The 72,089-nt window shown below is 38.9% G+C and overlaps 1 protein-coding gene across 1 annotated transcript; it reads left to right on the plus strand.

Moving 5' to 3' along the window:
* Positions 1-27,524: 27,524 nt before the first annotated feature.
* On the plus strand, positions 27,525-59,529 carry TMEM170B (transmembrane protein 170B). Its single transcript, XM_079147915.1, has 3 exons — positions 27,525-28,201; positions 49,414-49,584; positions 58,345-59,529. The coding sequence occupies exons 1-3, from the start codon at positions 27,889-27,891 to the stop codon at positions 58,473-58,475; spliced, it is 615 nt and encodes a 204-aa protein (XP_079004041.1). The 5' UTR covers positions 27,525-27,888; the 3' UTR covers positions 58,476-59,529.
* The last annotated feature ends 12,560 nt before the right edge of the window (positions 59,530-72,089 follow it).

Here is a 72,089-nt window from a genome sequence, read left to right on the forward strand (position 1 = left end):
TGGCTTGCATACATTTGAATCCATTGTACTTCATATTTGGGCTGCCTTCAAAATTTTCTCTTTATCTGTTTTCCAGCAGTTTGAATATTGTTATGGTTTGGATGTGAGGTGTCCCCCGAAAGATCACATATGAGACAATGCAGAAAGATTCGGAGGAGAAATGATTGGGCTGTAAGAGTCTTAACCCAATCAATGAATTAATCCCTGATGGGGATTATATTTTGTATCTGGAGAGTGGATACTCTTTTTCACTCTGCTTCCTGATGATGTGAGCTGCTTCCCTCTGCCATACTCTTCCGCCATGATGTTCTGAACCCCGAGGAATGGAGCCAGCCTTCTATGTACTGAAACCTCTGAAACCATGAGCCCTCAAATAAACCTTTCCTCCTCTATAATTTGTGTTGGTGGGATCATTTAGTCACAGCAGCAAAAAAGTTGACTAAGACAAATATTTGTCTAGGTGGAATTTGTCTTCTTATATTTAGTCTGCATGGATTCTCTGTACTCCTTGGACACGTATCTGAAGTCTTTCATTCTGTTTATTAATTCTTCAAATATCTAGTCTACTCCAAACTTTCTTCTCATTCTGCTCGTATGGCATCTAACTTCTCTTTCTTTGGTGCATTGACTCAAGAATATCAGTGCTTGGATCCTTATAATGGCCCTTCTTTAAATTCCAGGTTGTAAAGCAAACTTACTTTTCTGATGGGTTTTTAAAAATATTTTACAGTTTTATGTGGAGTTTGCAGTTTATGCGATAATGGAAATTGTGTTTTCTTTTCAGTTTTCTGGAAAATTAAATTTAAAGAATTAGAGTACATTCTCTGATTTAAAGCCTGAGTTTATATAACATTGCCCATTACAATCAAACACCACAAGTTATACTGCCACTGGACACATTTCCATATGTGAACCCTTCTCAACAGTGTGAAGCCTTTTCTCAGTCTCTTGTTATCTTGTATATATATTAACTAATATGTATTATCTCGTTATTTATATATATATAATTTTAATCAAGTCTAGGCTTCATAGGAAGGATATGTCTGAGTTGCTAACTTGGACCCCTGGAAAAGCAAACCTGTTAACTAGAGTTCAATATCTCCGTATATTAAGGGAAGATTTATATACCCTGAAATGCATAAGTCACTAGGGTTCAACATAATGACATTTAAAAATTTACATACTTCTAATATCACACTCAAATTTTTCATCTTTTTTAATGTCAACATGTAACTTTGACATTCATTGACTATGAATGCAATTATGTCCCTGCAGAGTATGTGTATTAGACTATGAACTCATTAAAGAAAGGGGCCACATCTCTTCAGTTCTGGGTCTCCCACTTTCTAACAGTATCTGGTAGATAACAAAGCACCAATACATGTTTGCTAAATAAATGAAGTTCCATCAGAACAAATTGCCTGCAGCTTTAAGTAGGGAAGCTGAATGATTTTGAAGCTAAATTCTGCTTACTACTTCTCCTAAGTCACCAGCTAAGGGAGTTATGACAAGAACTATCAAGACATGAAAAGAAACAGAAGGCAGCAGTTAGAATGCTAATTATGTTCCTCTAACTCTTTACAGAGACATAGAGCTCTTCTAATCACTTACAATTAGCCTTTGAAATTGGTGGGTGGTGGGCAGCAAGTTTTTTCCACTGTACTTATATATTAAGACCTTCAGTTTTAGCAAGGTATTTAAAAGTAAGTATAGGTTGCCTGTCCAAAGTTAATGGAAAAGGACATTTTTGTAGCTCCTGGTTGATATTTTGACACATGAGGTTTATTATTTTCAGTTCTCTATAAGCAGTGGGTAATCACATCTGTTGACAGACAGATGTTACTTTTATAGCACGGTCTATCGTGGCAAAGGGAAAGGCTACCTATATTGAAATTGGATTGTACAGTTGCTTTGAAGTCACATTTGGAGTTGCTTGCTTTGTCTTTAAATAACAATAACAACAGAGAATACACATATTCTTTTGAATATAATTAACTAAGAACATGTTTCAAATTCATGTTACTACACAGCAGTTTTATGATAGGAGCCCTTGAAATAAATCAGAACACCTGGATTCTGACTCTGGATCATTCCACTAGTCAACCTGAAGCCTTTGGTGAGCCCTAATCCTTGCTGTTGTGTGAAAAGCAGCAAGTGTATTATGAAAGTCAAGTAAGTGGCATTAGTTTTAGTAATAACAATAATACTGAATATAGTACCTTTACTGAGGACTTAGCATATGCCGGGCACTCCAATATTCAAAAAAAGTAATTCTTACAAAACCCCATGAACGCAGTCTTATTGTTCTCCCTTTGAAAGATGAGAAAACTGGAGTTCAGGGAAATGAGTGACTTGCGTTAGGTCATGAAGTTGTCAAGTGGTAAAGCAAGGATCCAAATTCAGGTGTCTTGGACACTCAGGTACAATTATAATCAGGTATCTTCCCAAATGACTTGTGAAGTGCAGATGTCTGATATATACCAAATAGTCAGAGGGTGCTAGCTCAATTTCGCTTCTCACTCTATATTCTTTAGAGCACTCATACATGCTGACAAATTTAATGATCACCTAAAATACACAATGCCATCCAGTCAGCATTTCCAGCTCAATGCTTCCTTCTCCAAGATCAAGAACTACACACCCGTCTTCCTCAAGCACTCAACAAGCATCTCCGATTCAATGTAACCAAACTCATTCCTTCCCTGTAAAAGGCTGTTCCTCCCAGTACCAAATCAGAGACTGATTCTCCCATCCCAGTGGAGGGTCAGGGTGTAGGGTGGTTGTGTAGTCCCTGATCTGTTTGTCTTACTAACATGCTGCTTCTATGCCCTTAGGATAACTGAGCAAATCTGTCTTATCATTAAAGATCCAACTTAAATATCATCTCCCATTTGAATCTCTGTAACAGCAGTTAGAAATAGCTTTCATTTCTGTTCAGGTACAATACCTTGTTTACAACTCTATTTTGTATGCTATTATACTAAGTTTTGTGATAATTTTTCTTATTTATCTCTTTTCCTAACCAATGCAACCTATTAGAACTTTTTGGATGATAGGAATGTTCTCACATGCTGTCCACTAGTAGCCAATAGCCATGTGTGGCCATCCATTGAGCAACTGAAATGAGGCCAGCATGCCTGGGGAACTGACTTTTAAGTTTCACTTACTTTTATTTACTTTAGATTTAATTTTAAAGTACCTTTTTTTTTGTAATGCTGAGGATTGAACCCAGGGCCTTGTGCATGTGAGGCAAGCACTCTACCAACCGAGCCATATCCCCAGCCCCTAGATTTAATTTTAAATGACCACATGTGCTAACCACGACTCTAATGCCTAGGGTAGACCTGAGCTCAGCCAGGATTCAGACACATCTGTTCATTTTTATGTATCCGATGCCTGGAACATGGAAGAGCCTAGAACATGAGGTGAGCAAGTGAAGAAATGCACTTTACAGTGGTGGGATGTGGGAAATTTTACTTAATATAAATAGTAGGCTACCTCAGCATAGAATTACTGGAAAAAAAAAAAAATAACAAACGCTGATTTCTTGATAATCCAAAAGTTAATGCATATAGGTTTCCAGTAATGGAGAAGCAGCTTCTGTCAGGTCAACTCACTCTCAGATAACAAAGATGCAAAATATAAAATACAATTATCTGAAGGCATCTAGAGGAACTAAAGGAAACTGAAAATGAATTTGCTCTTGAAAGAAGAAAAACACACAGCACTATTTTCCTGTTTGAATGTAACTTTTTGTCTGAATATAGGCCTTACTCATAGCTGGATTGTTGGTAAAATTTTAATAGTCTTACTGACTCTGAGAACTGTAGGACAGAATTTGGGAGATTGTGGCAGCTGGAACGTGAGAAGGAAATCCCTGGGAAGGCAGAAGCCATGGGCAGAATGGGAAGAGAAGGACTCTGTATAAACCTGCTCAAAATCTCCCGCTGATTCTAAACTCCCTATGCACGAGAGGCCTCCGAATAGGCCTACTAGGTCTAAGAGAACCAAACTGAATTTGTAGCTGTTCCACTGCAGGAAAAAACAGGGTTGGAGTCTGAATTGAAGTCAAATTAACTGCCTGCTTAAAAGCAAGAAAGCAAAGGAATCATACCCTTCAAGGGGCCACTATAGAATCCAGTGTCCCTACCATGTGCCTCCCAGTGTCCTAGTGATCCCAAGCTATTATAATGGCTTATGAAAAAACAGAAAAATGTCGCCTAAGTTCTAGTCTACATGGTAAATAAGTGCGATGATCCAGAAGTTGGGATTAGCATACAGATATTTTAAAACAGCTGTTATCACCATCTCTAGGACTTTGTTCATAATGGATGAACGAAGAGAAAATTTTAGTGGGAGACTCAAAAATATGACTGAGAACCCAATTAAAATTTAAAATAATGAAAAATATGGTATTTGAAGTAAAAAATTCACAAGATGGCTTTCACATCAAATTGAAATGAGAAAAATGTCAATAAATTTGAAGGCGGATCAATAGAATATATATAATCTAAAAAACAGAAGAGGAAAGACTAGGGAAGAAAAGCATCTCAGTGAGCAAAACAAACAATGTGGAAAGTACTTACATGTGATTGTAGTCTCAGAAAAGGAAAGAGAGAGAAAGAGAAAAAACAATTTGAGGAAATAATGGTGATGATTTCCCCAAATCTGGTGACAGAGATACATTAATAGGTATAACAAATCCAATGGACCCCAAGCAGGAAAACACAAAGAAAATCATGTCTAAATATATTAGAGTCAAACTTCTGAAAACCTAGTTAAAGAGAAACTTTTGAAAAGCAATTACAGATTAACCACAGATTAAGTGGAATGAAATGAATTAACAATGATTTCTTGTCAGAAACAAAGGAAACCAGAAGACAGTGGAATCACGTTTCTTAATGTGGCGAAAGGAGGAAAATAGCTGATTCAATGCAGTGAAAAATAACATTTGGGAATTGAAGGCAAATTAGTCATCTTCCGAAAAATGGAAATAGAGATAACCTTTATCAGCTGACCCACAGTACAAAAAATGCAATGGAAATTATCTTAGAAGAAGGCACTAACGTCAGGTGCACCAGCCCATCTTCAGAAAATAACGAAGTGTCAACAATGAGAAATGCGGCCAGGCGTGAAAGATTATTTATTTTTCCTAGTTTATTATAAATGCTACTATTTATTTTTTTAATTAAAAAATTTTTAATGTAACTTTAAAGTGAAAACTTCTATTGGCTTTAAACCCCACACTAGATTATAAAATTGATGATATTTATAGATAAAGTTCACATGCCAACTAAAAAACAAAAGAAGGTAACTAAATCTACATTTTCTGGAAGTCATACTCTGCATAAAGCCGTCTGATATTAAATCTAAGTAGACTGTGAGAAATTAAGGATGCATATCATGATCCCTAAGGCAACCACTTGGACAGTACCAAGTGGGATGACGAAGAAGCCAAAGCCATTAAAAAGGAATTCTCGAAAAGATCCAGTGAAGACAAAATAAATTAAAGAAGTAGGAGCAGAGAAACAAGCTAGCACAAACCAGATGGGACCATCAGAAAACACTAATAAAATGGATGATCTCAACTCAAACATATGGATATTTAGATTAAATGTAAATGAACCAAGCACTGCAATTAGAACTCAGAAATTCTCAGAAGAGATAGAAGAGTACGACCTAACATAGTATCCCCTCAAGATGAAATGGAAATATGTAAATGCAGATTACGTTAAAATAAATGATAGTAAAACAAACAGCCTCGAGACTGCAGTGGGGGCTGGGACTGTGGCTCACTGGTAGAGCACTTGCCTAGCATGTGTGAGGTACCAGGTTCGATTCTCAGCACTGCATACAAATAAATAAAAAATAAAGGTTTGAAAAAAAAAAAAAAGAAGACTGGAGGGGCTGCTTTAACATGGGATACAATAAATGCAAGTCAAATAGTATTACCAGACACGAAAACAGACATGCTATAATAAAAAAAGATCAATTTACAAAAAGACACAGGAACTATACATGTATATGTATGTACCTCTCAAAAGATGTTCAACATACATGACATGAAAAGTTAAAAATAAAAGAGACAAATCCCAGTGGTATTGGAAGATTTTTAACACCACTCTCTCAGCAACTGATAGGAAAAAAATTTTTTAAATGCCTGACTAACAATATCACTCTTCTTTACCTAATTGGCATATATGGGAAATCTACACCCAACAATTGCAGGATAAATTTTCTTTTCAAGTTTCCAGATAATGTTTACCAAGATAAAACATATGCTGCACCATAAAACAAGGTTCAATGCATTTGAAAAGATTAATATAATACAGACTATGTTTTGTGATGATAATGGAATTAAATTAAAAACCAAAGTATCTGGGGTCGGGGTAAATTCTACACATGGAAATTAAATACACATTTGTCATTAATTCATGTATCAAAAAACTCCAAGACACATTAGACAATATTTTAAACTGAATGACAGTGAACATGTGTAGTGTCAAAATTTATGGGATAAAGCTAAGAGAGAGAAACCCATAGCTTTTAAATGTTAGCTTAGGATAGGTGCACGCTCAATAACTTTAGTGTCCCCAGTGAGATTTAGAGAAAGAAGAGCAAATTTAATCCAGTGTAAACAGAGGTAAGGAAATAAAAAGGAGAAATTGATGAAACAGAAAATAAAAAAGATAATAGAGAAAATTCACAGATAGAAAACATTTGATGGATGTCTTTGGCAAAGATAACCATGTTGACAAAGCCTACATAGACTAATCAAGAAAAAAAAGTGGGAAAAATGACCAATATCAGGAATAAATATTACAGATCCTACAGATATTATAAATTATTAACTTTATACTAATAAATTAAAAACTTAGAGGGACCTGACATATTTCCTGAAAAATAAATACAATGTAGAGGAAAAAAATAAAGGACAAGAAAAAGACATTTAACTCCTAAATTTTGAAGAGAATGAAAGCAAAGTTTACTTAGAATCTTTATTTCCAGCTTGGTTCTCATGAGACATATATATGAATGAACATGAGGTTGACAAAATCTCTCCAATTCTCTTTTCTCCCCCAAATGTTCAGCATTGCTGGCATGCAGGGTACAAGCTGGTGAGGCAGTTGTGAGAGAGACTTGAGAAGAGAGCTGTCAACACAGCACTCAGTCCAAAACACCACGGAAACAGGCACCAGAGGTCTGCAAAAGTTCCATCGGGAAGAAGCGGTAAAATGACGCATGCGTGGTCTTGGTTCATTTGCTGTTGTTATAACAGGATTCTTGAGTCTGGGTAATTTATAGAGAAAAGAGGTTGATCTTGGCCCACAGTTCCGGAGGTTGGGGAGTCTGAGAGCGTGGTGCTGGCATCTGCCGAGAACCTCACACTGATTAGTCGTAATGGGAAGCAGGAGGGCAAGAAGGAGCTTGTAGAAAAAGCTGAATGTGAGATGTGGACTTGTTTTATAGCACCAGGGAGAGAAATGTGGGCTCTCTGCCTTCTGAAGCCAATGCAGGAATTTTGACTGTGAAATTTCACACCATAATAACTGAGAAACAGGGAATGCTGGTGTGGTTTGGCTTAGATCATGTCTAGTGGACTTTTGCCCAGAATGAAAGTCATGGTAACAGACATTCAGAGAAATAACCCCAAGGTATATACACAGTCTGCCTGAAGTATGTCTTTAGTTGTCTGTCAAACTGAGTTGTCTGTCGTGGGGGTATTTATTGTTTTCAGAGCAATTAAAAATGTGTTCTTTATTCTATTAATCGAAATTGCTTTGGTGCTCCACAATATAATTTCTGTCCTCTTCCAGAACAATCAAGAAAAAGGCAAGTGAACTGTCTGAAATTTGAGGTAGAGGCAGGTGTGATGCTTTTGAAATGTTGCTGGAACTCCAGCAAGGACTTGTTTTGTGTTTAAATGGTGCTCTGGTTTGCATGTAATTTATTCCCCAAGGTTCCTGTGCTGAAAGGTTGGTCCCCAGTGTGGAGTTGTTGAGATGGTGGAACCTTCAAGAGGTGGGGCCTAACAGGAGGCAATTAGGTCATGGGCCACTAAACTCAGAATGGATTAATGAAGGTCTTGTGAGACTAGTTTACATCTTATGAGAATGGGCTGTCGTAAGGGATCCTGGCACTTCCCCTAAATCCCTCTTCTGCCCATGCTCCTGCCACTGTGATGCCATCTGCCATAAGGCCCTCACCAGAGCCAAAAAGATGCTGGTGCCATGCTTTTTAACCTTCAGAACTGTGAAATAAATGAACCTCTTTGCTTTATAAAGTACCCAGCCTCGGGTATTTTGCTATAGCAACAGAAAATAGACAAAGACGTGATAAAAGTGATGACACAAGGGTTGAACGATCCACTTCAATGAGCTTTCATTTTCTGTAAGGCATTAGCAGATTTCGATTTAATTTTGATCATCTTTGTCTATAAAAGGGTCCAATTTTTAAAAACGGCCTTTGGGAAAAAATTCTCCAGGGCCATGCCTATGGCGATGTCTTTGAAACCAGAGCCAAACTGAAGAACTGTAATACAAGAAGAGATGAAAATTACTAATACCTGATAGTTCTTAATGCCTGATAATTATTCTAATGGCATTATGTTCTAAATGAGTTCTCCTTTATTACAATCAGGTGTTTATTGTGAATTTTGATTTGAGGAATCCAGAGCTAGGTAACCAAACTTCATATTGAAACGAAACTTCCTAAGATGACGCAGAATCTCTGTTCCAAAGATAGTTTATTCAGGACCTTCAAGACATTTTCTTAGAACCGCCACAGCATGGCTCACCACACAACGTCACACCAACATGCACTGCGGTGACTTAGCCCAACCTGAGGCGCTCTCTGCCACCTTTGCCATGGGAGCACCGAGTCAGAGCACAGGGGCCAAGGCAGAGCTTCTACCTGCCAGGTCTCAAGCTCCCACATGTCCCACTGTGTTTTCTTCATCACTCATTACTGAAGGTTCTGTATATTCTTCCTTGATGACGTTTGAGAAAGCAAGATATGAAAATGGTTAAAAGCTTTCCAAACCATGGTGAAGAACCATGCCAATCGACTGGAGGCCAAGTAACTTAAATTTTGATACAAAATGTGATCTTAATTTCACGGTAGACACACACACCAAACTATACACTTAAGTCAGGGCTCCTCACAAGTGCTTTAGAAACCACTGGAACTACTTCAGAGAATGGTTGCAAGCAGGTTTTCTCTTTAGGTTTGATGTGTGGAGGAACAGCCATAACGCCACTTAATATTTGTCCACGGGCCTTCCACTGAATGTACTAAATGTCTGTGATCTTGTGTTAAGTGGCTTCTAGTGGAACTTCAGTTCTTTGAAGACCTCTCTTTTCAGAAGTTACCATTAAAAGAACATTCTATTTCTGCATAATGTCTACTGTGGGCACTTTGGGGAGATTCTAAGTTAATTTGTTTTAAACATAATGCCATGAATATAATTATCAGGTATTAAATTACCAGTTCTTTGAAGAGGTGTTGGGGAGGTGTGGCGAGAGGAATCTATTTTATGAAACATTACTCTAAAGGACAGGTTCGACCATGAACTAGTAGGTGCTCTGGTATGTTGTTAAAAATCTGTAATGGGTGGTTAAGGAAATTACCAACAAGAAGCAGAAACCGACCCCACCAAACACAGGCTTTCGAACAGATTCTGACTCCATTAAGTGACTGTGAAGAGATTGAAGTTTGGGTAGGAAGCAATCCACAGTTGTCCCACATCTGATAGTTGTTTCCATTCATTTGCTCAGTTTATACCTTTTTGGAGTCACAAGCTTTCTAGCAGGTGTGCAGTGAACATTTCTGTTTCATGGTCGAAACAGAATCAGAGGCAAGGATGTTGACAGCCTGTTTGACTATTTTCTTTCCAGGACCATATCCATTGTCTTGTTTTAATTCATAAGAATTTTCTGGGAGGGAGCAAAAATGAGAATTTCATTGTTTTTATGAGAATAATATTGAAATGATTGCTGCTATTTTTGGTGAGAAAGGGAACTTTGTACAATTATTTTAACTAAAAAAAAAAAGTGAGTTTTATTGATTTAAAAAAGAAGATCACAAAGCTGTGTCCTTCATAACCATAGATGCAAAACACCAAAATATGGGCATATTAAATCTAGCAATATGGTATAAGAATGATAAACCATGACAAAGAAGAGCTTTATCCCAGGAATGCAAGGTTAATTTCACTTCCAAAAGTCAGTCAATGGAACTCATCATATTGACAAAGGAACAACACTACAGGATCTTCTTTTTTATTTTTAATATTTTTTTTTTGGTTGGACACAATACCTTTATTTTATTTATTTATCTTTATGTGGTGCTGAGGATCAAACCCAGGGCCTCACATGTGCTAGGCAAGAGCTCTATCGCTGAGCCACAACCCCAGCTCACAGGATCTTCTTAATGTATAAAATATACTTGGCAAAATAAAACACCCATGATAAATTAAAGGAAAAAATGAACATCTAAGCAAACTAAGGAATAGAAGGAAGTTTCCTTGACCTGATAAAGAACATCTATGAAAATCTCACGGTTAGTATCATGCACAATGCTGAGTTACTGCAGTCCCTCCAGTTAGGCACAGGGGAAAGATTTCCCCTTTTGGTGTTGAAATGGAGGTCCTAGTCAGCGCAATATGGCAATAAGGTGAAGTAAGGAGCACAGTTTGTGTTGATGTAAAAATTCTAAGGGAACTACAAGCTACTGGTAAATTTGACAATGTCACAGGTTACACAATCAAAGTTCTGAAATCAGTTGTTCTTTTATGTTATCACAGCAAACAGTTGGGAAGTTTTTAAAACTCCATTTATAGCAGCAATTAGGAAAACAGGAGATACTTAGAAACAAATGAAACAAAAGCATTTGAGACCTTCATACTAAAAATTTGAAAATACTGCTGAGAGAAAATTAAGGAAAATTAAAATAAACGGATATGTACCACGTCCATAGATTGGAAGGACCACGGAAGCTTGGAAAACAATGAAGATTGAGGATTTATGCTATCTGAATCGAACACTACTAAAGCTATGTTAATCAAGACAGCGTGGTGCTAGCATAAGAATTAACAGATTCATAGAGAGCCCAGAAATAGACTCATACTTATCTAGTCAATTAACCTCAACAGAAGCAACAAAGAAACCCACTGTGGCAAAGGACAATCTTTTCAACAAAAGGTGCTGGAAAAATTGGATGTTTAAAAGGAAAAAGCTTATGCATCGGGAGTTTGGAAGTTCTTCGGCCTTCCTTCTATCTAGTATAGACATCTGGTGTAATTCCTTTTCTATTTACGCATTGGTAATCTAGTATCAGCTCATCCAAGCACTGTTTCTGCTAATGTGGTGATATTCCTACCACACGGTAATTCTTTCTTTTTTTATAAAATAATATTTTTAAGTTATAAAGGTAATAGTTTCTCATTAATGACAGCTCCAAAAACAATATATAAATTAAGTGAAAATTATCCATGACCACACAACTCAGAAATTATGAAAATGACATTTTGGAGTGGTCCTCCCTTATCTTCTATATATGATATCGTCATACAATATGTATAATGTATTTCTGAGCCAAATGTTAATTTGCATGCCTTTTTTATTTTTTTGAGACTTCTTGAGATTCAGATATTTTTGTTTGCATCATGTCAATATTAACTTTAATTTCAACCTATTTTATGACTTTTGTGATTGTAGTTTTTGACTACATAAATTTAAAATGGAAGCTATATTCAAATCATACTTCTGATTGGGATCTTTATCTAGAGTATCTGCCAAACTCATAAACACCCTTCTTCCATGGCAATTGCCCATTTCACAATGTACTTCAATGTTGAAGAAGCACAACTCAAGGAGGTAATTATGGAACAAAGCTATTTTTGTTATCCATAGTTGATTTCAGTTTATTTGTATGTTTAGTTCTTCCTTTGTCTCTGATGAAATTTAAGAGGTCACAAAACTGAGCATTTCAACATTACTTTTAAATATCCTGTTACAAAAAAAAAAAAAAAAAAAACCACAGAAGACATCTCCAGGCAGCCAAATTTACAGTAGACAATGTTCTGTGGTCACATATGATTGTTCAAGTTCTGGCAACCTGACTTAAATGAGTCAATTGTGGTCTCACCCAGGAATTTCAAAATTTGTTCCAAGAGTGGAGTTAATCTCTTTGTGTGGCCTGCACGTGGAGCCCACTTTGTGGACTGAAGACCTGAATAAGGTAGTCTTCAGAGAGAAAGCGACCGAGGGGAGATCTTCCTGGGTTCTGTCAGCTGCTGGTTTCACTTCCTTCCAGAACTCCAGTTGCAGTCCTCTCTTTGGGTTCTGTCAAACTTCTTTATCATTATGATATTCAACTATCAACTTTTTTTTTTTTTTTCTCAAGTTATTGCATTTCTGCTAAGGACCCAAATAATAAAAAATAAATAAATAAAATGACTTGCGTGAGGTTGTTTTCCATAAAACCAACCTCCATTGATATTATGTCCTTGGTGTCACACATGGTGAGGCCCCTTGCTTATTCATTCCCTTAATCTAGGGGTCCATTTTGACTGTCAGTGTATAGCACTTGCCGCTCACTCACCAAGGTGCTGAATGTCGAGCTGCCCGACTGTCTCTACTCTCATGAAGCTTCATTGTCAAACTTTTATGCACATTTCCTGACCAGAGAAGAGAAACTGTCAGAAATGTTTAGAATTTGACATTGTGTAACTCCTTCAGATTATTTTTTTCCTAAAATTCTATTCCCTTCATGTTGTTCTTGGAAAGGAAATATGGTCTTGCTGGTCTTGCTATTTTTTCAAATGTAGACAATAAGTTGAACAGTAAGAATGAAGCACTTGAAATCTTTGGCTTTTGAATGTCATTGAGTTCTGTTTTCAGAAATTTGGCCCTGGTTCAGCATACATTCATGTGACATATTTTTAGTGTTTAAGACAAAACAATGACCTTTATTCCTATTGCTAAACAAAAATGCTCATCGTGTTAGTTTTCTGTTAGGAGAGCAAAATATCCAAGATAGTCAATTTAAAAATAGAAAAGTCTGTGATCCATTGGCTCTGTGGCTTTAGGCCTTTGATGAAGAGGCTCACTGTGATGGGCGTACAAGGCAGAGCGAACCCACTCATGTCGGGAGCCAGGGAGCAAAGAGTGAATGGGACGGGGGAGAGAATCCCACCTCTTCTTCAAGGACCTACCCCCAATGACATAAAGACCTCCCACGAGGGCCCACTTCCTCTTTGTTTTTTTTTAACTTGTGGTCCTGGGATTGGATCCAGGGCCTCACACAAGCATCCTTCCACTGAGCTCCATCCCCAACCCTTTCACTTTTTTATTTCGGGACAAATTCTCACTAAATTGTCCAGGCGTACTTCAAACTTGAAGTCCTCCTGCCTCAGCTTCTGGTTGCTGGAATTACAGGCCTATGCCGCCAGCCTGGGCTGGCCCCCATCTCTTAAAGTTTCTATCAAGTCCTAATCATGCTGCCCTGGGGATGGAGCCTTTAATGCATAGGTCATTGAGTGGTATTCAGCATCCAAACTATAGCACCAATAGAATTTTTATTGGTTATGGAAGCTCTAAGGATGTATCTAGAAAACCAAGATACCAGAGAATTAACACAATTTTCAAATATCTTGACAATTGATTTTTGCTCACTCGATTGAGAAAATTATTCTCACAGTTCATATCAAGGACTCTGTCCATCTCAGGTAAAATATTTTTAACTTAGAAAAACAGTATCTAGGCCATATGAAGCTTTAGAAACTAGCTTTTCTGAGGTTCTGTAAGAAACTTTCACTCTCAAGCTCTTGAAAAGTTATTAAATGAATCAAGAAATAATTATTCAAAAGAAGTATCAACATTGTGCTAATTGCTCTGGGCATCATAGGACAAATGACAAGATGAGAAGTGGCCTTTGCCCTCATTTGCCTAATGAAATGGTAAGGAAGAGAGATCAAACAACAATTCACAAAACAGGACAGCTCAAGTGACGCGTTGCTGAATTTTAGAAGTTATGGGCTAGAGAAGAAAAAAACGGAGCAAACTTAAGTACAGAAGCTAAGAACAGAAGACACAGCGAAAAGAGTCCCCATTGCATCTCTGACAACTTTTCTACTCTTCCCTTTTGGGGACTCCAGCGAAATGAATGGAAGCTGAAATGTCAGGGAGAACTTCCTGGAGGAGGTGGGATTTGACGGTAGGGCAGAAGGAAGAGACAAGATTTGACTGGACAAAGGGCTGAATGGACCAGGTGAGCCAACACACGGAGCTGAGAATGTGTCCCGCTCTGCAGAGAAGCGGTGGGCCTTACTGAAGAACAAGTGCATGCCGGGAGCCGAGGGAAACTGCACTGGCTGAGCGTGGTGGATGCAGAGATGTCAAAGCGTGAAGCGTGACATTTTTAAGCGTGAAGCGGCAGAACATAAGGAGTCACTGAACCAGGGAATAACACGATGAAGATTTGCTTTGGGAGGATTATGCCAGGTTGCACAAGATGTGTAGGAAGGTTGGGACCTGGAGCCAGGCGGCTCACTGGAGCATTGCAGCCACACTCCTTCCGTGAGACAGGGAAGAACCTTATCCAGGATGGTGTCGGTGCACTTGTGGGAAAGGATGGGAGCATTTTGAGGGAGGAAAATATCTAGCTCAAGCTGGATGACTTGGAGATGACAGGAGAACTTCTTGTCTGGAATCTGGTGACAGGAGGCTGGAGCTTAGTGGGGGAGAGGCATAGGCTGACATAGACACAGCCGTTGATGGCACAGAACTGACAATCGAAGGCAAAAGAATGGAGCAGATTTAATAAAGAGCATGTGAAGCGAAGAAGAGAGAAAGGTGAGGTCATGTGAAACCCCATGTAGGACATAGGACGAGTGAGACGAGCCCATGCCAGAGGGACACGCAGCCTGGGATGGGTAGCTTGCTGCTGCCAGAGAACGGAGGGACAAGAGTGGCCCAGGAGGAGGACATCACCAGTGCTGCAAGAAGCAGAACGATCAAGAAGATGAGGACATTTAGGAGAAGAGTTTCCAAAGTGACCTGGGACTGGAAACCAAATCATGCAGATAAAGGAGGGAAGGAGCGGGAGGCGGTGAGCCTGCAGCCACAGGCAGCAGGGGGAAGCAGGATGAGGCTGGGCTCTGGCCACTGCTCTTCTTGAATCCTGGTGCCACTGGAATCGAACAACTGGACTGGCAGACGCTTACACGAGTCTCAGTTCACTGAGTTGCATGGTGCCCCTCAAAAACGTCCTTCTCAGCACCTCAGAATGTGACCTTGATTAGAAAGAAGGCCACTGCCCATCTGATGAGTCAGGACAAGGTTACCCTGGAGAAGGGCGGGCCCATCAAGCAACGTGACTGGTGTCCTTATAAGAAGAGAAGATACTCAGGAAAGGCACCCATGTGATGACAGAGATGGAGACTGGGGTCACGCAGCTGCAAGCCACCGCGTGCCGTGATGAGGAACTCAGGTGTGCTTCTCGTTGAGGTCTGCTCAGCAGTTTCAAAGTAGTTGACCGATTTACACCCACAGATTTATATTTTTCCCTCAGCATAGCTTAGGCCTCAGTACATGTGAGAAGAAAATGGCACTCCCTTTCAAAGGTTTATGAAGAACAGAAAGGAACGAATAATGATGTGAAAATGCTTAATTATCTATTCATATCACGTTTCCTACTTCCAGAAGGGAGGGAGGATGCGCAAAGCCCCATGGGACTTCTAAAATGTGTCCCTCCTTTAGGTGACTTCCCCAAAGGTTCCAGAGGGGTGAGAAGGACCATTGATCAATGAGGTCAGGGGTGCAGCTCAGTGGCTGAGCCCTTACCCAGCAGGTGTGAGGCCCTGGGTTCCAGCCCCAGCACCAGGGCAAAAAAAAAAAGCACAATGAGATTTTTTTTTTTCTTTCTTTAAAAAAAAAAAAAAAAAGAAAAGAACGCATTTAAGAGAACATTTAACGAGAAGTCTACTCTTTAAACAATGAGGTTTTTGTAAATGGGTGTCTCATTTCACATAGACTGAGAAGGTGTCAGTGCCTGATCTTCACCCTCGCATAATCCAACTCCTTATTCCTCCCTCTGCTGCGCCGTGTGCACTGTATTTTACATTAAAATGCTGTCCTGCACTTCATAAGAAGCTGAACCTAAAAGGGGAGGCTCGCTTGGCAGGCAGACTCTGAGAAGCAAGAAACGCTTCGGTTGCTGGGAGGAAGTTGCATTTGTTGTCCAACTTGTTGGTTACACAGGACACTTGGCCTAATTCGGAGGAATGGCACCTGTTGAGCCACTGCCTAACTCAGAGTCTTGCTCAACAAATACGAGTTCACTTGGTCTTTAAGCACGGTCTCCATTCCTTTGCTCATCAGGAAAGATGGAGACACTCAGGGAAATGGTGGGTCCAACTTCATTGACCCGACAGTGTCTCGAACTTGGAATTGGATTGGGCTAGGAGGAAGGCCTTCAACCTCACACCTTTACAGTGGGCCAGATGTTTGCCTCGTCCTGTTTTTACAACCCCCTCGACATTTACGGGACATAGATACACACCTCTGTCTGTGACTGAGAATACACATGAGCACGCACCTATATATTATGTAACACATGAAAAATATTTACTGAGTACACACCTTTTGTATACTTATTAAAGTTCGTAATATATGCATTATCACCTGTAGGTCCATTTTCTGTTGCTGGAACAAAATATCTGAGTTGGGACTTTATATATTTATATTTAGTTCATGGTTTCAGAGTCTGGAAATTTAAGATGGAGTGGGCAGCCCTGTCTGTTGGGTCTCTGGGAAGGGCCCCCTGGCTGTATCACAACCTGGTAGAGAAGAACAGGAAAGGGAACTGACACAGGCAGAAAGGGCCAAGCTCATGGGGTGGCCTTTATAACAATCTACTCTCTGGAGAAAGTAAACCTTGAGATGTATCCTGGTAAGGCGTAACAGATACCTGGGATAACAGCTTACCAAGCGAGATGTTTCTTTTGAGTTTTGGAGATTTCATTTAGTGATTGGTTGGTCCCACTGCTTTTGGGCCTGTGGCAAGGCAGTACGTAATGGTGAGAGTGCATGGCGGACGGAGCTGCTTACCTTGTGGCCAAGAATGAACCAGAGAGAGAGGAGAAGGCAGGGCTGGGGTCCCACCATCCCCTTTAAGGACTCACACCCAATGACCTACAGACCTCCCACCAGGTCCCACCTCTTAACATGTCCCCCATGTTTCCTAAGAGTGCCAAGCTGAGGACTGAGCCTTCATCCCATGGGCCTCCGGGAGACATCCCGGGTCCAAACCGTGGCAAGCTCTGTCGTTGACACCCAGGCCAGGAAAAATCACGGGAAGCTCACGGCCTGGTTGGTGACACTTTGAATTTTCGTCTTTTCCTCTCACTCAAATGTAAAGCGAAAGCAACTACAACAATAAAACTCCAAGGGATTGCTGTCATTTCCTTCAGCATCCTTGCAGTCTGTGATGAAATAACAGTGTGTAACTGACATTAGCTGGGAGGGCAGAGGAGAAGGAATATAGTTTAAATATGCCCATTTTCTCTTCTTTCAGAGCTGGACTTGAAAAGATCACTTCAAGTGGCTACAACTTGGGAAGACTCCACAGAAATTCACAACTGTGGCTAAGCAGTACATGGCTGGGGACTAGGGATGAAGGGAGACTTCCACTATTTTTTTTATTTGTTCTTTCTAGTTGTACATGACAGTAGAATGTATTTTGACATATCATACATACATGGAGTATAACTTCCCATTCTTGTGATTGTACATGATGTGGTTTCACTGGTCGTGTGTTCATATTTGAACATAGGAAAATTCTGTCAGATTCATTCTACTCTCTTTCCTATTCCCATCCCCCACTTCCCTTTATTCTCCTTTGTCTAATCCGAAGTACTTCTATTCTCTGCCTGCACCTTATTGTGCATTAGCATCCACATATCAGAGAAAACATCTGGCCTTTGACTTTTTGGGACTGGCTTATTTCACTCAGCATAATCTCCAGTTCCATCCATTTACAGACAAATGCCATAATTTCATTCTTATTTAAGACTGAGTAATATTCTACATTTTCTTTATCCATTCATCTGTCGAAGGGCATCTAGGTTGGCTCCATAGCTTAGCTATTGTGAATTGAGCTGCTATGAACGATGATGTGGTCGTGTCGCTATAGATAGTAGGCTGATTTTAAGTCCTCTGGGTATATGGGTCAAAGAAGTGGGATAACTGTGTCAAATGGTAGCTCCATTCCAAGTTTTCTGAGGAATCACAAGGAAACTTTTCACTGAACACACTTCACATGATTAGAGTTAAGAGCATGTGAATGTATTACACTAAAATAAACTAGAAAAATAGAGGTAGAATATTGCCCATCAAAAGAATCCATCACAAGTGTTTTGTGTTTGTTCTTCAGAAGTATTCTTTAGAAGGTAGCCATCCCCCAGAGAGCTCCATGAATTACCTAATATTTACATGTGACAATAATAAAAACTAGCACCTACTGAGTATTAATAGCTCAAGTCCACTCTAAATACTTAAGAACTTAAATACTAAGTACTCTGATCCTCAGAATAGCTCAAGGCATGTTACAATGAAGTGCATACTATCCATAATGAATAATGTATACAAAATATATGTGAACATATATTTTAATTCCCATATTAGAGATGATGGAACTAAGTGCAAAGAGTTAAGCAACTCATCAAAGGTTAAGTGTTCACATTTGGTAAAGCAGTAAAATTAGAATTAGAACCCAGGTAGTTCAGATGTAAAGGTGAAGAGTCAACAAAATATATAATCTACTAAAATCTAATGGGGAAGGGGAAGGACAGGTGTAAGAAGTGAAGCATCTACTTTAGGATTGCTTAGAGTGAATGGTCCAAAGATCCAATCTAAAGGAAGGAAGGAGTATCTATCACTTCTCCGGTGACAGAGGTACCATGAAAAAGAAGCACAGAACCCACCCCAAATTATAAAGAGCACATGAACAAAGCAAAGGAAACACAATCCATACCCATGAAATAATTCTTTAGAAAGAAACAGTAAGAATAGAGTAATGTGGTTTATATACACAAAGGAATATTATTCAGCCATAAAGAAGAATAATACTATGGCATTTGCAGACAAATAAGATAAATTATTGCAATAAATAATTGAAATAAACCAAGCCCAAAAAATCAAAGGCTGAATGTCTTCTCTGATAAGTGGATGATGATACATAATGGAGGTGGGAGGGTGAGGGGTAAGAGAAGAATAGAGAAACTTTAGATTATGTAGAGGAAAATGAGCAGGAGGAGACGGTGGAGATATGAAAGATGGTGGAATGAGACAGACATCACTACCCTATGTACTTGTATGATTACACGGAATGGTATGAATCTGCATCGTGCACAACCATAGAAATGAAAAGTTGTACCCCATTTGTATACAATGAATCTGAATGCAGTCTGTAAAATAATAAAGAATAGAATAATTATGTCACAATGATTATGACATAGCTATTACTATCAACAAATAGAAATGATCTGAATTCTTCCATTAAAGTGGGTAGCTCCTATTGCATTGCAAAGTCAAACTCCATAAGAAAACCTATAAAACAAAATGATTTGGAAAGACTGAAAAGGAATGGACAAAGACATACAGGTGAATGCTAAGAGGAATTAGGATCTTGCCTGACCTTTTCATCCAATAAGATTAAATTTAAAAAGTATTTTATGATACCAATTAAGACATTTTTAATTGAATAAGTAAAAACATAATTAAAAATACATGAATGTCTGTTCACTGGAAGACATAAAATCCAAGTTTATAAAGCTCAAAATACAAAAAGTGAAACAGGTAGAAATATATTATTTGCAGGAGACTTTCCTTAGCCCGTGTTAGACTGCTTATCTTCCGTGCCTACCCCTCCACCCTTGCCATCTTCTTTGTGGGTAGACTATACTTCTTTATTCTATTCACTTTAGGCTTACCATGCAACCTGCTTTGGCCAAAGGGATGTGAGTGACAAGGACATATGAGTGACAGGGGACATCTCTGAGCATGAACTTCACCTGTTACCTGTGTGGTTTAACGCTGCACCTCTTTCCCTATACATTACAGGGCAGAGTGTGGTGAATACACTGGGTCATGCAAGTGCAGAATCAGATTCTCTTTTTACTTAAAATTTTGATATTCTGTTCATCATGAATTTTTGCATTACTGCTGCTTTTTTAAAATACTGCAACACTGCATCAGGATATTATTTATCTCAATAATGAGTTTTTTTTTTTTTTTTTTTTTTTTGAGTTTCCTTAAAGTTTGCAGGCAAGAAAAGCATCCTGCTGTGGCCCTGATTCCTTGCCTACATCATAAGAAGAGCACACACGTGGAGAATGGTTACTTCTTCAGTCCTGCGTCCAAAATGAGACCTGCAGTTCTCATGGAGCACAAGCAGGAAGTAAAATTGGTCGCCAAGTCAATGAGATGTTGAATTACTTTGTTGTGAAGTATGGGCTACTGAAACCTAATGTACAGCCTACGACAGATGAAATAGACAAAAATAAGTGAGATAACAGAAGACCTTTGGTAGCATAACAAAGACAGTATATACTATTCAGAAAGTCCAACACTATGATCTAAAAACAGAGAATACAACCTAATTTTTTTGTGCACCCACTTACCCAAATTAACTCTACTGGGGCCACAAAGAAAATGTAAATAAATTCAAAGAGTAGAAATAGTAGTTTTTAACACTCTTTAATAAAACTAGTAATTAGATAGTAATTAGACTATCCATTGCTAACAAACATAGAATCCTTTTTCTCCAAAAGTTGAAAATACAAAACGAATTCTCTTTTAAATAACTTCAAAGTACTTAAGTCCAAACTAATATGGTAGGGTTTCTAAACAATGACAGTACAACATGTTGATAGAACACTATTAATTGTAGGATATAAATAAAGACTTACTCGTTGTAAATTCAATCTTAAAAATGGATATATGTATTTGTTACATACATACATGCTGAGGACTGAACCCAGGGTTTTGCACATGCTAGGCAACCTTAAATACATCAAGAAACAAGAAAAAACAAAAATAAGTGAACCAAGCAGCTAACATAAAATACACAGAACAGAACACTAAAGTAGTCCAAAGAAAAGCTGAAGAAACTGATGATGACTTTAAAAAAGAGTAAATTAGTACAGGAAAATGGAAAGCCTAGTTAATTAGGAAAAACATATAATGGTCATCAAATATAATTAAGATAAAGTGAAAAAACATAAATTCACAAAACAAACAATATGTTGAAGAAGTTAAAAGAATTGTCAAGGGCATTAACACTGCAAAGAATTTTTAAAAAATTAGATCCCCCCAAAATGAAAAAAAATATAAAAAGGAATTAAGAAGGGAAGAATAATCTAAATGGACCAATTGCCATGGGGGTTGAGGGTGGGGTGTGATAGTAAGTAGAAAAAGCTGGTAAAGAGCTTCCTTCTCCAAAGCATTAAGAATTTCACAGTTGAATTTCATCAAACATTTTTTTTTAAAGATAAATCTAAGTAAGGAAAGGTTCCTGATTATTTTCTACACAGTTAACACAACATTAATTGAAAAAGGACTCACTAAGTTAAATGATTGGAAAGAGAAAAAAACAGATTAATCTCACTTATAATAGATATTGATGGCCAAATTCTAATCCTCAATTGAGACACAGACTCAAGTAGCATAGGAAAAGAATATGAAATTATGACTAAGTGACATTAATTCCAGGAATTTAAAGGAAGCATATTAGAAAATATAATGTAATTAACTGTGTATATAGAACCAAAAGAAAAATCGCATGGTTGTATCCTTAGATGTTAAAAAGATATACTCAACAAACTTTTAAAATCAAAACTCTTAATAAAATACCAATAGACTAAATATTCTTAATTTCTCCTAAATTTATTTATAAATGTTATATGAGTTCAATGAAAATATACTTAGTATTTCTTTTTAGAATTAGGAAGGTGATTTTTTAGAAAAACTTTTAAAATTGTAGATGTACACAATAACTTTTATTTTATTTTTTTATGTGGTGCTGGGGATGGAACCTAGTGCCTCACACGTGCTAGGCAAGCTCTCTACCACTGAGCCAAAACTCCAGTTCCAGGAAGGTGATTTTAAAGTTCCTCTGGAACAACGCATATTATTCAAGATCAATCAGGAAAAAATAAAATAAAAAATAGTGAGTAAAAAAATGGGAGCTATCTTAGCTGTATATTAGACAGTTGAGGAAAATAAAAATAATGTGGGGTGACACATGTTAGACAGAGGGGAACAGAACTGAAAGTTCAAAAATAATCTTAAATCTACATGACTTTTATAAATGACACAGCTGGTATTTTAGGTCAATGAGAAAATGATGACTTATTCACGAGTATCCAGGAACAACTGAGAAACCATCTAGAAAAAAAATCAGAATCTCTACCCAACTCCTGACATTAAAAAACTCCAGGTGGATCAAAGGTGTAAGTGTAAAACAAATTTAAAAGCAGAAAAAGAAAAGCCATAACATTTCTAGCAAACCATAGAAGATTTTAAGATATTATGAGAGAAGACATTTTAAAAACAGGATACGAGACTCAGATACCATGAAAGAAAATATTGATGACATAAATACTAAAATTTTCTGCGAAAGTATCTGTTAAAGGTAAAAGGCAATTGGTCAACTGTTAAAGATATATGCAACACATCCGAATGGTTAACTTGTTAATGATATCAAAGCTCATATACATAATTTTTAAAAGATAAATTACACAAAAGAAAAAAGGGCAAAAACATAAAGAGTTAGGAAAAATACTGCAAATGTTGAAAAAAGTGTGCAACCTCACTTAATAATATCATTTAGCCATTTCATTCACGACATACAGTGTCTTCTTATGTTTAGCTCAAGAACCAAGTAAGTTTGAAAACTTAATCCCATTTGAGCTTTGGATCACGAATCTTCCAGGGGTGTTTAATCACCCCATTATTTTATGTTTCTTATGTCTGGCCTTCTATCTGTAAGATGATCCACTTGGAAGCAGGGTAATTTTTAGACACAGTGTTTTAGGGAGGAAACTGAGGTTCAGATGTTGCTGAATGTGGCAGTGTGTGTGTGTGTGCGCGCGCGCGCGCGTGTGTGTGTGATTTTAGCAGAATCTTTTTCTTTTTACCCTTATATGCAGGAGTATAAATTCTTAGGGTTCAAATATTCTCATATGTTCTCTTTTTAAGACCTGTGATGATGGGCAGGAGCTTTCTTGAGAGCAGGAGGGAGCTGGCAGGAGACAGAATCCAAGTGGTGTGAAGCACAGTGGAGTGCCAATCCCAGAGAACCAAAGGCCCAGTGTTTTCTGTGATATGCCTGCAGAAGCTAATTCACGATGGCAGGGTGGGGTGGGGACTAGGGAAGAATCGAGTTAGTTTGAACTGGGCAGAGGGGAGGGAAGAAAGGGGAGGAGGTATGGGGACAGGAAGGATAGTAGAACAAATCAGATATGATGACCCTATGTGCATATATGATTACCCAACTGGTGTGATTCTACATTATGTACAACCGGAAGAATGAGAAGTCATAGTCCATTTATGTATGATGTGTCCTGTATAACTAACTAGAACGAATGAGAAAAAGGAGAGGGGGAAATGGAGAGAGAGGCAACTATCTGTCTGTCCTTCCATCTCAAACATACCCCTGGTTTTCATGATTGCAGATGAGGGTCAAATCCTTTCACCAACATAGAGCTACGCCTCCACCTTTTCTAGGTTGGGCTAGATCCCTGAGCATCCCCCAAATGATAGCCTGATACCCCCACCAGGGCCACTGCCTACTAGAGAGATAAAATAGGACATATCTTTATTTCCTGGTCCCAGTTTCTTAAGTTCCCTAGGAGGACAATTTGGAATGATTCTACTTTTGGTAGGTAGACTAAATACATCCAATTTCCAAATTTTCATCCTTTTTTAACCTTGGAGCGTTCAAAGGAAGAAAATAACATTTATCTTTTTTCTTGGATGTCACGTGATGGAAATACCTCCTGATTTTTGTAGGTGTTTTGAAAAACATTTCAACATGTGAATTTCAGTGTAGTGTATATTTTAGAACAATATGCATACTCCTTCTTCCTCTTGTATCTGTCATTTCACCCAACTAATTTTATTTTATTCCTCAAAAAACAACCAACAGAACTTTGTGTGTGTGTGTGTGTGTGTGTGTGTGTGTGTGAGAGAGAGAGAGAGAGAAAGAGAGACAGAGAGAGAATGACAGAGAGAGGGAGAAGGAACAGGATTTGGGCAGAAGTGTAGAGGTGTGTCATTAGAAAAACAAACATCTAATGATGTTGTGGAGTTTCAACTCCATCCTTTTGAAAATTAAATGAGCTAATATAGTACTTGGTGTAATGCCTGACATGACTAGGGAGCTCTGCGATATTACTGTATTTATTTATTTGCAGTACTGGGGATTGAACCTCAGTAATGCTCTACCACTGAGTTACATCCCAGTCCTTTTCATTTTTTTTTTTTTTTTTTTTTTTTTTTTTTTTTTTTTTTTGAGACAAGTACTCACTAAGTTGCCAAGGCTGGCCTGGAACTTGTGATCCTCCTCTCTCAGCCTCCCCAGTAGCTGGGATTATAGGCATGTGCCACGACCCCCAACACTATTACTGTATTTTAAAGGAGTACAAAAGTTGGAAGAGATACTATTTTACAGATAGTAAGTTTTGGAACCAGTGATCAAGTCATACTTTCCGGACATGGACCTATTGAACCTACCCAGGGTTTGGCACTGCTGAAATGTGTAACAAGATGACACCAAGCTGCCTACATAATGTGACTCTACCATATAGTACAGTAGAGTAGGAGAGGTGGAGAGAAAAGATGTCCTTGATAGTCAGTTTTCCTTAAAAGATCAATATCAGTGAATATCCAAATTGATTGTGAAAGCATCCTTCTCAGCTCTCTCCAGACAATAGACAAGACCTATAGGTGTTCTCTCAATAAATAGGCAAGAAATAAACTGAGAACTGCTCATGAACTGCCTATTTCACACTCAAGTGCACAAGGTTGAAAGGGATCTCTTAGGGTTCGTTTGGAATGTTCCCTGATTTCTGGCAGAAATGTGAGTAAACCATTCCTGGATTGATGGTTTCTCAACCCAATATCAAAAATCTGCAAGGAAGACAGTCACAATTTTCATTTGTATTGACTCGGTTTTGGTTTTAACTCTGGCCCTTGGAAAAATGTTCAATTCTCTTAAGGATACAGGCTCCCAACACAGAGGGTATCATTTGCTTTATCAAGGCAAACACAAATTACATGTAATTAATTACCCGCAAGAGTAGGTACCTTATTAATCTTCAAATCCTATAGATAACGCCTCACACAGAACATAACAGATAGTAGATGCCAATAAATGCTTATGAACTTGAACTGGAAACTGGGTAAAGAGTCGTCAGGCTAGCCAAGAGCATTATCCACTCAAGGCTTCACTATCTCATTTCCTGACATCAACACTTGGATTGCATTTTAAAAATTCATGCAGAACAAGAAAATGCTAACTTTTCTATGAAGTTCATTCAATCATTTGTTCAACAAATATCTATGGAGCACCAAGTGTGAGGCACTGTCCCAGGTTCTGAATGTTTTAAATGTATACCACCATGTTTACATACATAATGTTTAAACATTAGTATGTAATCTTAAGAAACCCCAAAGGCCACATTGTAAGCTCACTAAACTTTCTGATGTGAGTTTCATGAGCTCCTTTTCAGAGTCTTCTATGACCTTCATTGGATGTGGTCATGTTCCCTAACATGACTAATCATATGCTGCCAAATCCTGTAGTGGTACCAGTAAGTAACCTTCCCATTCAGAACTTTTTTTGGGGGGTACCAGGTATTGAACTCAGGGTACTTGACCACTGAGTCACATCCCCAGTCCTATTTTGTATTTTATTTAGAGGCAGGGTCTCACTGAATTGCTCAGCGCCTTGCTTTTGCTTTGGCTGGCTTTGAATTCGTGATCCTCCTGCCTCAGCCTCCCAAGCTGCTGGGATTACAAGCATGTGCCATCATGCCTGGCCCCCATTCAGAACTTTAATGTTAGGGATTTAATATTAAGTTAAGACAGGTATTGTGGTTGCTAGAAAGAATAATGGGTTAGGAATTCAGACACTGAGTTCTGAAACAGTGTTACCTCTATCAGGTTACTTAATTCTTCAAAATCAATTTTTCCATTTGTAATACAAAACGAATTAGAAAACCATTAAAGTCTTTTTGTGTATGATGCTCAAGTAACCCTTAAGTAACAGATCTAATTAGTTCTAAATTCTAGGAGCAAGGTAAACTCTGAGTTTTGGTTCAATTCCTATGAATGATCTCAAAATTTTCTTTTCCTATGTTGTGAGATCAAAAAGACAATACATATAAATAAGTACGTGTATGTCATTATTATTTTTAAAATAGTCACCAAGAGCAGCAGTTTACAGGCAACTCAACCCTTTAGTGTTTTGCCACATATACTGGATAGCTACAGCATATATTTCTTCACCTCCTTTTATGGATTTTCTCACCAGATGTCAGAGGGGTTCGAAAAGGAGTAGGGGTGTCTAGTGCATATTTACGTTATTGACCAAACCTTAATTTTTAAAAGGTTTCAAACCTCAAGGAGTTAACTTGCGCTCCTCAGGCTAACCTGGACATGAAGAAAGAGAGCAGACCAGCGGGGAGAGAGATCTAGGTTAAGTGCTGGGGGGAAAATAACGGAGACTTACACTTCAGATAAATACTATTGCCTCGAGTTAGAGCCCCTGACAGCCTTGAGGATGGGGACACCTGCTGAGCCTAGCATCAATAGGTGATTGCTGATCCCAGTACCTGGGAGGCCCAGTTCTTGCTACTGGTAGAAAGGCTGGCTGAATGATAAAGCGGATCTATTTGTTTTAGTGGCTTTCACATATATTCTGCAAGTAGGTGACTTTTCCAGATCACCGAACGAACTCGCACAAATCAATAAATCTATTGAGATATTTAAACCTTTTTTAAAAGTTGCATGCAAACATCTTTTATATGAAGGTGACAGTTCATGAACTGTTACAGCATCACCTCAGCAAGTTTAGCAGCCCCCATGGCAGGCCAGGGCTCCCGCACACCCAGCGCACACAGCGCGGCCCTGTGCAAAAGCTCCAGATCTCCCAGGGCGCGCGCCCGGGGGCCGGGGGCGGGGGGCGTGGAGGCGGTTCCCTTGGAGCACCCAATCCAGAGCGAGACCCGGCGGTGGCGCCAGTGACGTCGGCCGCGCTTCCCTCCGCCCCACTGCGGGCGGACGCTCGGCGCTCTCAGCCACGCGAGCTCCAGCGCAAGGGGAGAGGGAGTGGGAGGGCTTTGGGACCCGGCGGCTGTCGCAGGACGGCAGGTCGCGGGGAGCGGGCGCAGTGAGCATGCGCAGCCGCTCCGGGGCGGGCGGGGGAGGAGGGGCCGGGATGAGCAGGCGCGCGCGCGCGCGCGCGCACGAGGGCCCCGCCGGCGGCCGCGGGTGGAGGGGGCGGTTCCTCGAGTGTCGGCGACCCGAGGGCGTGCAGGCGGGCGGCAGGTGCCGCCGCGGCCGCCGCCGCAGCCTCCTCCCGGCCCCGCATCTCCTCGTCCTCCCGCGGCGATGAGCTGGGCCCCGTCGGGGGCTGCACCTGCTGGCTGCCCATCACCCCGGGCCTGCCGGCGTGACCTCGGCCTCGTCGCGTGTCGGGCCCCCGCGGCGCGGCGCTGCCCCTGAGAGGGAGCGGCGGCGGCCTCCTCCGCCCCGAGTGCTCGCTCGGGGGCCGCGCGGGGACAGCGCCCGGCCCCCTCCCCTCCCCGGTCCGCTGTCCTCAATGTCTCCCCGGCGGGGAGGGGGCTGCCTGGGAGACACGCTGAGCGGCCCCCCCCGGAGGCTCGTTGGCGGCAGCAGCAGCGCCCAGCCCGGCGCCCCGCAGCCCTCGCCGGCGGCGGCGGCCTGGAGGAGCCGCGCACCCGCCGCCGCCCCCCGAGCCTCGCAGCCGCCGCCGCCCGGCGCCCCAGGAGAGGGCGGCGGGCGACCCCCGGGGAAGATGAAGGCGGAGGGGGGCGACCACTCCATGATCAACCTGTCGGTGCAGCAGGTCCTGAGCCTCTGGGCCCACGGGACGGTGCTGAGGAACCTCACGGGTAATTGATGCGCTGGGCTGGGGACGGGATGCGGTGCCGCCCCTCGCCTCCTTCCTCCCGTCCGCGGAGGGCGGGGGAGCGCTCCTGCCGCCCCACCCCCGTGCGCGCCCCTCGGAGCTCCGGCCCGGTCCGGCGAGGAAGGTGTTAATCGGCTCCGCTGTGCGCGGGCTCCGGGGCGCCGGCGCCCTGCACCCCTTGGCTGCAGCGTCGGTGCATCCGCGACCCCCGCCTGCTGCCCTGCACGGGGAGGCTGCCCGGCCTGTGTAGTACGCGCGGAGTAGCGTTGGTGCTGAGACTTGGGCACAGTTAGCTTTTATGTCATCAGCCTCCCCCTCTCATGCACACATGCACGCACGCATCGCTTTCTGCTGTTTAGATCTTTATCTGGTGTAGCTCTTTTCCTTTCTGGCAAATCTCAAAGCTAACGCAGGACATAAATTCTCTGCTCACGGTGATCTCTTTGCTTTGACCGTTATTTATTATTTTTTAGGCGACAGAGATGACTAAGTAGATTATAGGGGTCAGGGGCTGGGCCAGCATCTAGTGCTTTTAAACATTTTAGCTTTATCTGTCTTCTCTCCCTCCCATTTCCTTTTGTCTGTCTGTCTTTCTCCCACCAGCTTCAAACTGCTGCTTCTGTCATGTCTGATAATTGTGTGTTATTTCCCTTCATTTGTCAAGACTATTGGGAATTGGACTCACCTAAATTATAGTATCAATTTCCATTTGTTAGAATAGAAATAATACAGATGATTATTTTTTTATCCAACGTGTAGGTTTGCTCTGTGAAGAAACTTCTGGTTTTGTTAATGTGGAAGTGCTTATCCCTTAGAGTTATGAATTTAAAAAATAGAGAAATTCATTTGCAATTTGGTGAGTCCTCAGTCCCTGCTCTCCAGAGGAAAAAAAACTTAAAAACATATTCAGGATTTAATTCTTGAATATGTGTAAGACTGTTAATTTCAAATGAACATTAATGTTTCAAAAGCCACAAGTCAAATAGATTAATAGTGTATATTATAACTATGCATATGTATACCTTTAAGCGTACAGATGCATATAGGTTTCTATATAAAAAATTCACATATTCTTAGAGAAAAATTCAATGAGCTTATATACCACAAGGACAACTTTAAGGACACTAATTTCCATGAATGTGGAAATGACACAATTAATGTTATCCACACCTTTTAAGGTGTAGTTTAACTTTGAGCACTCAGACTTTACTTGGGGGTTGCAGGTCAAGAACATGTGTTTGCTCTTTTTTTTTTTTTTTTTTTTTTCTGTACTGGGAATTCAACCCAGGGGCACTTAACCACTGAGCCACATCCCCAGCTCAGCTCATCTATTTTATTTTATTTTATTTTATTTTATTTTATTTTATTTTATTTTATTTTATTTTTTGAGACAGGTTAAGCTAAGTTGCTTAAGGCCTTGCTAAGTTGCTGAGTGGCCTTGAACTTGTGATCCTCCTCCTTCAGCCTCCTGAGCAGCTGGGATTACAGGTGTGGGCCACCACACCTGGCAGGAATATGTTTTTCTAGTTCTGAACAATTAAATTGACATGAAGAAAATTTCATGATTTAGAAGTAGACTGCTTTATCTTATTTATGGCTTTACTTGTATTTCTGTGCAATATGCTTCAAAAGTATCAATGATGTTTATTAGACTGAAGTAAGTAAGGACTTAACAAAAATGTATATTTGTATATGTTAATGACTAGCTTAGCTCATCACAGGGTATTTAGAGAGTTAGTTTTGGAAGCATAGAGTAAGGGTAAATGTAACTTACCTCTTGGCCAGATTCAACAGTATTTTAAAATATTTAAGATTCTCATCTGTATAGTGGCTTCCAATTCCACAAGTCCACCATTAGGTTGTTAATCGATGCAGGGTTAGCTTTAGTTATCTTCCAGTCTGATCTTAATAATTGCCATTTGCTCATTGGTCCTTGTCATTTCATAAAGGATATGCTGAACATCCAACACCAAGACTGAGATGTGGGATAAAGGAACAAGGGAACCTCTACTAGGAAATAACTAGGGTCTGAGTATGCCAGATTCTGTGTGTCAGGGTGAAAGTGCAGAAACAAATGTGCTGTACTAGCAAGTGAGAACAGCACATGAAGCAACCACCACACTGCTTACAGAAAGTGGCCTATAAGTGGTCATATCCTGATGTACTTCCTCATGACCTTCGTGATCGCCTGTGTAACTTAACCATTAGTCAAGAGATTCTACCTGCAGTGCCATGTACAACCCAGTCCATTAAAAATAAGCAAGCAAACACTGCTTTTTCTAAAATAAGAATTACAGTTCACTGAGTGCCTGCTATGTACTAGGTACTTTGCATTTATATTGCAATATATTACAATATAGTTATGTACATTATTTCTAACTTTAAGATAAGTCTGTGAAGTATATTTACAAGGAAACACGAGTAAATTAAGTTGCCCAGATCGTATAGCTAGTACGTGGTGAGCTAAGCGTTAGACCCAAGACAGTGCCTCCGCAACTCCTTTCCCCTCTACTATGCTACTTTATTTAGCTACTTCCTCTTTACTCCCTGCAGGCAGAATTAATTTCTTGCTTCATCTTGCTACTTTTGCTCCTTGTATATATTTTTATTGTATATTTTAATTACACTTTAATTTCTATTTTTAAACTGAGCTTTTGGAGGGTAGGTCTTACTCATCTGAGTTCTTAAATTCTAGCGTATAGTGAATGCTAAATTCCTGTTTATTGAATGGAATTTTAAAAATAATACTTGCTAGTTACATAATTTAAACATTCTTTCTTGGCATTGTTTTTCAGCTGCATCTCTTGGAGTGAATATGAGATGTTTAAGCAACTTTATAGAGAATTGTCACATGACCTTTAAAACATACAAATGCTTGTTGAATGCAGTTAATTTTGGTGCTAGGTACCATGATTTCATGTATTTTATGTCATCTTTTCAACAATTTTTAAAGGAACTGTTATTTATTTTACAGATTAGACATTAAAGCAAAGGGCAACTTGCTTCTGTATTATAGCTAATAAGTGAAAGAGTCATTACTGTTCTTTCAACTTATAGCACATACTATTAAGTCAGGACAGTTTTGTCATCATAATAAACTTGGAAATGAAATAGATAATAGAGGTGTGCATAGTGTAGAACCAGACCAAAATGTGTTTAAGAAATGACTGAAGGAATTACATAAATCTGGTAATAGGTATTCTGGTTAATTAAATAACAAAAGAGAAATGTGCTCTAATTTCTTTTTTTTAAATATATACACATAACAGATTGATATTATTCTTCCCTTTGTATCTTATAGGAAAAGTAGAAAATATATTAACCTTTTAATCTTAGACACTGACCTTTAGAAAACAGTTTTGGATATGAATTAGTTCAATAAAAAATAAATTTAAAAAATGAGAACTGGAAACATTTTAACACTTTTTAGAGCTAGAATTGTTTTATTTTAGGAATACTGTACTATCACTCCCTCAGTTATTTAATGGCACAGACAGGACTAGACCCAGTGTCCTGACTCTTGGTTCTGGGCCTCTTTTCTGTCCCATATAGCTTCTTCACTCAAATAGGTCTGAGGAATTGTGAATCTTGCAGTACTTAAAATTAGCTTGGTAAGTTATTTGCCTCAGTGAGCCTGAGAATGTGTAACTGTAGTAGTCCCCCCTTATTTTGAGGGAATACATTCCTAGACCCCAGTGGATACCTGAAACCACAGTTTTAGTACTGAATTCTATTTATGCTGTTTCCAATACATACAAATTTTGATCAAGTTTTATTTATAAGTTAGGCACAGTAAGACATTAAAAATAATAATTAATAATGGGACAATTGAAATAATATACTCTAATAAAATTGCCAGCAGCATCACTACTCCTGAGCTCTGGGACCATTGTTAAGTAAAATAAGGATAACTCTGAGCACAAGCAGTGCAGTACCAAGACAGTTGATCTGATAACCAGGATGGCCACCAAGTGACCAATAGGATGTAGTGTATACAGTGTGGATACTGTGGACAGAGGGATGAGTCATGGCCTGGATGGGAAGGAGCAGGACAGCACAAGATGTCATAATGCTGCTCAGAACAGGGACCAGTGTAAAACTTAGGAATTGTTTATTGTTGGCATTTTCCATTTGATATTTTTGAATTGCATTTGATCTCAGGTAACAAACTACAGAAAATGAAACTGAATAAGGAGGACTACCATAATTTTTTCCAGGAATAGAGAATGCTGGAAAAAGCAAGATATTGAAAAATAATGCTTCCTAAAATTTATTACTTACATATGTGTGTGCTAGTTTATTTACAAATGGCATTTGGAAAAGTTAGTGATCTAAATCATATATCTAGTTTTAGGAATCCAACCAAGTTTGGTCTTCTGTTTTTCCCTCAAACTACATTCAGACTGTGGTGAAAGGTGAAAAGGGTGTGTGTGTGTGTGTGTGTGTGTGTGAGTGTGCATACATTTATTTAGGTATGTAGATGTAAGCATGTATATACAGGTGCTCCTTAGCCTCCTGTTAGATGTTGAAAATGCATTTAATTCATCTATCAAACACCACAGCGTAGCCTAGCCTACCTTAAATGTGCTCAGAACCCTTCCACTAGCCTACCGTTGTGTAGACTCTCTCATACAGCTTATTATGTTAACAGTGGAAAACAGAATGGTTGTGTGGGCATGCTGTTGCACCATGATGAAGTTGAAAATCACAAGTCAAATCATTGGCATCTGGGCTGTTTATAAATGTATGTGTGTACTGGCTTATTTTACAGGATATTTGTAAATGCGACCATTCTCTTTTGGAGTTTACAATTGCTAAGGCATTTTAGTGTCAATATTCAGTGTCAGTAGAAAGGGAAAAATGTTGGTATCCACCACATATATTTGGCCTAGCTCACACATGGCAGTGTCCCCAGTGCCTTCCTGTAGGAGTGCTGCCAAATAGTCTACTCTGTCACCCTGTGTTCCACCTACTGGGTTAGCTTCCTCCTCCCAAATGCTCTAGTACTGGTGAGTTTATGTAGACAGAGTTATTTCAGTTGTCCACTCTAGAGCTTTTGATGTTTTATAAATGTAGCTGTAATCACAGGTGCCAGACCTCAGAATTTATTTCTTATGAAATTTCCTTTTTATGTGTGTGAAAAGTCCTTACTTTCTGTGGTACAAAGCCACTTAATAAGTGTTGTATGATTTATACTTTATGGCATTTAATTTTTTAGGAGGCTCACCTGTATATCTGAAGGAAGATGCTGAAAGTTTTGAAAATTCAGAATTGTCATCATCAGGTTTTTACTTTCTTGATTGTCATCCATTATTTTTGAATTATACATAAATTCATATACTTTGGCAATATCCAAGGTCCAAATGATGTATCTTAACCTAATGCAGTTTCTAGATTAGTCTTGAGAGTACTCAAGCTCTAATTTTGATTCTTTAGTATTTAACTATCATAATAAAAAATTATTTATCTTTGTGTAGTGATTAAAAGAAAGGTCCAAGCAAGTAACATAATCATGAAGAGGAGTCAGAGTTACTAGAGGTATTTTCCTATAGAAAGGAAACTTAAACTTCTAGAAGAAGGTGGAGGAATTGGAACCAGGGGAGGAAATTGGTATTAAAAATGGTTGTGTGTTAAGAGCCCAGAGAGTGTAGCAATGAATTGACATAGTATCAGATGAATAGCTCTAATCATGGCTATATTTATTCAACACTCATTATGAGTCAGGTACTACAGAAAGCATTTTCCATGTATCTCACTTGAAATAATTAAGGTGACCATATAATTTATTATCTCATGTATATGATTATATAAGATGTGGTAGGTTAATTAGGTTAATTATGTATTTTAATGACCCAGTATTTTAGCAATAAAAATTAATCATAGACTATACAATGGCTAAAGCAGCACATTTGGAAGAGGTGTCATTAGACTATCAAATTCCATCTAGTGACCTTGAGCTAAGTAGATTAAGCCTTGAAGAAAAAGAGACGTTTTACAAACTTTACGCAAGAAGGAAGAATCATATTTTTCCCTGAGTCTAGTTGCCTATATTATAATGTAAATCTTGGAATGTAATCTGGGAGCATACATGTATGTACTAGACTAGGACTTGAAAAATGAAAAAATTTTGAGGAATGCAGATTTCCGTATCAATTAATATGGCTTATTAACATATTCCATTATTACCATTCATCTGCTATTCTGTCCCATGTATTTGTACATTAATTTTATGTTTTTGTCATAATTCACCATGGTTGTTAATTTTATATAAAGCAATTCATACCCAGGATTTCAGTACCAAGAGTGACATATGTCCTTTTTAGAAATTTTATCTTTAGTAGTTAACATTCCTTTAACTCTTTTCAGTGTGCTGGACAGTGTTCTAAGAAACATCACGTGTACTTTATTTGATCCTCAACAATAATCCCATGAGATAGGCACAGTTATTATTCCCAGTTCTCCCAGTGTCTATGTGCAGAAAAGCTGCTTCTGGCTGGACTCTTGGAGTGTCCAGTCCTGCATATGCTCTGCAGACTGGCGTGGGCTGGACAGCCAGCTGTCCAGCAGGTTCATATGGCAGGTGCCTGGAGATGGAGGGCCAGCCCACAGGTCTGCTTAAAACATGGTTTTTCCAGAGCAAAAGTCTGGAGAGAAAGCAAGTGAAACCAACATAGAAGTCACAGTCTCCTGTAACCTTATCTCGAAAGTGTCATACCACACCCGGGCTGTTTTCTCTTGGTTACACAGACCAGCTCCAGAACTGCAGGAGGCTGTGGCGGGGATCCCTGGGGGCTGCTGGAGGCTGGCAGTAACAGGCTTACAGTGTAGGCGTGGGGAGAAAGAAGGAGGCCTTTAAAGAGGAGAGGGTGAGGGGATGAGGGATCCACAAGAGAAATAGATACAGAGGTGATCAGAAAAAAAAGTTTGATAGGTAGAATTATTATATAAAATAGCAATTTTTAACACTTTCTAGGGTTAATCTTGGTTATATCTTTTTTGATGCCAGGAATTGAACTCAGGGGTGCTTAGCCACTGAGCCACATCCCCAGTCTTTTTAAAAAAATTTCTTTTGAGGCAGGGTCTCACTGTTGCTGAGGCTGGCTTTGAACTTGCAGTCCTCCTGCCTCGGTCTCCTGAGCTGCTGGAGTTACTGGCCTGCACCACTGCACCTGGCAGTCCCAGTTTGTTCTACATTATGAGTCCTGTGCCAGTCTTTGTGGTAAACACGGATGAACAAAGATGAAAATACCCATCATTGCCATAGTTGCTCATGGTCTAGAGAAGCTCTCCTAACTTTCATGGCTTATTGAGTTCAGGAAGAACAGGCAGTGGGATTTTGATAACAAAAGTAGAGATAGAAAGTGGAAAAAGAACCTTTGTGTGGGACAGTAGAGACAGGAGAGGTGAACTGCTTATGGGATGGACCAGGAGTGAGTATGTACTAAAATCAACATATATTGCTCTTGGATGCCTGTGTCTGGCAAAGAAGTTCATGGTAATGTGAAATTAGATTTCCATTGTGCAATAATATTCTCTCCTCTCATCCCCTGTGGTGAATCACGCTTCCTCTGTCTTTGTTTCTAAGCCTTGCCACACATCAGAATCACCTGGGCTGGTAATACAGCTCCAGGGCCCCAGTCCTATTTATGGAGTTAAAACCCAAGAACAGGGCCTAGGAGGCTGCATTTTATGGTGTGCCCAGGGATTAGGATATCTGATTTAAAAAACATCGATTTTTTTTTGGTGATTAATTTGTAGCTATGTTTTGATATATAATGAAAGTAATGTGAAATAATTAGTATGGCTAAAGTCATTAAAATTTCAATATAAGTGCCTCATTTATTTTCAGAAGGGTATGATGATGCAGTTTTTAAAGAAGTGACTGTCTTTTAACATTAGAGGATTATATCACACTTTATCTTTTAAAAATATTTTCTGCATTTATATGAGCTATTAGCCATAGAATGATCCCATTATGTGATAGTATTTTAAAATTCTAACTGATTCAGTTTTATTAAATTTGAAATTTATGGAAGAATTAAATATTTAAAATATTTATGGAAATATTTACATAAGGTAACAGTTATTGAAACTTCCCCCTCTTGGGTAATGGAGGGTCTCATAGACCCTCCGCCAATACTCTAAGGAAGTAAAGAAATACGAGTCCAGAAACAGTTTGTCCTTGACTGCTACAGCCAGCTTCTCCACTTCAGACAAGCCACCTATTTCCCAGGCCCAGCTCTCTTCATCTGCAGCACCATCTGACGCCCCTGACTTCCACACTGATACTCGGGGAAGGCGACCTAGAAGTTCCTTTTCTTAAGGAATTAAGAAAAGCTTCCAGATTTCATTAGGAGTTAAGGAAATAATTTATTCATTTCATATAAACATTTCTTTAATTTTTGAAATAAAGCAACTTTCTTTTTTAAGAGAGCCTTTTTCAGACCTTTAATCTGCTTATTTGTAGGGTAAGTTGTAGAAGCAATAAAAATCTTAGTTTGCTGAACACCATTTAGTAGCTCTTAGAATTTAATTAGACCTTAAATTTGGTTTGAAACCTCTGGATTTAATATCTAAAGATCCCTTCCAGTTCTGAAAGTTAGTTTTTGTTTTTTAAATGCCAGTGTTGCATAATTACTTCCTCAGGATTTGTTTCAGAATAATATTTAAAGTGTTCCTATTATGACCTTTCTTTGCATTGCGCACTAGGTTTTCCTAATTATTTCCTTTTATTTCCTGCTCTTCCATTCATTTATTTGGTCCCATATTTAGATTTAATTTTAGGTAAGTGTTATATTGAGAGATTCATTATAAGTTATACTTATTGACATAAAAAGTTCATTTTTTAGCATTCAGAATATATTCCTTGAAATATTATCTCATGAAATTGTAAAACATTTTTCCATTGTTCATATTTTTATAGGTCAGTATCTGATTCCAAAACCATGTTTTTTTTAATACCACATGTATAATTTAAGTAGCTTGAGGATATATAAGTAATAGTAATAATGAAAGTACTGTATAATTGCTCCGTGATAACTTCATAATAGGTACATATTTTCACATTTAATTCTTATCCTTTTATAACTGAATAAGCTAATCAACTATGAGGAAGAACAAATTAAATGGCATCTTTTAGGAAGATTATGCTATGACTCACACAAATAATTTATAAGCTATCTTAAATAACTTTAACCTAATTTTTAAAAGCAATTTATGTTGTGATTGTTTTAAATTAAAAACTGTTTTTCTAAGAATTTTCTTTTACTGTTCAATGATGAGTATTGTAATTTGCAATTTGAAATTGTATAATTAGTAAGCAAAGGGGTAATTGAGCCTAAGTGAGTAATGAACAGTATTGTCATAACTTTTAAGAGGCAACATGTTAAAGCAGCTCTTGAAGGTATCACAATTGATTTTAAAAACTAGTGTTTTTGCTCTCAAGCTGCAGAAGTACATAGCTATTAAATCTCTATAGTAGCTTTAATTTATATGTTAAATGAGGTTTCAAGTGGACAAATGTAGGAATTTATTTTTAGTGATAAAAAATAAGAAAAATATCTTTTACTTTTCCCTTAATTTAACCTCCTTTGTTGTTCATTCCCTTTTGTAGAGTTAGGTTCCACCTAGTATCATCCTGCTGTCCAAAGACTTTCTTTTAATGTGACTTATAATATAGGTCTGCTGGCAGTTAATTCTTCCAAGCTTTTCCTTTTTGAAAAATTTTCATTTCACTGTCAATTTTCTAGGATACTTTTATTGAATATGAATTTCTGACTTTACAGCTTTGTTTTGTTTAGCTTTTTTTTTTTTTTAAGTATTTTTAAAGATGTCACTCCATTATCTTGTGTTTTAGTCAGCTTTTTTGCTGCTGTGATTAAAAGGCCTGATAACAATTTTAAGGAGGAGAAGTTAGTTTGGGGCTCATGGTTTCAGAGGTCTCAGTCCATAGTCAGCCAGCTCCATTGCCTGGGGCTCAAGGTGAGGCAGAACATCATGGTGGGAGAATGTGGTGGAGGGAAGCAGCTCACATGAGAGACCCCACTGCCAGATACAAAATGTAAACCAGCCACACCCTACCCCTTCAGTTACCACTCAGTTAACCCCATCAGGGAGATTAATTCACCGATTGGGTTGACTCTCATAACCCAGTCATTTCACCTCTGAATGTTCTTGCATTATCTCACAAGAGTTCCGGGGGGGCCACCTAGTATCTAAACCATAATCTTCCAGATTGGTATTTTGTACTGAGAAGTTTGCGTCCTTTATTCCTGTGCATGCAGTGTGTCTTTTCCTCTGAGTGCCCTCAGTATTTCCCCTTTATCTCTGGTTTTCAGTCATTTTACTTGGATGTATCAAGGTGGGTGTTATGTATGTGATTTACTTTTGTTATGTTACTGTTTTTCAGGTTTGAATACAGAGCATTTTTCAGTATTTTATTTTGGGGGGGGGAGAGGCTATTTATCTTGCTTTGGATTCTTTGAGACTCTTAGGTGTGTGGTTTGATGTCTTTCATTATTTTTGGAAAATTTTTCACCACTGTCTCTTCAAGTATCTTCTTCCCATTCTCTTCTTTTTCCTCCTCTGGGATTCCAGTTACATAAATGATAAACCATTTCAAATTGTTCCCTAGTTCTTGAATGTTCTCTCCTCATTTTTCCCTTTTTCTTTCTCTTCTATTTTAATTTTAATAATTTATTTTGGTCTATCTTTAATTATTCTTTGTTCGACTGTGTCTTATGTCTTTCGGTTGAGCCTGTTAAAGGACTTCATTTCTGACTTCTTTTTAACTTTCCTAACATTTACTTTTGACTTTCCTAGTTGCTGTCTGCTGAAATTCCCCATTTGTTCATGCGTTCCCCCATTCTACTAGTCTTTAACAGGGTAATGGTAGCTATTTTAAAGTCTCTGGTGATTCTACTAGTTGGGCTGTCTCAGTCAGGTTCTGTTGATTGCTTTATCTTCCAACAGTGGGCTGTTTTTCCTTTTTTTTTAATGCATCCCATAATTTGTTGTTGTTGAACATAGGATATAGAACAGTGGAGACTTACTTATTCCGGAAATGAGTGACTTCTGTTAGATCAGGGTGTGAAGAGTCGATCTGACCTGCTCAGGAGTTGAGCCAAGCCTGAGTTCCACTGTTGCTCTGGTTACCTTCAGTGCGCTGCATGCTCAGGTTGTCGGGAGGTTGCTGACGGTGCCTGTGCTTAGGATGGGAGCAGGTGCCACAGGGTTGTCAGTCTCAGTGCTCGTGCTCCTTATCAGCTTCTCGCCAGCTCTGCGCTCCTCCTCCAGGAGGGCCTCTCACGACTTTCCTTCCCAGTGGTGGATTGCTGTTGCTTGTTACTTGTGCCAGACTCGGGGGGCTGTCCTGGTCTCTTTCAATCTTAGACGTGCTCAGTCTGGAGCCTCCAGATAGAGCCTTGTCGTCTTTCCTGCCTTTTGAACCATGGTGACCAGACTTGCCCTAAGGTCTGTGAATGGGCCTGGGCAGGAGCGTCCCCCTCTTCCCTCAGCATTCACCCTCCTGTCCTGAATGGGTTTCTACTTCACCCTTAGGGACAGAGGATTTTTTTCTTGTACCCTTCCCTAAACCAGAGCTGCAGTGGTTTTTTTGCTGTTCCCTAAGAGTAACAGGATTGACTGTCCTCCATCCAGAGGTGGCTGTCCCCGGTCTCCTGCTTACCACCCAGTCTTTCCAGGGAATGTCTAGGAGAGACCAGCGGGAAATGTGGATGTCCTTGTGCCAGTTACTAAAGGCTGACTCGTTAGCCCACATTTGGTCTTAAACAGCAGTCATACTTGATTTCCTACACACTTGTATGGTGACCAGGTAACATATGCTGTGTGTCCCCTTTCTCCTTTGGGGGACCTGTCCCTCTCTGAAATCTGTGCTGCTTTGTTGTCTTGCAGGCTCCTCTCATGATAGGATGAAGAAAAGTTATGATTGCAAGTTATCTTTTTCTCACTGTTAGGGTGGGAATGACATTCTTTGTAACTTTCTATATCCAAAATTCTGAGTAAAATGTAAATCTAATAACTTTTAGTAATCATTGTTTTTTAAATTTGAAAAAATAAATGATACATTTAGGAAAAATTTGCAGACACTACAAACTTGAGATTTACTCATTTTAGAATATGGCCGATAGCATGAATGTGTAGATAATATCCACATTTTTCTACTTGACATTTCCTGCTTTAGGTTTCTTTATTCCCTGCTCCCAAACATTTGGATTATATCATAGATGGACAAGACACTTTTTTATGCTTGTAAATGTCATGACGTTATCATCTATCCAGCTGCCCTCACCAGAAATCTGGTAGGCCGGATGTGACACCCCCTTGCCTGCCGTCAGGGTATGCCAGCAGTCCTCCTGAGTGTCCCGCACATTGTTTTCAGCCCTAGGGGCAGTGCCTAAGTCCAGGCCTTGATTTCTCTTTGGACTTGTCTTACTGTTGTAAGACAACAGTCTTACAATCTCTCATCTCTGCCGGTCTCACTTTCCTCATCTACCTGAGTAATGTTTGAAAATGGTAAATTTGATAGTATAATCTCTTATTTAAAGATAATCTTTTGGTTTCCCATAACCTTCACAGTAAAGTCCATGTTCTTTGAGTCTCTAGTGCCCCCCACTGCACAGCTGCTCTGGCTTCTGTACACCTCTCTAATCTGAACCACCTTCTCTCCACGGTTTTTGGCTTTGACCACTCAAGAGTTTTTGCAGGCACTCACAGCTGCACGCTTCAGATGCCATGTCTTAGAGCACTAGTTTCTCATACATGGCTTTGCATGAGAATCCCAGGGAAACTGAAAATTCCAGTGCCTGATCCATATCTGAGATCAATGAAATCAGAGTTTCTTGGAGCATCAAGGTTTCGCTTTTTTTTTTTTTTTTTTTTTTTTTTTAGGTCTTGGTTACTTTTTAAAATTCACTGTGGCAGTGACTCCTCTTGAAATCTTTCTTGGACCTTCCCACTCTTTCAGGACTGTGTACCCCATAGCATCAGTGATATGCCGTGTTTTCAAAAAGGAAGATATTGGAACATAAGCCATCAGAGTATCAGTAATTAAATTACTCAAACGCTAACTCTTAATAAAATATAAAATTACCGGGACCAGGGGCTGTAGCTGCAGCTCAGTGGTAGGGCACTTGTCCAGCATGTGTGAGGCACTGGGTTTGATCCTCAGCACCATGTAAAAATAAGTAAAATGAAGGTATTGTGTCCATCTGCAACTTGAAGTACTGTGACTAATTTTCAATGGTGGGGCCGGATAGGAAAGCCTAGTCTCCAAGGACATTTATTAAGTCATCCAGACCAAGAAAAACGTTTTCTATAAATGAATAAAATATTCCATTTTTAGTACTAGTGTTCTATTTTTAGTAAACAGCAAAAGTAAAAAATATTTTCAGGACTGGGGGTTTAACTCAGTGGTCAGTGGTAGAACACTTGCCTGGCATATGTAAGACCCTGGCTCAATCCCCAGCACTGAAAAAAAAAAAAAAAAAAAAAAAAATTCAGTAAATAGTAAATACAGCAAAAATTTTTGGCTTCCTGGGCCAGGCCATATGGTCTGTGTTCCACCATTCAGTTCCACCATTCTGGAATGAAAGTAGTTGTTGAACACAAAAGGGTTTTGTTCCCACTAAAACTTTGTGGATTCTGAAATTTGAGTTTTGTGTAGTTTTCACCTGTCACAAAATATTACTCATTTTTTAAACTTTACTAAATGTGGAAATCATTCTTAGGTCACAGACTATACAGAAAAAGGTGGTGGGTCAGATGTCAGCTGGCAGCTCATGGATCATACTCTGCCAATCCCTGACTAGAGAACTTTTTCAGATTATAAGTGCATCACCTACCAGAGAATCTAACAAAATCTAGAATGAAAAAAATCTTGAGATCACCTAATTTGAACACAGACTGTTTAAAATATATAATTTCTATAAAGAAGGTAGAAAATTATGAACAACCCCCAAATGTAGTGTTTTACAAGTGTCATGTTTTCATCTTGAGGCATAGAGTATTTTGGGCCTACAGTGAGTCTTCGCTATCAGCCTAACATTGGGTACTCTATGAGGATTGAAAGATATATTTAATTGTCTAATGAGACAAGTTTTGTTTTTATGACTTTGGGACATTTTATTTTATTGTGGGGTACTGAGAGTTGAACTCAGGGACACTTGATCACTGAGCCACATTCTCAGCCCTATTTTGTATTTTATTTAGAGACAGGGTCTCACTGAGTTGCTTAGCACCTCACTTTTACTGAGGCTGACTTTGAACTCAAGATCCTCCTGCCTCAGCCTCCTGAGCAGCTGGGATTACAGGTGTGTGCCATCATGCCCAGAAGCTTTGGAACATTTTAGTAAGTATCTCTTATGAAGCCTTAGCCTGGAGTAGTGATTTTCCATAGTACCATACATTATAACTATTTGAGAGAGGTGATAAAAATTGCTTAGGTTTCATCTCCAAAGATTGTTCAGTTGCTTTTTAGTTAATTCTCAGGAGCAATCATTGGTCTAGTTAAGCATCTTCTCCTTTGATGAATTCAAAGATGGAGTGAAAACTAATTTGGGGGGGGCGTGTGAGTATCGGGAATTGAACTCAAGGGCATTCAACCACTGAGCCATATCCCCAACCCTGTTTTGTATTTTATTTAGAGATAGGGTCTCACTGAGTTGCTTAGTGCCTTACTTTTGCCGAGGCTGGCTTTGAACTCGTGATCCTCCTGCCTCAGCCTCCCGAGCTGCCGGGATTACAGGCGTGTGCCACCATGCCTGCCCTAATTTTAAAAATAATTTATTAGCTGGGTGCAGTGGTGCATGCTTGTAATCCCAGCTACTTGGGAGGCTGAGGCAGGACCATTGCAAATTTGAAGCCAGTGTCAGCAACTTAGCAAGATCCTATCTCAAAATGAAAAATAAAAAAGGGTGAGGGATGTAACTCAGTGGTGAAGCCACCCTTGGGTTCAATCCCCAGTATTGCAGAACTGATCATGATAATGATAAAAACAGTATATTTGCAGAAAATATTCTTTTTTTAAAAAAATGATTCTATTTAGTTATACATGACAGCAGAATGTATTTCTATTCATTGTACACAACTGAGTACAGCTTTTCATTTCCCTGGTTGTACAGGATATAGAATCACACCATTCATGCAGATCATACGTATACATAGGGTAATGATGTCGTCTCATTCCACCATCTTTCCCACCTCTTTGTATCCTCCCCTCCCTTCATTTCCCTCTGGTTAAACCAAAGTTCCTCCAGTCTTCTCTTACTGCCCTCTGCCCCCATTATGTGTCAGCATCCACTTATCAGAGAAGGCATTTGGCTTTTGTGTTTTGCGGGGGGATTGGTTTCTCTTGCTTAGCATGATATCCTCCAACTCCATCCATTTACCTGCAAATGCTATAATTTTATTCTTCTTTAAGGCTGAGTAATATTCCATTGTTTATATATACCACTGTTTCTTTATCCATTCATCTGTGGAAAGACATCTAGGTTGATTCCACAATTTAGCTATTGTGAATTGAGCTGCTATAAACATTGGTATGGCCGCATCACTATAGTATGCTGATTTTAAGTCCTTTGGATATATATAGGCCGAGGAGTGGGATAGCTGGATCAAATGGTGGTATCATTCCCAATTTTCTAAGGAATAGCCATACTGCCTTCCAGAGTGGTTGCACCAATTTGCATCCCCACCAGCAGTGCATAAGTGTACTTTTTTCCCCATGTCCTCACCAGCACATATTGTTGCTTGTATTCTTGATAATTGCCATTCTGACTGGAGTGAGATGAAATCTGATTTGCATTTTTCTAATTAGTAGTGAATATTTTTTCATATATTTGTTGATCAATTGTTTATCTTCTGTAAAGTGTCTGCTGAGTTCCTTAGCCCACTTATTGATTGAATTATTTGTATTTTTGGTGTTAAATTTTTTGAGTTGTTTATAAATCCTAGAGATTGGTGCTCTATCTAAAATGCTTGTGGTTAAAGATTTTTTTCCTACTCTGTAGGCTCTCTTTTCACGTTATTGTTTCCTTTGCTGAGAAAAAACTTTAGTTTGAATCCATCCCATTTATTGATTCTTAATTTTATTTCTTGCACTTTAGGAGTCTTGTTAAGGAAGTCTGGTCCTAAGCTGACATAATGAAGATTTGGGCCTACTTTTTCTCCTATTTGGTGCAGGGTCTCTAGTCTAATTCCTAGGTCTTGATCCATTTTGAGTTGAGGTATGTACAGAGTGAGAGATAGGGGTTTACTTTCATTTCGCTGCATATGGATTTTCAGTTTTCCCAGCACCACTTGTTGAACAGAAATTAGGAAAACTCCCCCATTCACAATAGCCTCAGTAAAAAAATACTTGGGAATCAATCTAAGAAAATATGTGAAATACCTCTACAATGAAAACTACAGAGTATTGAAGAAAAAAATTAAAGTAAATCTTAGAAGATGGGAAGATCTCTCATGTTCTTGGATAGGCAGAATTAATATTGTCAAAATGGCCATACTACCAAAAGCATTTTACAGATTCAGTGCAATTCCAATTAAAATCCTGATGCTTTCCTCATAGAAATAGAGAAAGCAATCATGAAATTCATTTGGAAAAATAAGAGACCCAGAATAGTCAAAACAATCCTTAGCAAGAAGAGTGAAGCAGGAGGTATCACAATACCAGATTTTAAAGTATACTACAGAGCTGTAGTAACAAAAATGGCATGGTATTAGCACCAAAATAGGTAGACCAATGGTACAGAATAGAAGACACAGACAAACCCAAATAAATACAGTTATCTCATACTAGACAAAGGTGGCAAAAACATAGGATGGAGAAAAGATAGCCTCTTCAACAAGGGTGCAGTAAACATTCTTAGTTATTTCAAACTCTAAACAGTGCAGAATGTATAAAATAATATCGTCCATCTCCCATCTCATCTATGAAAGTCACTGTTAAATCTGTTTGTTTATAACAAGTAGGACTGTCCTATATTTTTTACTTGTTTTATGCAATATTTTTAGATATTTGGAGAAATTCTTTTCTCCTAACTATATTTGTTGAGAGATTTTTAAAAAGCAAAAAGGATGATTGGTAATGGACTTTGTAATTGGGGCTGATGACAGTTGCGGATCCGGGGCAGAGCTGTTTCTCGTATTGGAGGCTGCTGCGTAGTGATCCCCGTTTCCATTTTGTGTCACCTCTTGTCATACATACATGAGCCACTGAGTCCAATTAGAACAAATATAAAGCCAATGCAAGACCAGGAGAGGGGGTCCTCAAGTTATGGGGGGCTCGTATTTGGCTGAATTTACATGGTGCAGTCCACTTAGGAATAATGCTTTCAGTTCCCTTTTACTGCATATGTCAGAACAGTTTCCTGTTAACTAATATGATGTTTTAACTTTGGGCCTTAGAATGTTTTAGTTTAGATATACAGGGGCAAATTCTTCAATTGATTCTATCCTAGAGACCAGTTGCTCAGTGGAGCCAACAGATGAGGGAGGCTGTGGTCTCCCTCCTGGTCTGTTGCTAGTTTCTTCTCCCCTGAGGATCGTGGGCACTTCTCTTGCTCTACCCGCAGGGTCCTGCAGCTCTCCTCCGCTGAACCAGTCACAGGTTCCATGTGAATGCCACTTTTGAGACTTGCTTACTCAGAGTGGCCCAGTTCACAACAGAGCTACGTTGATCTATCAGCAAATTCACAGTAACAGTAGTAACAGGAAAACTAGTATAACTAAATATTCTCAACGGAGTTCAGTTTTTTTTCATGATGATGATAGTATAATTTTTTTCTTTTTTAAAAAAAGAAACATGAAAATAAATTTGACTGTCAGTTTACTTAAGGAATAGTACTGGACTGGTCTTTGGAGGACCACTTGAGATCCCATTTTAGTTGTTTTGAGTCTTTGATCTTTATCCTGGACTTTATAAAACATTAAAATTACAATTTACTTATTATAGGTACATCTGTTGAGATCAGTAACAATACATTCAGTAGGAATGCAGTGCTGTGTTTTGTAACATAAGGTAGTCCCTTCTTCATAGTGTTAAATATAGTCAAGAAACTACCGCCCCCTTTTGTGGGAGTGGGCCTGGTATCCTACCTGGACTTAGGATACGTGGCAAATTGTAGATGTCCCTTATTGAAGAGCATGTGGCCACTGCAGAGCCTTTTCTTGCCTCAGAGTAAAATGAGAAGAGCTTCATGGAAACAGCCCCTCCCCACTCCTTTTATTATTATTTCCTTGTATTCTCACTTTATTAAGTTTGTTTTAGGAAATTGTATATTTTCACATATGAATATGAGTGATTTAGCTTTCTAACTTTTAATGTATTTGTTAGTAATCGAAGCTATTTATTTATGAGTGACAATATGATATGAAAGTACCATGTCCTGAGAGCTGGAAGAGAAAATCCCCTAATAGACAAGATTTGTCTGATTTTCTTTAAATCACCAGTATCTCTCTCTCCTACTCTCAGTGTGTGCTTGGTGTTTGAACACACATTCCAAATTATGTCACATGTCTCTTCTTATGATTTCAAATTATTTGAGTTCATTCTGTGTGCCAAATCTTAACAAATGTGGCAGGGTAAATCTGAATATTTTTTGAATCTTTTTTATATTCCCCCTTTGTTTCCTTAGTAAACCTTTTTTAATTTTTATTTCGAGGTAATTGTAGACTCACATAGGTAAATGTAGAGAGCTTTGTCCAGTTTGCCCAATGGAGATTTTTGGAAAATGAGTTTAATACCTATCACACTAGAATATTGACATTGATACATTCCACCAGCCTTACTCTGATTTCACCAGACTTGTGCTCTGTGTTCTTTTATATGCGTGTTTAGTTCTGCACTTTTTAATGTGTATCCACCACCACAGCCCAAATATGGGACAGTCCCATTGCCACAGGATCTCTCGTGTGCTTTTACATCACAGACTTATTTTTAAGAGTTTTTATTTTTTTTTAAAATTTTTTGTCTCTTATGGCTTTGACTTAAAATAATGGTTTTAAATATCCATACTTCAAAAATCTTTTAATTTTTAAAAATAGTGGCAAAAACCCACATATGAAAACATGTACCGTCTCCTGTACCCTCACACAGAATGCTCCTGTGACCAGATGTGCGTGTACTGTTTCACTAGGCAGTTCTCCCTTGGTGTCCTGTGATTCGGTTTCTCTCTTTGTGGAGTTAGGGTCATGTCTCATATATTAAGGGCTTGGTCCCAAAAGACTACCCCCACTTCAGCTGCCCGTTCCAAGCCTGGACTTCCATGCATTGGACCTGCTTTGCGTAGGATTCCCACGCCCTTCTCGTGGTGTCTGATCATTCACTGTAGTGGCTCACAGAATTCAAGGAGACGCTTTCTTTTTAACTCACTTATTATAAAGGATACAACTTGGGGAAAAGCCAGATGAAAGAGATGCCTGCGGCCGGGGATGAAGAAATGGGAGTCAGGGGGCCTCTATATTTTCTGGGCATGCCACCCTCCCAGCACCCCCATGTGCCCAGCAACCTGAAAACTTCAACAAAGTGAGAAGTTCATGAGTTTTGTAGGGCTTGGCTTCCAGACCTCCTGCCTCCTTCCTGGAGGTGGATGATGCTGGATGGTCCCGTCTCTTAGTGACTGGCACCTCAGAAGGCTGTGTGGGTGCCCTAGTCACCTCCTTGGCATGAGCTCAGGTAGAATCACAAAGAACTCCTTATTAGTAGCAAAAGGCACCTTTGTCAGGGAATTCCAAGGGTTTTAGGAGTTCTGTGCCAGGAACATAGACAGATACCCAAGTGTATTTCTTACTTTACCAAACAAAAGCTACCATTTTTTAATGTACAGTTGTTAGGTAAATATTAAGTATATTTACTTTGTTTTGTAAATATCCAATCTCCAGATCTTTTTCATCTTTCAAAATTGAAACTCTGGACCTGTTAAATCCAATAACTCACCATTCTTCCCCCTGCCAACCCCTGGCACCAACCACTGCATTTTCTGTTCGTGTGCATTTGACCACTCTAGATACCTCATGCAAGTGGAATTGTGCTGTCTTAGGCCTTTTATGACTGGAGCATTTCACTGAGCATAATGTCCTCAAAGTTCTTCCATGTTGAACCATGTGACCTTTTAAAACTGAATAATTTTCCACGATATGTGTACACCACATTTTGTTTATCCGTCCATCCATTGAGGGACACTTGGATTGCTTCCATCACTTGACTACTGTGAATAATGTGCTTTGAGCATGGCTGTGCCAACATCTCCTGGAGATTCTACTTTTAGACCCTTTGGCTATATACCCAGAAGAGGAATTGCCGGATCATATGGTAATTCTATTTTTACTTTTTTGAGGAACTGCCATACTGTTTTTAAGAGCAGTTGCACCTATTTTAAATTCCCACCAACACTGTATATTAGTACTTTAATGATAATTGGATTTAACTGATTCATTTTTGTGCTCTTTATTTAATGACTAGCTTGACTTTCATGCTTAAGAGTGAACGCTTAGCACAAATAGCAGATGAAATCCTTTGCGCTATAGAATGTTTGCATACCAAGGATGATTTTCCAGGTGACAGCTAAACATTTTGGAATCAACTCTTTCAGTTATAAGTAACAGAAAACTTACCTAAACTAATTTAAATAAGAATCGTTTTACAAAGAAACTGAGGTGTTATGTCTTAAAATACTAATGTGACAGCCCTTAGAAATTACTGGAATAAGGGACTTGGTTGTCTCTTGTCTTTGTAGGATCTGTTTTTCTTTCTTCCTGTATTGTGGCATTATGATGAGGAGATGGACTTGGCTTCAGCTGTCCAAGGACCAAGGAGACTCAGTTGGTCCCAATCCAGAATTCCCAGGGGAAGAGAATCATTGGTTCAGCTTGGATCAAATGCTGGCTGAAATTGTGCCTCACAAATATGGCCAGGGAGATGAATCTACAAGAACAAAGCATCAATATTTATGGGAAACTTGTAAGGCAGCAGGGTACCAGGGAAAAGAGAATGAATGCTAGACAGAAGGAAAGATGTGCTTGTAATCACCAGGATTTATTTAGCATTTATGTCAGGTACTATGATATTTTTATGTGCATCATCTCATCTCACCCTTCCCCAAACCATGGGTGCCCCCTGTGAAGTGAATTTTCTACAATGTGTTAACGGAGTGGTTAATGCTCTGCTTTTCCTTTCAGAGATGTGGTACTGGATCTTCCTGTGGGCTCTCTTCTCCTCTCTGTTTGTCCATGGTGCTGCAGGAGTGTTGATGTTTGTGATGCTGCAGAGGCACAGGCAGGGAAGAGTCATCTCTGTCATCGCAGTCAGCATTGGATTTTTGGCTTCTGTAACGGGAGCAATGATTACCAGTAAGTTGGTTTTGTTTTGTTTCAGGACATACTTTTATATGTACTTATCATTTGGGTTACGAGTCTTATTGTAAGTATAACTAGATAGTTGTACTTTGCTATTTGAAGAGTCATTATAGAAAGTTTTATGGGAATTAGAAGTACTGAGAAAAGTTGGCACGGGGCAAAGCAGTTCAAAGGGAATATTTATCGTAGGAAGAAAGGTAGGCACAAAAATATAAAAGTGATAATTGTCATAAAAATAGTGAAAATATGGCCATTAGTCTTTGGTGGCATCTGCCTGTGAGTGCAAAAAATATAATTACATTTCTTTTTGGGAGGACGTCAAGTTTTGTGACAGGTCTCTAGCCAGCTGGAAGTTAACCACTGTGGAGTGCCTTCTAGCGACGGGAAGTGTTCTGCTGTGCCACCTTGTACATTTTCATAAAAGTCTCCACTCTTGTCCTCCTGGGCTTCTCTTGACACTGCACTTGGACCCCAGCTCTTGGCTTCAGAATTAGTTCTGGTTTCTTCAGCTGCTGGTTGACAGAACCTGGACGTGTCCGTGGAGACTGGGAGTGCCATGCTGCTTCCTTGGTATGGCTGTGTGGGCAGCTGGCTGCTTCTCTGGGCTGCTGTGGATTCTGTCCCTGCTAATAAATAATGGAGGCTTGCACTGTGTTCCCTTCTGGCCTGCTTCCATATGTCTGGGGCAGCTCTCAGCTACCACTGGATCTGTCTTTATGAGGGACTTCTTCCTTTCATTTGATTTTTGCCCCAAAGATAAGAGAAAGACCTTATCTTTGTAGTTAAGGGCCTCCCTCCTTTACTTCTTTCAAAGCGGTTGTCCTCCTGGCCTGGAGAGGAAACCCTGTTCCTGTGTCTCTGGGTAGCCTCTGGCACTGATAAAACAGTTGTAAAATATTTGTGGGAAATAGCAGGTTGTCTCTTTTCTCATCCTGTCTTCATACTAAATGAAGAATTTTAGTAAACTTGATTTTTCCGTGTTACCTTGTGCTAAGTTTTTCTTGCTTTTGTTCTTTCTCATTTAGCTTATAATTTTATCATATGGTGCCTCACCTACTTTGCCACAGATAGGATTTCAAACAAGGACTCAAGGTTTGCCAAAGCACAGGGATGCATAATGGAGATTAGTGGAAAGCGAGAGTACAGCTAGGTCCTAGAGGGTCTTAGAAGGCCAGCTGGGAAGTTTGAACTTTTATCCTGCAATCCATTGGAAACAAGTAGACATTTTCAAATGGGGCTGACAAGGGACATAGCAATTCAGTGGGAAAATTTGTTTTACAGCTAAGTATAGAATGTACGTAAAGAACCAAGAAGAAACTCTGGAAGGACAGTGACTTTGTCTATCATCAGCAGTGCTGTGCCCCCAACTTTAAAAAACTTAAACATGATAGATGTTCAATGGATGAGTAGAATGAGGGAGGAAAAGAAGGAAGGAAGCAGGGAACAGACAGGAAGGAAAAAAAGGAGGAGGAATCAAGAGGTATAAATGGCTGAGCCTGCGATCAGGATCTGAGCTCATGTAATAGCTGGGGTTGGAAAGGAAGGAGTCGTTGTAAGAACTGTGACAAAGGACAGAAATCCAAATTCGTTGTTATTTACTGTGGTGGTTTTTAGAAACATGATGGGGGCTGCCGTGCTTTTGATGAGGGTTTCTGTTGTAACCTTGGAACCATGAGAGAGGTGCAGGGAGGAGGATGCAGCTTCTCAGCACTCATCAGCAGTATGCATGTACGTGTGCTACTGTCAGACTTCAGAGAGTGCGAGAAATGAATGCTGCTTCCTGTTATCGCAATGATGTATATGCATACACACCCCACTTTCAGTGTAGTCAAGAATAAAATAAGCTAGTGACTTTAGAAACTGCAGTGTTATATTTAAAAAGCATTAAAAATAAAAGTCTGATACAACGTTAAGTAAAAATTTGTGCCGACATTAGCAATAGAACGTTCAGATTTCTTCTGGCTAATTTTCTGACTTCTGCAAAGACTTGAATTAAGATAACTAGTCAATGTGAATATTTAGTTGTGTTTTTTTCTAAATGTGGGTTGTGAGTGCCAGCTTACTCATATATATATGAGTTGAATATTCAGTTCAGCAAGCAAGTGCTGAATATCTGTATTCAATAAGATACATTTCAATTATACTTGTTACTTCTTAGATTTTCTTTCCAAAAGAGTTAACTTTTTTTCTCTTTGGTTTATATTGATAGTTGATGCAGGAATGGTAAAAACTGGGTTTCTTTCAAAATAGTGCCTGATTTTAGCTGTTTATTTTAGCTAGTCTAAAGGTGCAAAGAGACATTTCAGTGTTGGCTGAATTTGCATTTCTGATGAGGTTCCTCATCTCTTCCTATGCTTATTTATATATTTAGATTTCCTTTTCTGCACATTGCTTCATTAAATTCTGTGATTTTCTTTTAATGTTCTTATTTCCTTCTTATTAAATTATATTAGCGATATTGGTCTCTTATTGATTTTGGACTTTATAGATAACTTTCTCTTTTTTTATCACTTACCTTTACCTACAATGTCATTTATTGAGTAGAAGGGCCTGTAATAAACTTAAAGAGGTTTTTCTTTTAATGGTTTATGATTTAGGGCCTTATTTCAGATTTCTTGCCCTCATCAAAATCAAAACATACCCGATGTACTTACTTCTGTTAATTTCATAGTTTCACCTTTTCTGTTAAGGTCTCCAATTCATCTAGAGCAGGAGGTAGCGAACACTTTCTTAAAGGGCCAAGCGGTAAGTAGTTTAGACTTCGTCAGTCAGGATGGCTGTAACAGTGTTGACCTCTGCTACTTAGTGCAAAAGGGAATGTGGGCATATGCAAACAGATGGACATGGCATATGGCATTGTGCCACAATCCCCCCTTGCCCCTTGTGACCTTTGTCTTTGGTATTATCTAGGATTCTAGGTGGGCCTTTTCCCTCTCACTTAGAAAGTCAGTTTCTACCACACCGTCCTCTATAGGTTCTGTCATTTCCTCATTGATTTGAAGTGCCACCTTCGCTGCACGTCCTGTTCTCCGTGTGCAGGTTCTGTCCCCGGACTCTCTTCTGATTTGGTGGTCTTTCTCTCTGTTGTTGCAACAGGGCTGCATTTTTTATGCCTCTGATTTTGTGGTATGTCTTGATATCTGTCAGGGTTAGCACCTTCTTGCTACTTTTCTTTTTCAAAGTTAACATAGCTACTTGCAGACCTTTATTCTTTTACATATATTTTTAATATGCCAAAAAAATCTCTAAAATAGTATGTCTATGATTTTATTAGGACTTAATTGGATGTAAAGGTTAATTTGGGAAGAATTGTTCTATTAAATTATGTCATCTAAGAACATGCAGAGTATCTCCATTTGTTGGATATATTCTTTGTCTTTTATTAGAGTTTAAAATATTTTCTTTTAATAGGAAGATTTCATATTTTAGAGTAAGCTAATTCATGATTACTTTTGATTTTATGGGTATTGTGCGTTGTATCTTTTTAAACTACATTGTTTAGTGTTGTTAAGTTTTATAAGTTGTGTTTATGAAAGGTTAATAAAAAATTGGTACTTCAGAGAGATAGATGAATAGCTTGCTGGCAGTAGACTAAGAAAGTGTAAAATGTAGATATAATAGAAGAAATAACTTTTTAGTAATAAAGATAAAATAAGGATCATAAAAATAGTTTTATGAACAGTTGTATATTTCTAAATATGAAATGTCAAGATTGTTATGAGGAGAAATGGAAAATATGAATAGAACAATGTTTTTTTTAAGCAATTTAAGTGTTAAAGACTCCAGGCTGAAATAGAATTTGCAGGTGAGTTCTACTAAATATTCAAGAATATTCAAGTCGGTTCCTATTTTATCCAGATTATTACAGAAAATAGAAAGAATGAAAGTTCTGCACAGATTATTTTCTGAGGTCAGTGTGAACCTGTTGCTAAACAAGATAAAGACTACAGGAGGAGAGATGTGTTTAGGCTCGTTTGCCTATGAATGTCGTCCTGGATTGCAGAGAGGGTTCAGTGTCACACATGGGCGTAACTAATCCAATAAAACATTATGTATAAACCCTAACATTTGAATTTTATATAATTTTCCTCCATGATAAGGTATTCTGTAGATTTTTTTTATCCATTTAGAGATGTAAAACCCATTCCCAGCTTGCATGCTGCACAGAAGGTTTGGCCGGATTTGGCCTGTGGATTACAGTATACCCCCTGGCTTTATGAAGGGATAGATTCAGCATACTACTAACTTGAATTCTGCCTTTTTTTACTGCTGTCAGGAAATATGCAGGGCACACCACTGCTTTTCAGGGCAGTGCCCCCTGCAGGCCCTTTGTGCCGCTCTGCACTGGCATTCTGCACCCCCATGACTCTCCTCCCTTGCCAGGTTTACGCCCCTTGCTGGTCTTCAGAGCAGCTTTTCAGTGCTGCTTTCTCCACCCACTGTGCCAGTCTGGCCTTGCCCCCTAATGCTTTTGGGACTTATTTCTGAATTTTCTGCCATTGTTCACAGTGGAAGTTCTAGGTATATACCATTTATTCTGAGCACCCTGTCTCACTTCTGTCTTCTCCATTCTTGCATATGAATTTAGCCTCCTGGTCACCAAGAAAGGGAAGGCCATGTGTATTCTCTCAACTGACTGTTGATCAGCAAGGCACCTTAGACAGAGGAGAAACTACAGTCTATAATGGGGAAAGCTATTTGTTAACATATATAACTGTAAAAAAGATTAATATCCAAGCTGTATTGTTAAAAAAAACAAACCCCGTGAGTTGAATCAGAAAAAAATAACCCAGTAGAAAAATGGATTAAACATTTGACAAGCATTTCATAGGAACAGAAATCCTCATGGTCCGATAGTATGTGAAGAAAAGCTTAATCACATTAATTGTCAGGGGATTGTAAAATATTTATAAAGATAGAATCTTTTACCTACCAGATTGGCAAAAGAAAAAAAGGTAACGTATCAACTGCCCCTGTCCTTGATATTGAGTACCTGCGATGTAAGCTGGTGTAGCTAATTCAGGAAAACTATTTGACATTGCCTAGTAGGGTTAAAAATGCCCATTCTACAGGACACTGTGAAGGATGGATCGCCAAGAAATTGTTGACTGCATTTGTGGTGCAGGGGTCAAGTACAGGAGTGTCCAGGAGGCTTGTGTTTGTGAGAGGGAAGTGTGGGGAACAGAAGCCATCAGCAGGGAAATGGAGAGGCCTGGCACGTGCACACTGGGAATGCTCTCCAGCCTCAGAAAAGAGTAAATCACAGCTGCATCCAGGGGAATGTGTTTATTCCCTGCTACAAATAAATGTGTTTCCTGATACTTAAAATCAAAAGTTCAGTCAACTTTGTCACTGTACAAATATTTTTGTTTGAAAAATACAATTGGATGATATCTTGGCCTTCATCATGAAAATTTCTTGGAATTATAGGAAGTTTAGGCAAGTTAGATATAAAAATTAGATTTAAAAATTTTTTGTTCTGTAAATAATGTCATGGCATTTGCTGTGTAAAAAAGCATGGATAAAGTCCTTTGGCAGTACCAAATGAGTGCTCCTCTCAAAAGTGCTCCTTGTTCTGAGTCGGTGTATTTCCGCAGGCTGCCCACATTCAGCCAGCACACGTGTATATATACACACACGTACACGCGTGCAGGTAGGCGTGCACTGGGAGGGAATGTGTGTTGTATGTTTTCTTTTTCTTTCTTGGATAACTGATTCTATGTCAACGTACCTCTTTTTTCCTTTTACTGATTCCTTTCAGTTATATGTAACATTAGGATTCATTTTGACATAATTGTGAAAGTATGGAATATATTTTCCTCCAGTTCAGTCCCCAACACTTCCCCATCCCCCCTCTGCTCCCTTCCCTTTACTGGTCTTTCTGAAATTCATTTCTAGTTTTTTTAATCAGTGTCTTGTGGATACACTTGCTGTTGGGCTCCATTGTGCTGTGTTCATCATGTGCGGATGAGAGTTCAGCCACGTTCTTTCCATGGTCTTCCCTATCCCGTCCCTCCTCTGTCCCCTTCAATCCCCCTCATATTCTTCTTTTGAAATTGTGGCGTCCTTGGGGTGGACTTGGTCTCATTTACCCATTCTCCAGCTGACGAACAGCTGTTTTGCTTTCTTTTATAGAAAGCACTGCACTGATTATTATGTGGGTGTGGATATATGTGTGTGTCTGTTCTGAATTCTAATCATCAGTTTGTTTTACATTTAGCAGATATTTTTCTAGTCTTCCTGAATGTCTGACCTTTATGATTTTGGCTCTTTTTTTGTGATCTCTGTTTTGTAAGGTCCTAAACATATTTACATATATTTTAGTTTACCTTTGTGGTTTTATTTTTAGCATTTAGTTTTTTAATCCATCTGAAATTTGTTTTGGGGAATGGTGTGGGGTAGGGACCCAAATTTATTTCTTCCACATGATTACCCAGTTGTTTAGCACCACTTGTTGATATTGATCCTCTGATTGGGATTTTGACTGCTAGCCCAATCTGTGGAGTACTGCTTGGACCAGCCACTGTTCCAGGCAACCTTATAGTTCGCAGGATCTCGTGAAGGTCAACCCTTCTCACCCGCATCTCCCACAATTTACGGCTGAGGAAGGAAGGCATGAGAGGGTGGTGATTCCCCAGTTAACAGGCTGCTAAGAAGAGGAACTTGGATTTTAACCCTTGAGCCCGCCTTCAAAACCCAGGCTCTTGACTTTAGGTAAACTTGGGAGGTTTGAATTGGTGATTTGTTTGCCATATCTCAGGACAGCCTGAGCTAGTAATTGCTTTGATTTTGCCCTTCTTGGATCATGATTAAAAACTTGGTATTCAGATATATGGAGGTCAAGTTGTATTTTTAATATTTAAGATAGTAATGAAAATCTAGGGCAAATCCCAAAGAAAAAGCCAGAGTACTATTTCTCAGGTTTATTTTCATATAATTTCTGATAACGAAGAAGGCAGAAGATCTTTTAAATTTTTTGAGAATGTCATCTAGTTCTAAAATTTTGGTGTATGACCAGTTGTACAAGTGATTTTATCACTTGATTAAGTAAATGTTGGTGTTTTATTTTAATAGAGATACTGTCAGTTGCTTGGTTATTTTCTGAATTCTTTATTCTCTTTTAACTTAACATAAAAAGAAATGATAGAATGAGTAGGAGATTTATAAACAGACTAACTTGCATTGAGATCCTAGGTCTTGTGCTTACTGTATTTCCTTGAGTTAGTAATTAAACCTCTCTAAACCTCTGTTTTTCCCATCTTTAAATTAGGTCATAATACTGAGGGGGTGGTATGATATTTAAGTAAGATAGTATTTTTAAAGTTCCAAGCAAAATACATAGTATGTGGTAAGTGTATTATCATAATTTCCCTTTGTTTTAAAACATGTATATGACAGCCCTTGGCATAGATTGGTGCTTTGCTTTTCCCATTTATATCTCTTATAGAAAAATGCTATAAGATATACAATAAATAACTATCATTTGGGAGATTTTAAAAAAATCTATTAGAGTATTATAGTTATGCATAAAAGTAGGGTTCATTTTGAAATATTTATAAATACATACTAATGAATGCATACAATTTGCTACATTTCAATCCCCAGTATATATTTGGTAGATTTTAAGTAAAATTTGAAGAGTCAGTCCTTAGCTAGTTTTTTTTAAATTGACAAGTAATAATTCTATTCTTACCTAATTTTTGCGAATAGATTTCTATCTTAAGTAATTGTCAATTCAGTATCTTTGAAAAATTTATTTCTGTTCTTTTTATGTTTCTTTGTTTAACCATTCTAGGATATGTAGACAGTTTTTTTCTAGAGAAATAGTTTTAAGGCCTCTCAGTCTGTAAGATATTATAATTTAAATATTTCTTCCTTTTGATTTCAAAATATCCTTTTAAAATTAACCACTTAAGGAACAAGGGGTATAGCTCAGTGGTAGAACTCCTGCCTGGCACGTGTGAGACATTGGGTTCAATCCTTAGTACTGCATAAAAATAAATAAAATGAAGGTATTAGGTCAATCAACAACTAAAATTTTTTTTCAAAAATTAGCCACTTGGGTCTTCATCATTATGTGCAGTATTTTAAGATGAAGTGTTAAATTAGGCCCTGAGTTCTTCTTAACTCTGTGATTCTCCCATCCTGGGAAGGGTGCATTATCTAAAACATTAATTTCTAGAATTGATATCGTTTATCTTTTATTTTTACTAGTCTCCAAATAATTTACAGTTGTGTGCTTCTTTAAAAAATTCAATAATTTGATATGATGAAATTATGTCCATATTCTTATATTTTTCATGATACTGAAGAATTAATTAACTTTACTCAAGTAAAAAAGGTACCATTAAAATTTTCTTTTAAAATTCAGAAATTAATTTATGTAGTTTCTCTGTGTTATCATTTATAATTATCAACATATTATGTGGTAGGTTTGTAAAACGGCTGATCAGGTCCAAGCAATTCAGTGTCCAGGAGAAAGATGACAAAATGGATTATTAACTTTATAGACATATTTGGTATTATGTATGCAGCATATGCTATACATATATATCTTTGGGTTGAATAACAAAAGCTGCTTTTCAGTTAAGTGGTTAAATGTAGTATGCTAAAGGTAGTTTTTACCAATCACATAGAAACCTAAATGAGAATGAGTGATGAGGTTTTCTGTTTTGATAAAACGAGAAGAGACCCGGTCACACGGTGGAGAGCTAATCGAGCAGTGGGTGCTTTGTCTGTCTCCCTCTCCTGCAGGTGCAGCGGTGGCCGGCATCTACAGAGTAGCAGGGAAGAACATGGCCCCTTTGGAAGCCCTGGTGTGGGGCGTTGGGCAGACCGTATTGACATTAATCATCTCCTTTTCAAGGATCCTCGCTACACTTTGAGGTTTCTGAGGGAATGTCTTATTTCACATAAGGAAACAGATGTACAGATTCCCTGAAAATGGCATTGTTAACGAGCTGTGGACCGAGCAAGTCAAAACATAAGGAAGACCTTGAGCTGTGTGGAAAGACTGCCCTCTGGCGTTCAAGTGATTGCACTACCGCACTGCACCTTACGTGCCTCCGTCCCAGGCAAGGTGCACAAGACCCATGTGAAGCCTCAAGAAAAAGCACCTTGTTTAGCTGCCAATCAGGTTAACATTGGTGTTGAAATCATCGTTCTTAACAGTGTTGTGTTAAGTTACAGGGACGTTTTGAGGAATTGATATATGTGCCAAACTTTTCTTTTTGACATTGATCATGTGACAGTTTGCAAGTGTAGATGTAGATGAGTGCTATGAACACATTTGACAGGAATTCAGGTCATGTGGTAAGATTTGTTTTGTAATGCTAAATCCCCTGAGTGCTAAATACCAACTCATTTAATATGGGAGAAATTATTTGGTTTTTAATGTTGAGTGTTTCTGGGATTTAGGGCTTATTAGGCATTATTATTTAATTTATGTGGAAAATAATAGTCTTCTTAATGGAAGATGAGCTAAACTGTTTTAAGGATTCAAAGTAGACTGTAGGGTGCATACTTCTCACTAACTGAACACCCTTTTAATAGTTTTCCTCATGCATAAATATTTTATTTATATGAATTTAAAAACTTTAGGGGTCACACATATTGTTACTTATGTGTCATAAAAATATAATTTGAAATTTTTCTTATAAATTTTGTAAGAAAAAAATCTGAAATGCATGTTGCATTCTTTGACCCTTCTGAAGAAAGTTTTTGCCTTGTATCTCATGGAGAAAACATCTTTGTCATTAGTATCAGTGGGATTATATTACTTGTTACATCTGTCTTGATTTTTGACAAAACAGTCTTTCATTCTGGAGTATTAACCATACTGAAAGAGTGGCCTAAATTAGGCTCTGGAAATAAAAATGCTCATTTGTATATAAGTAACAAGTAAGTTATATAGGAAGAATAATAAATTCTCTTACTTTGGATATGTGGCAATGTCATAATTCTAAGTAAAAATTGGGGAATACAATAAATGATTTAAAAACTTGGCAGTCTGAACAAATCAGTACAGTACAAAATATATATATTTGAGTGATTCATTTCAGATGTTTAGTTCTTGATTTAAGTTTACTAGAATCTGATCACATTTATTAAAAGTGGCACTATCTTTTGTAAAGCATTTTAAGAGGTTTTGTCAGTGCATAGCTAGCTGTTTGTAAGAAGACAAGAAGTAAGAAAAACACAGAACTTTGGCTGGTTAAATTGGTCTCCTAATGAAATTTTTTTTTTTTTTTTTTTTTTTTTTTTGGCCAGTTGTAATTAAAACCTTGCTAACTCAAAGGAACAGCCATTATAGAGAATACAGCGAACAGTCAGAAAATAGTAGAGCACCCTAACTTCTGTTTAACTTGTCTTTTAAAAAAGCAGGTTCATTTTAGATCCCATTCAAATTTAAGACTTCCGTTACCTATGCTACTTTTCCTCCATCAAAAAGAAGAATATATCAATCTATTGTGAGATTTGGGAAGGAGGATACCTTTAGCTATGTGGAAACCAGTTTTAGGGGTTTACTATCACTGGCTTAGACATTTGTTCAAACAGCAACCAATTAGCAAATATTCAGTCTTAAAGATCTTTGAAGTAAATCTTAAAATTGATGCTTTTTATGTACAAATCTACTATTATGTGTTCTTTATATTCCTAATGCTTCCTCAAATTAAATTTAGACATAACTTTTCCAGCTTGATTCAATTTCTCCTTTTCTGTTGGACTTGAATTGTATTCTTTCTTGACTTTGGCTGTCCTTTCAGTAACTTAAGGCATTTGTATTCTAGAGGAATTACCAATAACGTTGAAATTGTCTCAGAAGTACAGAATGAAAATTTTAAAACATGGCAATTTTATGATTTGAGAAAGTTATCATGGTATTATGGAGCACATGATTCATAATCCAAAATTATCCAGAAAATAACTTGGACATGGTGTATATGAATGCATGGACCAAAGAGATCTGCTCTCCTGTTTGTACTCTGGAATGAAAGTGAACTCAGTGGTCAGTCTGTGGTTTGTCCTGCAGCTCTCTCATTATCAAGCTGACCTATATTAAGGTTTGAGTGTGTATGTGTGTGTACGTGTGTGTACTTTTAATTTGGGGGGATATTTTTGGTTCCTTTGCTGTTCTGTTATTCCCATAGGGATTTTGTAGAACTGGCACTCTTTTGATGTTTTTGAAATGCAGTTGAATAGTGTGAATTTATGAAATTGTTTTAATAGCTATTTATATGCTGAGATTTTTTAAAAGTTAGTGGTTTTCCTATAGAGACAAGATGTCTAATGATATATATGTATACATCTATATATCATTATATACATATATAGAGAGCTATATATGAATACAGTCTAACTGGAAAGCTTTTGTTAATGAACACTTTCGTGTTCTAGTGGAGAATTTGATATATTTGTTTAGTTGAATGATCTTTTACGTAGAGGATGTTTGGGATTTTGAATTTTGGAAAAGTTTTCTTGGTTTAATAGTGCCGGAGACCCTTGTTTGGGACATTACAAAAGTCCTTATTGACATAGTTGGGTCACACTTTAAGATTTGTATGTGATTCAGCAGTAATTTTTCTTTTCACAAGTGCAAGAAGGAAGGCGTAACCCTGCAACTGACACTCCTTTATTTTAAAAATGTTTAGTGAAGTATCGCTGATAGTGAACTGGATTCCCCACAGAAGGGACTCCTGTGAACCCAGAGTCATTACCTAACATACTGATTAGACATGGCCACAGATGTGTTAGCCGGGAGCCTCATGCAAGCTACAAATTAGGCTCCAAAACCTTTAGCAGACAGAGGGACAAGTGGTCTGTCCCCTGGCACAGTTCCTTTGGTCACCTAGGGTCAAGAAATCCTAAATTATGGCCGTGTTCCCCACTTCCAGCTCCATTTCTGTTTTGGATCATAATGCTTACCATCCAAACAGCATTAGTCTGTTTCCGATCTACTTTCTGAGTATTTGTAAGCATACATTTCCAAACCCACATCAGTTCTGCTTGTACTTTAAATGACAGAAGGAAATGAGTCGGCTTGTTTATTTTCTATTTGTGGTCTAAGGACTAGGGATGATTTAAGATCAAAGAGTGTCTTTGGAAGAGGTCCTTGGAGAGCCCTGAGGAACAGGAGGGAAGCGGGGCTCCACATTCACGTGCTGGGCCGTGCTCCCCTGCCAGCTCTCGTGATTTCATAAAGACCTTTTGCAGTTCTCGGATGTGCAGAATGCCGTACCAAGTGTCGTCTGCTGTACGTACAGCGATGACCAGGAAGGGATTCCTGTCCTCTAGTCCACCAAGAGCTGCCTTGGAGACAACTTCAAATCCTAGAAGGGTTGGGGCTGTTGGCTTCCTGATTCTAGTTAGGAGTTTGAATCCTGTTGTCCCCACCATGATTCTGATTTCCCCAGTCCATCCACTAACAGGAATTTCAGTAACTGAGCTGTCGTTGCTGTGTCACAGGGAGAGAGTACTAGCCTCTGAGCCAGCGACTGAGGCTTGAGTCCAGGCCCTGTTGCTTGTTAACTTTTTGATCTGAGTAAATCATGTAACATCTCTGGGCTTCTGTTCATACAGCGTGAAATTTGATTAATACTTCTTATGGTTATTGTGAGGATTGTGTGAGATTATTTACTAATTCAGGCAAAGCAATGTGTGTTTGACAGTAAATGATCCTTAGGTAGTTGCCTGAATTTTTCTTAAATAACGTTTTGCAAAACCAGTTGAATATGTTTTATAAAATTCACCTATTCCCATTCATTTCTACATTTTCCCTACATTTTTAACATGAAAACTAAAAAAAGAAAAAAAAAAAGTCTCATAACCTAGTCCTTCACATTTTCTCCACCCTTTATTTTTAAAATCAGCAGATATTTATCTAAGGACACCTCTGGACTTCAGTGGTAGTGGGAGTGGCCGAGGCAAGCAGGATTAAGTTACAGGTTCTGGTTCCCACAGGTGGAAGTGGGACAAGAGTAGAGGTGACCAGCATTTAGGCAGTCACTCCTTTACTTCCCTGGATCTGCTTAGGATATTCATTGACTCTCTGTTGTATACACATTATTATCCTGGTTTTGGAGACAGAAAAGTGAGTAAGAGTCGGCCCCCTGCCCCCTATGTCTGCCTTTCTTCCACAGACCAAGGTGGTTTTTGGTCCTGGTTATTATCATTGTTTTGTTTACTGGTTGGGTTTTTGTTTTTAACCTAAAAGGAAAGACCATTATTGTAAATGTATGTTCATTTTATAATTCAGGAAGTAACAAGATACAGCACTTTCAGAAATATTCTCATACTACTTCATCCTTACTCTGTCCCAAAGTTTTCTCAGAAAGTCTCAAACAGTTTCTCTAAACATTCGTATTTATTTTGTTTTCAAGATAAGAGAAATGTGAAAAAAGTCACTGAAGAAATTCTAGTAGACTTGGATTGCAGAGAAGTTTGGTAACATGTGTTGGATAAATGGGTAAATTCCTGTCGTAATAATTAGGAATGAGACTCTGGTGGTTAAAGTGGTTTGGCCATTGAATGGTCTCATGACCTGCCATAATTGCCCATCCTTTTGAAACTCTGCCAGGTAGAAGGAACATCATTTGATTAGGAGTCATAGCTTTTCTAATGTGTGCTACCATTTTATAGCAGGGGGAGGTTTAAAGATAGGAGATGTTGAGGGGCCACAGGACACACCTGTGACCCATGAGCCCAGCCTCTCCTTCATAAGGTTGGAGCCACCCTGTGCAACTGTGTGCCGCCTGTTTACACAGCGCAGGTACCTTTGTGTGGGCTGCGCTGACAGCAGTGTGCTCCTCGTGTGGTGCTAGGCCGCCCCTCCGACTGGAGGATCCGTCGCGCTTGGGCAGTGTGGTTTCCATCAGGAGGTTGTTGGGTGAGTTATCTCAACAGCCATCTGTGCGTTTGTTTGGGGCCATACTACATGTAGTATTTTCAATAAATATGGAGATAGGATGGTTAATTCTTGATTAAATCAGTGGCGACTCTCAAGTGTCTGAATGAGCTGAGCTGTGAACTGTGATCCCCTTTCCCTGAGTTGAGGGGGTTCGTTTTGACATTCTTTACATTTGTTGAGCATATGTTGGGCTTACATAATAGCCCTTCCTTGATTTTGAGAACTAATTTAGCAGTTTCTTTAAAATCTTCCCCCTTTTCCCAAACAGATGCCATATGTCATGGTTTAGCCAGACGCACAGCTTGTTGATGGAAGAGGAAGTGCTGGTTCAGAAGAGATTTTCCACACCTGTGGTTATGCAACTGTTCCTGAGCAATAGCTGGGCATGTCCGGACGGCACGAGCCTCTTGACATTATTTTTTTCTGTAGATTCTATGCCGTACACATATGCAGACTGTCTATCCTTTCTTTGTAGTAACTTGACTGTCTCCGTTTGGGGAATGTCTCTAGGTCTCCAACTGACACTGGAAAGCAGGTGACAGACACAAATGCACAGGAAGGGTGACTTAGTGCACAGGCATCTGAATCCCAGCGCTATCATGCTTTTTCTCTAAATATATATTGGCAGTGACTGAAAACCATCATTGATTTTTCAGAACCCCATTTAAATGAATGTTAGTTTGAGAGTACTACTAATGATGAAAAGTTACCCCCCCTTTTAAATTAAAAGGCTCACTCCATCACTAAGTCACTTTGGGATAGAGCATTTTGAAGTTTTCTTCTTAGACAATAAGTCAAGGCCAAGTTCAAGTGCAGTGAAAATGATGTACTTTCAGTACTGGGTGAGCAGCACGCGAGTCTGACCGTGGGCACTTTCCTGGTGTTGGCGACATCGAGTGCATTGACCACAGAGGAGTCGGAGAGCATCCCGGCCTCCCTCAGCACACGCACCTTCTGACATGAGCTCCACGTGTTTAGATGAACAAATAGGAAGATTCACAGTGCTTTTTATTTTACTGTGTAATTTGGTGAAATTCATCTAATTCTACTCTTGAGTATTAGCCCCTGACTCCAGTCATTCTGGGATGAGGGGAGCAACTACTAAAAATGTCTTTATGTAAATAGTAAAAGTACAATTTACCTGACAGGTGTTGAGGCTCACTTTCAAATTGTGTTAACTCTCAGACCACTGATGAATCATTTAGTTAAATCACAGTACCGTTCGTAAAAGCTAAATGATACCTTAGTGCCTTGAAAGTTAAAATACTTTTGCAAAGTGAATTTAGAGATTCAGGATTGGCACCGATGAGTGGGCTTGGGACACATCACCTGTGACTCCAGAGTTTAGAAAGGGTGTCACTGAAACAGGTCTCTGCTACTGACTTCTTATGGGTGTGTAAGCCAGTTATTGAGCCATTGGCTCTGCCAATGCAGACGACAGCTACTTTCATTATGTTTTCATGATGTGGCATTTCCTCTGCTTTTTTTTTTTTTCTTTTTCCAAATATGTCATGGGGGAAAATGTAGTCAAGCAAATTAAATGTGGGATTTTAAAGTTTAGTTTTGTTGTAAACTAGAGATTCTAGTGTGAGCAATGCTAGTTTTATATTGTAGTACAAGGGCAGACACTTTATGTAACTTTTAGAAATACGTTGACCATCAGGGATTTATTTTTACTATAGAAATACTAAATGTACTGTGAAGCTTCAAGATGGGAGGAATAACCCTTGGAGGGGCAGTGCACAGGAACAAAAGCGTATTTGACGAAGTACCCTGCATTATGTGAACACAATCCCCTTCTGTCAAGAGTGTAAACCACGCTGTATGAGTTTGTGTACTGCATGTTTACATAATAGTTTAATTTTGAAGGATTATTTAAAAAACTATGTTTATATATAATACCTAACAAGCTGTAAATATTGTATACTATTGATTTTTAATTTTATATAAGCAATTTTTTATTTCCCAATTCATGTACAAATCCCATTGTATATATAGCATAATTTCCTGGAGAACACAAATTTTGCAGTGAATTTTAAGTATTTTAATTGCAGAAAGCATCAAGTTAGCCTTAGAGATGTTGATCTTCATTTTAAATTACTTTTCACCACTCATTTTCTTCAAAGGGCAGCAATAAACATATGCAAGTTATTTTTGATTCTAGAAAGTTGGTCCACAAAGATCTAGGTTCCAGTTCATTGCTTTAAAGAAAAGATGCACAATTAATCTCATCCAGTGTCTGATCACAGGACCCTTTCCAAGGTCCACACGTGGCTCTCCTCTTTGTAATATACAGGGTGAACTCTACCGACGACACAAAACATCTGTTACAAGTGAATCCAGCACTTAACTGTCATTACACAGAATTTATTGGATTAAAAATTTGTAATATATAGTATTTTAATAAAGTTTCTGTATTCAATTTCATGCACTTATATATAAATAAACCTGTCTTTAAAAGCTTTATGTAGTGTCCGACTCTTGGTGACGTATCGCTCAGGTGCTCAGCGTCTTCCTTGCCCCTCTTGTCACCTTTTTGAGCTAGTCTTGTCTTGCATATGGGTTTTGGATGTAGGTAGTGCTGAAAGGTAAGCAAGAAGTCTAGTGACCAATCAGGCCCGGTTTATAAATTTGCCTAGGACAGATCCTGGGCCACGTGGGTATCTAGTTCTAAGAATTATTGTTTTATGAAGCATGCCATCACTTTTAATAATAATGCAGCACCATTTCTTGAGTACTTAACATCTTGTAGACACTTCATGTATATTCTTCAACACCAAAGGTAACCCTTCAAGTTGTCTTTCATCCATGTATAGGTGAAGCATTTGAGATTCAGAAAAGGTGGGAGACTTCAGAGTCACCTAACTAATAAGTACTGAGCTGAGAATTTCATGTTCTATTACCTGTGTTTCCCCCTACTATTCTGAGTTGGTTTCTTACAGAATATTCTAGAAGCCCTTATGTATAATTAATATACAAAGACCAGATAACATTTTGGAGAGTTGAAAGATTATCAACTCAAAACTTAATTGTCAAATTTATGCATAACTTAAATTTTTGTTAGGGATTTCTTAGGGAAGTGTTAGACACTCAGTAAGCTCAGGACTCATCCTGCCTGAGATCAGAGCAACAGCCAGTCCCTGTAAACATAATCAGCCCTGCTGGAATAAAAACTAGCTTAACTTTTTAAATTAATGCAAGAGTAACGGAAGTTATCATGTTTCACAAACACTGACATATTTATTTAACATCATTACTAAATGGAAATGTATTTTCCTTTTTTCCAGGTAACATTTTCTTTCCATCATAAGATTATAAAATTACTGAATACATTTCCTCCCTGACCATGAATCTTAAAGAAATTCTTGGACAAAATGTCTTGGAATCAAAAAAAATCTTTGAGATGACAAGTTGCCTATTTTGACTTTTCTCTTTGACTCACCACTTAGGTGGTGTTTTTGTAATAGGTGAGCTGCCTTTGCACATTCTGACATTTGCTCAGCATCACCCCCCCCCCCCCCCCACGTGAGACAATGTTCCATCTTTTACTGCCTTAGGATGACCACCTGGTCAGGCTTGTAGAGGAAGAATGTGTCTGGTTTGCTGAATAGATACTGAGGTCAACCATGTTTTGAAGTTAAACCTTCATTAGTCTGTAAAATAGAACCTGAAAGCTTTAGGGTATAGAGAGGAAAGCAGAAAGGACCCACAGTAGATCTTCCAGGAGTAGAAATCGGGTTTGTTTCCAGCTTCTAATGAAAGCTTAAAAAGAAGAATCTATTTCCTATCACTGCTCCTGTTTATGTGCTCCTAGTTTCCCACTATTTATTGCCACCATATTTTTCTTTTGGTCAATTTTATGAATATTCTTCAGACAGGAAATTCTGGGGTGATTTGTAAAACACAATTCAACCTGGTGAATTATTTGCAAAGCAGCAGTCCTACCACTAGATGGCGCAGTGGTTCTATTTTATTTCTCCCCTTGCTCTTGGACATGAGTTCTTCCCCTTGGAACCCAAATTAACTCTGTACTTTTGAACTCGTTCCCATAGGAAGCATCTAACAATTTTTTTCTGAAATATATGTGAATAAGCTAAACCTGAGAAAAATCACTAATGAATTTTACTGAGGAAAGTTAAGATTTAGGGCTGTTTGCAAGTTAGAAAATCACTAGTATGATTTTGAAAAGCCAATAATCTGGCCTTGATTTATGTATTTTTCTTAAATTGCATCTGTTAATGCATAATGACTTGTTACCAGCACTTCTAGTGACAGGTACACAACACAACATAATCAGCCTTGTAGCCTGAGAGTTGGTTTTAAATTCCTGCCCTTCCAACCAGCATTTCAGCTTGGCCAAGCCACTTTACTTGTGTGACCCTCAGTTTTCACGTCAGGAAACAGGACTAATATCTCATGTTATACTAGCAGGTGGAACAAATGTTCCACTTTGTCCTTTTGGCCTCTTGTGTCTTGTCTGCATGAAGCATAGAGGGATGGCATAGTTTTAGAATTTTCCTATGTGTTCTGGTAGTAAGCTCAAATGCCTTGGTTTCAAAGTGAAATCCAGACTCTGTGTTCTGACAGCACAGTGCACTTTTAAAGAGAATTTGTTTCAGATCTCAACTGTCCCTTGACCCATGACCTGCTACTATTATAACAGCCTAATGAGGATTTTTTTTTTTTTTTTAAGAAATCTACCTCTGGCTGGGGATATAGCTCAGTTGATAGAGTGCTTGCCTTGCAAGCACAAGGCCCTGGGTTCGATCCCCAGCACCACAGAACAAAAGAAAAAGAAAAAAAAGAAATCTACCTCAGCAGAAAGGAGCCTGGGTAGAAAGCAGAATGGATAAACTTGCTCAGCTAGCAAATTCCTTGCATTCCCCGAACCAAATATGTACAGGATGAGGAAGTCAAAACAGCCAACATAAATTAAAAGTCCTCCTGCAACTGGTCCTGAGTCACCCATCAATTGCACATTATCACCAGCCCCCTCAGATCCTGGTACAGATGGGCTTCTCTACCTTACCATTCTGCAGACAAGCTGGAGTCCACGCTCAGAGAAGGGCTGATCTTTTCAGGGTCAGAGCTTCTGACTTTCAAAACCTAAGTACATAGTGTGGAGACAGATGTGCCCACACACTCTGGGTCTTCAATCAGGACCAACCTAAGACACCAGAGAAGAGAACCAAATATTTTCATGCAACTTTTTCCTGCCCCTTTCACATTCTGTGGCGTCCGTGGTAAGCTCTGAAACATGATATAAGAAGACACACCTGTTACCTTTGATGTGGAAAATAGGAGAGAGAACTTGTAGGGTTGAGGCCAGCTACAATTTTGAGAGACTTAGGACTTGCAAGCTCTGTGCAGGCCACCTGAGTGCCGAAAGAATGGGATGTGGTCCTCTTCCCAGGTCTGACCCCGGGAGCACACAGACCTTCTGAAAGAACTGATCTCGCTGTGCCAACTTCTTTTGGAATAAACATCGAAATAAATGGACAACTCTTGTCTTCTTATGAATGCAATTTGCAAATTCAATGGAACAGCATCAGCATGGGCTTGTCTTCTGAGCCTGACCTAGACCAGGACCAGCTGGGCTTCATGAACTTGATACTTACGTGTCCTTTGTATTCTTAATGTGGATCAACCTGCAGATTTCTTACTTGAAACTTGTTTAACTTAGGGATTTGTTGCAAGGTGAATGAGAAGGGATGAAACTTTTAAATCTAAACCATAACTTCTGGTTGTGTTTGTGTGTGTGTGTAAGTACCTAGAGGAAAGATGTACAGCCTGTATTATTGCAATAATAATAATCACTGCAATAACATTGGCATTCAACTTTTACATCTATCAATCTATCATCTCATTTTATCCTCATACTCTGTTTTTATTTGGAGGAAAGTAAAATACCTTTTATTTTTCAGTGTTGGGGATCAAACCCAGGGATGTTTGCATGCTAGACAGTTAAGCTACACCAACAGACCAAATTCTTTTTTCTGAATGACATTTTCTTGGACAGAGTTCTTTTGAAAACTGGACGGCTTTTTTTAGATGCCAATTCCAAGAGCAGCCCTGAGTTGGTCACAACAGCCTATTGCTGGGACTCTGATGATCCTCAGGGCTCTGGAGGAATCCCTTGGAAACTGAGCACTTCCTGGGTATCCTGGGTCTAACCCAGTCTCCTGCTTTAAGTCTTTATAAAGGGTACATGTGCAGCTCAGAGGCGAAGCATTTGCTTGGCATCTTGGATGCATAAGGCCCTGGGTTTGATCTCAACACTTAAAAAAAGATGCAGAAAGACTAACGACTCAGATGTTCACACACCAGGCCTTATTTGGGGAGACAGTTACCAGTTTTCTTCCATCAGGAAAATCTTACTTGTGAAAATTTACATGCTAGTAATGCTCAAGTCAGTTGACTTCCCCCCCAGAGTTAATTAGCGTTTGGTTTTGTTTTTCGAGATTTGGCTTAACAGCGGATTATTTCTTTCACTCACTAAGTAGTATTCTTTTCAGAATCTGAACTCATGGTTGCTAGTTCAGTGCATACCACCCGTTAAATGGATAGGAAAAGCTACCAAGTCAAAGCAAAACTGTAAGTTTTCCTGGTTATTTAAGTCCAAAATGGACAAAAGAAAAATGGAATACTTTTGATATCATAGAAGTGGCACACGGGATTAGGGACAACATAGGCAAAGCCTGAAGAATGTCCACAGCAGGCTTGTGGGACTGTGCACAGTGTGCTGATTAGTCCCAGAGTCAGCTGGAGCAGAAACAGCCACCCACCACGTCAAGAGTCATTGTCGCCTTTGAACTGTATTGGGGAAGCTATTAAAAGCCTGAACTGAAATTTAGATTACAATGGTGTCCGTAAATAAAGAGCAGATCAACACTGTCAACTTCATAATGGAAGAGACAAAAGGCAGAGATAATATATTGACAAAAAATAAAAAGCAAAGAATTTTTGCTTGACATTGAAATTTGTATCACTTTATACATACCACTTGCTATTTGAAAATATTCCTATCTCAGATGCAGATAAACTTTGACTTCACTCACTGTTTCTGGCAGCGGGTGGAGGTGCTCAAGGATTTCTTTAACTGCAACAGAGAGGAAAAATTAAGACAAGAATAAAGCAGATGTTTTTCCAAAAGAACCGACACCAAAATGAAAAAAATAAGCCCTCAAAATAGGTTTGGTCAGGAAAATAGGGCTTTCTCATAGGTTAAAATGTGGACAATCAAGCTAAAAATAAATAAGAAATACAGATTCTGGAAAATACCAAATGTCAACTGGAAAAAAGGATCAAATCATTTATCAGGATTCCAGATCTATGATGTACTCCTTAAAGAACTCTTTAGCATCTTGGCTGTTCCAAATCCAATTTGGTCTCATTTTTTTTTTTTTTTTTTTTTTTTGTTGTTGTTCAAAACAACCAAACCCCTACCTTTTAACACAGTAAAGACTGGTAAAGTAAGGCTCCTTTCTCTCTTTCCAAAATCTTCCCACTTTTAAGCCACAGAGAAACTTGGGTCAGGCTAAATGCAAATAACATTTTTTAAGGTGTATTCCAACGAACACTAGAGGGGAGAGAGGCTATTGAGAAAAAGAATTCCCTGCCCAAAAACGTCTGTTGGAGCTGGCCTCGATATTCCTGTCTTAGAAAGTCACAATTCACACATGCATATTAAACACTTCAGAGTTTGGCACTCTGAGTTAAGACTCTTTGGCTTTGTTTAATTTCATGAATGCTCTAAAAATGTCAATAGCAATAAGGGAAATCTCCCTAACTCATTCTGTGGTTCTTTGGAAAGCATTTGCAATCATATTTTAAAAGTGCAAACTGGGGTCCCCATCCCAAAAATCTCTGAGCTGCCAACACAGCCTGAACCAGGGTTTTGGTTTCTAATCTGTCCGGCCCAGTGCTGCTCCTTGGTAGCCCTGCAGTGTTTGCAGACCCCCTGGTTCAGCATCTTGCCTAGACCCTGGACTCCAGTACCTTCCATTCCTGGCAGAACTATGTCTGGAATTTCCTAACTTGCATATCCTTCTGAGACTTCCGGGACCCAAGCCCTGGGACTGGCACTCGTTATTCATGTCCACACCTAGGAGTCTGTGACTATGGGACCCTCATACAACCCAATGCATCTGGCAGATGTCAAATAAGAGATTCAGACTAGATGCGACAAGGTTTTGATGATGGGAGAAGCCCCTGGGGACTGGAACCTCAGGGATGGCTTCACAGATGACTTGGCAGCAGGACAGGCTTTGGAGGATGAGTTTCTAGAAGTGGTGAGGAGGAAGAGCATGTGGGTGTCTTTTTCAGGTAAGCAACAGAGCAATGTGGATCAACATGCAGAGCGAGTTACAGATAAAAGATGCCAGTGGGAAGAGTCTAGGGTACCAGGAGAATGAACTTGGATTATTTACAGGCAGAAGAAAACTGCTTTTTGAGAATGACAAGTGCACCTGTTAGAAATTAAAGGGAATGGGTTGGGGATATAGTTCAGTTGGTAGAGTGCTTGCCTTGCAAGCACTAAGGCCCTGGGTTCAATCCCTTCAATCCCCAGCACTGCAAAATAAATAAGTAAATA

The sequence above is a fragment of the Sciurus vulgaris genome, assembly GCF_902686455.1.
Source record: "Sciurus vulgaris genome assembly, chromosome: 7".
NCBI classification, from domain to species: Eukaryota; Metazoa; Chordata; class Mammalia; order Rodentia; family Sciuridae; genus Sciurus; species Sciurus vulgaris.

What these genes read in the sequence shown, in the direction of transcription:
- TMEM170B (XM_079147915.1), top strand. Translation starts at nt 27,889, where the DNA reads ATGTCTCCCCGGCGGGGAGGGGGCTGCCTGGGAGACACGCTGAGCGGC. An exon ending in GGTGCTGAGGAACCTCACGG is followed by an intron (nt 28,202 to 49,413) that starts GTAATTGATGCG and finishes TTTTCCTTTCAG; the next exon opens with AGATGTGGTACTGGATCTTC. An exon ending in AACGGGAGCAATGATTACCA is followed by an intron (nt 49,585 to 58,344) that starts GTAAGTTGGTTT and finishes CCTCTCCTGCAG; the next exon opens with GTGCAGCGGTGGCCGGCATC.